Consider the following 72089-nt stretch of genomic DNA (forward strand, 5'->3'; position numbering starts at 1 on the left):
CAAAGACACTTCAAGAAATATTCTTCTCCCAGCATCCATCAAAAGCACTGACAGTCTTAGAAAAGTGTTTTTCTCCAATTCTGAAAGCCTTAAGTATACTGAAACCACATGGTCATCAATACAGACACAAATTGAATTATATCCATTAAGAATTAAGGAATAAATAGTTCTCAAATCAGGCAAATTTTAAAGTAGAATTTTTGTTCTGTTAATTCATTCTCAAGGGAAGCTGAATTTGTCAAGCCCCCAGTAAGAGAATATCCTTGCTCCCCATTACAGGAGATATTTTGGAAATCCCATCATCAGGGATCTGGGGACCTTTAGCATAATGAAGAACAGAAATATCATTTCTGAACCTGGCAGTTGTGGTAAAGTTTGCAGACAAATATATCACAAAGGGAACTTTGCATGTGTTGAAGCAGAGAAAATGTCCCCTTACTCCACAGAGGAAGATAAACAGGTTTGGTTTTTATTCAGCCTACTGTCAGCATGGTGTTAATTTAGGAAAACAACCTGGAAGCTTGGATGGGCAGGATTCAGAGGCAGGAGAGCTCAGCCCAAATGTGCAGCACAAAGAGCATTTTCTCTGGGATGGAGGTACAGAATTCATCAACTCAGGGGCAAAAGTTCAGCTGTGTTTGATGGAAATCAGCATTTTTATCAGAATTTAAGATCTGGCTTAGGGTGACATTTGTTTTATTGTTTTATAGGAAAAGAAAAGGGACATGGCTAGATATGGCAATATTTGGAAGTTTTATGTCCCATTAAAAATGCCAGTCATGAGTATATTATTTTAAATACATCCTGAGTGAACTGGCTTCCAACTGAATATATTTCATCCTTCCTGCTCTCCCAGGAGTCCTGTTCTGGAGAGCAGAAAAAATGAAATACTGAAACCATCCCCAGTTTGTGCAGCACAGGAATACAGCCACTCCCTTGGGGCTGAGCTTCAAGGCAACAACCTGAAAATGTTCTGAAAGAAAGAAATAGAGGTACGTTTCCTTATGTAAGAAAATCTAACATAGATTTTAAATTCCCCAGCCAAATTACACTCTGGAAAAATCTAATTTCTTAAATTACCACATACAGTGGTGCTTTTAAAGGTTATTTCCATGTAACTTTGTTGTGACAAAGCTGATGCTTCCAAATATTACTTGTGTGAAAAAACCAGCAGACATTTCTGCATTCCTGCTCAAACTGCTCTATTGTAAATTTAAGTTCACAGACACATTTCTTACAACTCTGCTTTATGACTCTACAATGAGTGAAGTTATGAAAAGACAAATTCTTCATTGTTTCTGATTTTTTTCAGCAGTGATTGGCTCATTTTAGGCAATCTTAATGAGGTTTGAAAGAATGCTGTAGAAGTCCTGAATTTCTGGGATGCTTCAGTTTCCTGCATTTCATGATAATTCCCACTTGAATTCACACCTCTCAGGCATGAGATGTCTTTCACTGCTCAAATTCCTAAAAAGACTTTCATGCCAACTCCTGAAGAACTCTTTGGGTTTTGGTGGGATTTGTGCATGTGTCTGTGAGTGGGTTTTGGTGATTTTTTTTTTTTTTAAGTGCCTTTGCTTTTATTGTGCTGAAGAGAGAAAAGTCAGAACTGGAAAGGTAAATAAAAATACATAAAACTGAGTATGGGAACATTGCCACAGTGTGGAGGGACTTAATGTCAATTTATTACTACTGAAGCCAGCAGTCAAAATATCTCTTGTATATATAAGAATACATAAACCAGCAGATATTATAATTTTTCTGGCATGCATTGCATGCTGGAAGAACAATTTCACATTTTAAGGAATCATCTTTAGAGGATGTGAACATTGCAGAAAATCACCAGTAAAGAAAAGCCATAACCTCTCTCTTCACTGCTTTCACTAAAGGGAAAACCAGATGGATACTGCTAATGCCACAGAACATAAACCAACATTTACAGCTCAAAGAGTGCTGGAAAGAAATTCATTTTATTCATGGCTGGTGAGGCAGGGTGCTGATCTTTACTAGAATTTTTTTTTTTTTAACTGACTCTTCTGAGGATGATTTTCATATATATGGTTACATTGTCTTTGTCTCTTAATAGATTCAGTATTTCAGCCAAGTCATTTCCTACCCTGCAGACACTTTTAAGGACAGGACACTTAATATGTCAAAAGTGATGGGCCTTATGAGGATTTTTACCTCTACATTGCCTTTATCAGTGGTCATAAAACTTGCTTTTTCAGCACTATTTCAAAGTCAGATCAAATATTTATTGTACTTATGGGAAATATTTACATAAGCTTTTTAAAACCTGAAATCTGAAAAAGTATTAAGACCCATTTGATTCATTTCTGTGACTCAATGGCCCCTGAGAAAGAGTTTAAAGTGTGGAAAGCAGCACTGAAGAAGCAGCTCCTGTGTTCTACCTTCAGTGCACTGACCACAGATTTTCCTCTTTCCTGTGGTTACCAGACTTCAATTGCTGTCAACAAGAGCCACAACCTTTGAAACATCACCAGTGAACCAGCTCCAGAAGCTGATTTTTAAAATGTTTTTATTTAATATTTTGATTCCAGCAGCTGTGTGGAATTGCCCTCTGACACAAATCTGTGTATTTTTTTCCTGCTGCCACCATACAGATTGCAATAGATGAAAATTTTGTTCTGCCAGATTGCTGCATGATATTCTGCTTCTTAAAAACTGGCTCCTTAATGATCATTTTTATTTTATGTAAATGGAAAATCCCAAATCAAGTTGTCTGGGAATTGTGATGTGCTTAAACCTTGTGCTCCAAAAAGTTCATCTTTTCTTCCTGCCTGTGATCAATTTATAATCACACCAGAGGAAGAAGAAATCATGCACAGCTAGAGGGAAGTCACAGGTCACCACTGTGCTGAGATGGAAAGCAAGATTTGTGCACCATAATTATGGATTTTTCCTGGAACTTCTATTTTTCGCTCCTGCTAGACTCAGGCCCTCCACCTAATATATGTAAATATATCAAAGAGATCAGAGCATTTTTCAGGATACTTTGCAAAAAAGAGCAGTAAAATCCACAAAGAATCCAAATTCTACAGCAAAAACATAGCACAACACTCTTAAAATATATTTTATTTGGGAAAAAAAGGATTATAAAGCTTCTCTAAACACTGAATGTGTCATGTCTTCTCAGAAACAACCACCTGAAGGAGTTGCTGTCTCTCAGGAGGACTGTGGGAATACATCCAGGAATGACTGGCAGCCCCCAGGAATGTGGTGAACAGAACCTTGCTTTAATGTCACTGTCAGCCTGCTAATGCTCCTTGTATTTACAGAAGGATTTTGTCTTTCACAGGTCATCCTAGCACTTTATTTGACACTTTATATTATTTTATCAAACAGGATTTAAGTATCTTCAGTGTCCCTTGAGGTTATAAGAGACTCAAAGTTCCACTGCATCATAAACAGAATTCCCAGCCCTTTCTGTAGAGGAATTGTTGTGGTTCAAGTGGCTGATGAGGTTTTTCACTTCCCACATGCAGATTGTACTATTACCTACTGAATTCTACACATTTGTTTTCCATGATCTCTTCCATCCAGAGCCTTGAAGCAGGGCCACACTTTGACTCCCAAACTCCATTGGACATTGGATACAAACAAGTCCTAATATGGATTTTCCCAGAGAATGTGAAAACCACTTACTGAAAATGTTATACATCATGAAATAATTAAGGTTTATGCTCTCATAAGAATTATTTCTAGAATTATTTCTACTTCTAGGTTGCATCCAACCTTAAATATTAATATGTAGGTTATATAAGGAGCAGAAATTAATAACACTTTACTGGATATACATGGTTACCATGGTTTCTGGACATTTGAATTTTTAAATTTAGTTTATTAAATGCTGCAGAACCCAAAACATTAATAACACGGATTAAAACTTTTTCCATCCATTTAATATGCAATATACATTAGAACACTTCTATTTCTCAATATGCATTTTATCAAACTCATTCAATTACTGTGTTCACATTTTCATTAGTTGTAGTCATGGAGTTGCTGATTGCTCTTAAAATCAGTTTTTGCTTCATTTCCCATTATTTTTTCAGGAAGCCTGCTGTCTTAGAGACTTTTTCCTCTTTAAAAATTTATGTCATGGAACCCCATGTTGTCAGGAACACTGATTGATTCATCAGTGTTGAGTATCCTGCATTGTTTCACACAGATTTCAAATCCCAGCTTCACAATGCTGCTCTCATCCTGTACCTTACAGCATAATGCACTGATGCTGAAAAATTACTTATTAGCTACAAAAAAACCCAAAAAACCAAAACAAAACCAAAACAAAACCAAAAAAAAAAAAAAAAAAAAAAAAGGGTCTTTTATTGGTACTTAAAATAAAATAAAATGCTCTCTCAGGTTGCTAGGATGTTTCCACAGCCCTGAAATACTTCAAGCTTCTCCCCTTTAACCCATTTGTTAGATCACAGTGCCTGGCACCCCTCCATGCTTTCCTAAAGCAAAGTCTGAACTCTAGGAATACTCACCACTAAAAAACCTCAGGGTGCTGCTAGTGGAAATTCTGATTTCTGCTCTTAGGAAAACCCCCAATTTTTGAGGTCCAAATTGGTCCTGGATGCTGATATCTGGGATTAGCATTCTCCTTCCCTCTGTGTTGTGAGAGATTACACATCTTCTAGATCTCTTTCTTGTTTTTTTTTTCTGTGCTATTGTGCAGGGACCTTTCACTGATTTAATGTATTTCAGGGAGGTGGGTAAATGCTCATCTGCAGGAATATTCAAAGAAAGGACCAGAAAGAAATGGCTTCTCAGTGATTGTGCTGCAGCAGTCATGGATACTTGTGGCTAGGATGAAATTAGAAAGAAATGGCACAAAACTGGCACCATTATTTAATTCACACAACTTGATATGTGAATTAGATAATGCTACATTTTACATTTCATTATCTTTTTGGGCCCTTAGAAAAAGACAAATATATAAGGGGAAGGAAAATATTTTCAGAAAAAAACCACAACAGCATATGAGAAATTTGTTCTTTGGTGAAATCTGGTCAAAACAAAATAAGGCTGCAGGCAGTCATTAAAGTCTTTTCATAGGTCACTCCAGAACCTTTGAGAATTTACATTCACATGTCCAGCAGGTTCAGTGGAACTGGAACAGACCATGATCACTTGGAGGGAAGTTTCTGGATAATTTTAAACTTTTCAGCTGAAAGCATTTGGAAAGGGAGCCAAGTGTTTGAGTCTTTGATTAAAGCCATCTGGTTTTGCATCAGTCTGATAGAGTTCTAGAAGCTAAATATTCCACACTCTGAAAATCATATATTGGTTTTATTTTTGTGTTAAATTCAGCGGAACTCTGAAGCCCCAGAAATAGAATCTCCTTCATCAATATTTTTTATTTAATCTTTTTCTGAAAATACAACATGAAATAAAAAGATCCCTACTGGGATTATGAAGTTAGACTGTGATTAAATATATCTTGACTTTTGATATATTCCTTTTGCAAAAATAAAAAAAAGGGAAAAACTGAGGCAGAACTCAACTGTGCAAGTCTTTTGCTCTGTACAAAACCCCTGATAAAAGAGGATGGCGTCAGTTTTTAGTCAGCCCTCTTTCAATCAGGGACAATTAACCAGCAGAAAACTCAAGGAGCAGAAATGACACCACCAAGGTAATTTGTAATGCACATAGAACCCTGCCCCACAGCATGTGTGGGTTGGTTACACACCCCCACCTCAAACTGGGGTTTGTATAAAGGAATGCAAAGTGGATTTAAAGTTCACCAGTGGATCCCAAGAGCTCCTACAGCTCTAAATTAAGGCCATGGAAATCAAAGAGGTCCCAGAAGCTTTCATAGGAATATTCCTGCAATAATTACTGTGGAAAGGAGAAACCTAAAAGGGAGACTGCACACATCTCTACATCAGTCTTTCTCTTGTTCAAACTCACAGAAAAATCATGTACAGTCATGAGCCATGACTAGAATCATACTTCTCATTATTTATTTAATCATTAATTTATTAAAATGGCTTTTATGGTCACCCAGAACTTTATTCTCCACATGTCCTTAGTGAGGACCATTGGAGTTGTCTGGAATGAAGTCTTTTCCACTGGGTATCACATCCTGGATACTTGAGAGGTTTTGGTGGGTTTAATGGCATTACTGACTCTGCAGTTAAACAGCTGAAAGCTTGGTATTAGCTGTTTCTATAGCAGCCCAAAGTTATAATTTTATTTACAGAAGAGTGAGAGAACAAATTCCCTCGATGTATTTTGCATTCTTGCTTGGCAGTGGTTTAAATTCACAATAAGATGTGAAAGAGGACATCCAGTTAACCACCCCAAAAAAAAGAAGTTAACATCTCTGAACATCTTCAGTTCACATCCATTTCCTGTGCATCAGTCCTGAGAACTCAGTGCTGGTGAGTAGCTGTGGATTAGAAGTGGAACCAGTTCATCCAGTGCACACTCTGCTTTCCCTCTGGTACCTCACATTTCTATTCCTTTCAGCCCTTCAATGATCCTTATCAAAAACCTTTTCCTCATCTCCTCCCTATCCCTCTGGTGAATCTTCAGTATGTATTCACCTGGCACATGCACCCTGATTTTCACCCCATCTGAGTCTGAAAACCACTCAGATTCTTTTTTTTTCAAGCCAATTGGTGGCACAGCCCTCATTTCCTCTTTTGCTTCCCTTTTTCTGATATCTGTCCTTATCTTCAACTACCTTAAAGTATCTATTTCCTTTAGGCATTTCATTTATTGCTTGGTTTTCTGATGTCAAGAAAACGGAAGAAAACTGTCAAGAGCTTCTGCTTCTATGGTGCAATAAAAGTTTCAAAGAACCCTTCTCACAAAGCCCAAATCCAACAAAGTAAGAAAATAAGCAAATTCCTCCAAAAAACATGAGCAGCAGCACGTTGCCCAAGGACACAGAATAAAAACACACCATTAGCAAAAATAACTAAAATTAATGGAGCTAGTAGCTGCTCAGGCTGCTCCAGAGGTGCAGATCCCACAGTCCTCAAATAACAACACAGAAAAGGGAATAAAAAAGCTCTTTACTTCTCCAAACAGGTATTTCTCAGTTTTAAGAGTAGAGAGAGATCTCTTGGGACAAGAGAGTTTCAAGAAATAAATTCCAATGTTACAGTGACCTGGAAGTGGCAGTGAGTGATGTACAGTGCTTCAAGAGTAGATTTCTTTAGAAGAAAGTTGGAAAAGGCATCAGCTACATGTTGTTTCTTGAGTTCCCACTTGTACAAATTCAATTGTGATTAGAATGAAAAGAAGGAAAAAGAAGATCAGCATTATTGCATCTTCTGTGACAAAGTGACATTGTGGCAATGTACGAGCATTACATCTTGCCATCTCTGGCCATCTAGTGGCATCTTGTTCTCCACAAAATATAACAAATAAACAATTACTATTATTATTTCAAAGAGGAACAGACACCCCAACAACCCGTGTATGTTAAATAATGAGCTTCTAAGTACATAATTCTTGTTATCTTATTAACGCTGCGGCACAGAAAATTGGTTTAGAAGCTTCACAGAATCACACAATCAAATTGGAAAAGATCTTTTAGATTACTGAGTCCAACCTGAAATTGGAGTGCAAATGTCCAGTGCTCCTGCACAGGGATTGTCACCCCGGTGGCTCTGCCTGGTGTGGGTGACAGCTTGGGGACAGTGGGAGGATGGGCTGGTGCTTGTGTGCTGCTGCTGCTGCTATTGAGGGCACCAAAGAGTGGCTAATTTCTTTTTTGCTGTTTGTTTTTAGAGTTGAGGTTGAAAGTATGAAAGATAGGGTTTTTGTTTTGGGCTTAGTTGTTTGTCTCTAAGGGGTGTCAGAGGACGGGGCCAGACTCTTCAGTGGTAGCGACAGGATAAGAAACAACGGCCACAAACTAAAACACAACAAATTCCACCTCAACGTGAGGAAGAATTTCTTCACACTGAAGGTGGCAGAGCACCGACAGCCGAACAGGGAGGCAGACATTCCAAAAACACCTGGGCACATCCCTCGATCCGGTCACGCCGCTGTGGGGGATCCCCAGAGCTCCCTGACCCCTCGGACCGTCCTGAGACCCGCGTGTGGGGACACACGGCACAGCCCTGCCGGGACAGGGCGGGACAAAGCGGGACAGGGCAGGGTAGAACACAGCAAGGTAAACAGGGCAGGGTAGAGCAGGGCAGAGCAGACAGAACAGGGCAGGCGGCGGAACCGCCGTTCCCGGGCCGCGGGGCCCCGGCCGAGCCGCGAGCGGCGGCGGCGCTGAGGCGGCGCTTCCTGCGGGGCGGTGCCGGCAGGGCCGCGGGCTCGGCTGCGGCTGCCGGGGCTGGGCCGGCCCCGCTCCCCGCCGGGCTCCGCTCCGCTCTCCCCGCTGGCCCCGCTCTCCCCGCCGGGCTCCGCTCCGCTCCCCCCGCCGGGCTCCGCTCCCCGCCGGCCCCGCCATGCAGCGCTTCACCGTCAACATCAAGCTGCCGGCGCGGACGCTGACGGGCGCCCTGAGCGCGCCCAACCGCGGCGCGGCGGATTGGTGAGGGATTGGTGAGGGATTGGTGAGGGATTGGTGAGGGACTGGTGGGGGATTGGTGACGGACTGGTGAAGGATTGGTGAGGGATTGGTGAGGGATTGGTGGGGGATTGGTGGGGGATTGGTGAGGGATTGGTGAGGGATTGGTGAGGGATTGGTGGGGGATTGGTGAGGGATTGGTGAGGGATTGGTGAGGGATTGGTGGGGGACTGGTGGGGTACTGGTGAGGGATTGGTGAGGGGTTGGTGAGGGATTGGTGAGGGACTGGTGGGGGATTGGTGAGGTACTGATGAGGGATTGGTGAGGGATTGGTGAGGGATTGGTGAGGGACTGGTGAGGGATTGGTGAGGGATTGGTGAGGGATTGGTGGGGGATTGGTGGGAGACTGGTGAGGGACTGGTGAGGGACTGGTGGGGGATTGGTGAGGGGCTGGTGAGGGATTGGTGGGGGATTGGTGAGGGGTTGGTGAGGTACTGGTGAGGGATTGGTGAGGGATTGGTGGGGGACTGGTGAGGGATTGGTGAGGGATTGGTGGGGGACTGGTGAGGTATTGGTGAGGGATTGGTGAGGGATGCTTTGTGGTGGCTTAGGGTTCCAGCAGACAGTGCAATATTATTTTATAATGCTTTTATGTTACTAAATAGTACTTACCATCTGATAAACATCAAATACAGTGTCTAGTAGCATGCATTCTACTTACCAAAAAACTCCCTCACTCCTGATGTGAAGAGCTTTTGTTCTGTTTTACTTGTGGATGATGCTGTGTGCTCTTCCAGGGGCTGGCAAGGTTTGATTGCCTATGGATGCCATTCCCTCGTGCTCGTGGTGGATGCCAACTCTGCTCAGACCTTGCAGGTTTTGGAAAGACACAAAGCCAGTGTTGTCAAGGTGAGATGTACCTGGTTTGTGGTGTAATACTTGGTTCTGGGGTTTATGTTGCTTTAAATACTTGACATGATGTTCCACGTGATTTTCACAGGAAATCTGATGTAAATTGCAAGTGTTTCACATGATCTCTTTTGCAGCTAAGTCACATCATGCATGCTGAAATTTGAGTTGAGGTTGATGGTGTATCTTTCTAGAAAATATAGAATATAAAATATAGAATATCTGGAAACATTTGTTAATGTTACAGAGCACAGATATGTTTCTAGGCAAGCTGTTAACATAAAAGGATTTCAAATGAACGTTACAAAATATCAGAGGAAGCTCTTTGCTGCTGCCCTTTCTGATCCTTCATGTTGTGAGTGCACCATTTGTATAGGAAGTTACTTTTAAGCTTTTCCTTCTTTTCTTCCCTATAGAAAAGGAACAATAGCAGACAAAACTGAACATTTATTTTGTGGTATAAAATGGCTAAAATTTTAGTTTAAGTGTAGGGTACCTGTACTTTCCTTTGAAGGTTCTTGTCTTGAAAGTGCAAAGTTTGACTTTGGGTAGAGGGTGGAACAGGATGTATTTCATTGATTCATCATTTCTTTGATTGTGGACTGTGACAGATTGACTTAGGGTTTGAGGGTGGTTTGGCTGGCAGATGTGTTTGATGGTCTTTGGCACAAGTACTGTATTTATTAGAAGGCAGTCAATAATTTATAAAGAATAATAGGGTTCTTAGATTTATATATATATATATAGATATAATTTAATATTTAATATAATTATATGATAATTTAGAAGATCATTTTTTCAAAGCCACTACCTGAAGATTTATGAACAGAAGTAGACTGCAAGAAAATGGCTGATTTGTGAAGTAGGAGAATGAAAAAAAATCCCTTGTATGTTAAGAAATAGTATATAAGAAATTGTTCTGAGGCCATGATCATTGCAGATACCTTTACCTCTCTTAAGAAGTTGTCTTCAATTCTTAGATTAGTTTTTCTAAAGAGTTTGTAAATGCTAAGAGCAAAAATAAGCTGGAGCGTCTGTGTAAGTCTGACTTAAACTCCTTGTAGTAAAGGCTCACACCAGCAAACTCAGTCCACTGGTGATCTTCTCCCCAAAAACCTGTGCCTCTGTTTTGAAAAATTCCTAAACACACCACATCTGTTAAGAAGAAAACAAAGAAAAACCACTTGTTTCATAATCCTTTTGCAGTCCATTTTGCTGTTTTCCTTTGAATGCATCCTGCCCTTTGGCTGTTGTAACTGTGTCTGGAATAGGCAATAGCTTCCCTGAAAATGGATCCATCTTAGTTGTCCAACTGTCCAAAAGGTGTTTGTGGGGGACTGGTGACTTTTTATGGAGTGGATTATATCTGATTTTAGAGTATTGAAAGCATGCTTTTATGGAAGAAAACCTAATTACAATAAAAGTTTTTTGATCCATCACAAGAATGAGAGAATTTTTGTGTCATTTTTGATGCATCAATAAACAGTGATAATAAGGCTTTATAAATGAGATGGTATAGGTTGTGAAAATTAAAAAAAGTCACCTCTGGTTCCTGTTTCTGACTGATGTTGTATTTTGAAGTTAAGTAGACAATGAGTAATACAGTTACAAAATAATATCTTTTAGCAGAAGATCAGGTCCTGTGTTGGACTTGTTGGATCAGTGGGACTGCAGAGAGGAAAGAGGTTCACGGTGTGGGAGCACTACATGGGCTCTGGTTAGGATTGGTCATGTAAAAATCTTCTTTTTTGTTGTTTTGAACTTGGTGACAGCTCCTCCCTTGAGAAAGGATGTTTTCCTGACTTGGAATTTGCTTTGGAGTAATATACATTTGTAAAATAGCTTTGTAGGTTTTTGCAATTACAGTTACACAGCCACCTGCAGATATCCTCAGGGGTAGTTCTTTCTTGAACAGCAGGGAAGCAGGAATTGCAAAAATCAAATTTGTAGGTAGAGGAGAGTCTCTTAAGAATTCTTTGTGATTCTGGTAGAAACATGCTTTGAATTTATAGCTAGAGCTAGAGATTGTGTGCTGTGCACGTGTCACGTTTGTTTAATTTATTCAGCTGCTTTGTGAGACACATCCTGCTCACACCTCTGAGAGGGGCAGCACAATGGGGCCAGCAGGGCTCTGAAATCTGCTGTAAATGTGGTTCATGGTGCAAAGTTAGTGGTGCCTAATGATAATCCAGCCTCAGTTTGTAAATGTCACGTTTTCAGTATCTGCACGAAGTCCTGTGTTCACCTCACCCTCCTGTGACAGGCAGTGACAGCCCACAGGATGGAATTTTCGTAGCAGGTGAATTCCCATTAGCTTAGCAATAATGTTTCTTTATTCTGCCAGTTTCTACAGTCTCTCCTGGGGCAGAAGTTCACCTTAAAAGCAGATAGCAAAAAACAGCTCCGTGTGAGATAGATAAGGAAGAAGTCAGTATTATCCATCCCCTTGTAATCTGGGAGCTGTAGACAGAGTGTTTCAGATTTCAAGACACAGTTTTCTCATAAGTATTGCCAATTTACAAGCCTGTGCAGCTTGAAATCCCAAGGTGGAAAGTGCTACATGGAAATTAGTTGTGGCAATGTGGTGAAAATAACCAAAAAGGTAGCAAGTGTCAGCAATAACTTGTTTTTGTTTTGTTATGAGACAACACATAGAGACTAACCTTCCTTCCTCACCAGTACCACAATATATTTGTCATATTAGGAAAACTACATGTTTTAGGATGTGTATAAAAATAATTTTTCAGCTTTCATTTGTTTGGAAGTCAGTGGGTTTAGGTTTGTGGGTCCCCACAGAACCATAAACATTGCCATTTGGTTTCCACTAGATATTTGAGTGAATTCTCTATATACATGGTGTATTTTGTTGTAGTTACCTTCAGGAACAAGGGTTGTTGGTTTATATAATTGAGAATATCAGCCATGCAGTCATGCAGCACAGTGCTGACCTACCTTAAATTTACACAATGATGGTGGCTTAGAGGTATGTTACAGGTGCTATTGGCATTATTACCATGCATTTTTTATTGAGTTCATTATCTGAAAAATATGAACTATGGTGTCTGTGCCATATATTTGTCTCCTTTAACCACTTCCCATCTGTATTTTCAGGTTAAATGGGCTAAGGAAAATTACCACCACAATATTGGCTCTCCATATTCCTTACGTTTGGCTTCTGCTGATGCCACAGGGAAAATCATTGTGTGGGATGTGGCAACAGGAGCAGCTCGCTGTGAAATACAGGAGCATTCAAAGCCCATCCAAGGTAATGATAGTGCCTGATGTTTATGTGGCAGTTATTTTATGGAGCATTGTGTACAAATCCATCACCTGCCTTTTATAAACTGTGCTCAGTTCTGACAGGGAATTTTCCTGCTGGGATTACCAGCCCTCTCAGTGTTTGCTTGTTCATTTTATGAGTAAATGTAAGATTTATGTCCCTCAGAGGAATGCTGTGAGATCTAATTCATTATGGTGATGTTTTCCAAGATCCTGTGACAAAAAGGGAGAATCTATTTTTATGAATGTTATTGATTGAAGTAATAACATTTACTATGTCAAGTACATCTTCCTGCTCTTCAGCTGGAGTTGGGATTTTTTGGGGCATTTCAGCTATTTTAAAAACTTGTGATGATGCTTATGTTTTACCTGGTGGGCTTTTAAAATCTATTATAGAAAAGTCCTCTTATGAAATTCGGTTGTTTGTTTTTTGTTATTATTCTGTTTTATAAATCCTGTGAAAGAAAATGCAACATTTAAAATCTGTTACTGGGCCATTGAAAATTTGTTTATTGACTACAGTTCATTTTAGTTTTATTACTTTTTGTTTTTGTGTGCATTATAAATTGGGTTTTATTTGCTCCTGATGCCGATTCACTGAGGGTTTGAAGAAGTTCTGACCATGCTACTTGAAGATTTCTACAAGTTTTCAGACCAAATGAAGCCTTTCATTTTCTATAAAACCAGGGAAAGCTCTTCCCAGCTCTGAGAGAGCTGAATGTTACACTCAGTTTCATTTTACTCTTGAGTTTAAGACTGATGGAAAGGTTTTAGAGTGGAGAAGTCATTTGTGTCCAGGTCCAAACTGATACCATCCCAAATATTAATTGTCTTTCCTATTTCTTTTATCAGACATGCAGTGGCTGTGGAATCAAGATGCTTCCAGAGATTTACTGCTTGCAGTTCACCCACCAAATTATATTGTGCTGTGGAATGCTGACACAGGCACCAAACTTTGGAAGAAAAGTTATGCTGAAAATATCCTGTCTTTTTCATTTGACCCCTTTGATCCCTCACATTTAGCTTGTAAGTTTATATGTGGGGCCTGGGTATGTGTGACCAGGAAAATTGTTAAATTGGAATGTAGATGTTGAAATTAAAAGTAATGGATTGGAGAGAATAATGTCAGAAATGCCAATAACAAGTCAGAAAGCAAAGACAGGGAGCCTTTGGCCAATCTGGAATCTTATTTCAGAAGATGCTGTTATGTGGGAAGAGGGAAAGCAGGGACAAGTGGAGAAGTTAGAGATTTAGAGATCTGAAAAGAAATGTTTGAGACTTTACAAAAGGATGTGTGAAGTGTGCAGAGGGAGCTGGAGAAAGCCAAGGACAGAGAGCTCTGTGAAATGTAAAAAGCTGTAAAGGGATGGGTGCTGAGGGAGATGCCAGTGAGATAAGAAGACAAAGAATAAATGTTATTTTCAACAGAAAGGATTTTAGAGGACTCAAGGTGAGATCAGTACCAGAAGTGATTCAGATGTCAAGGGGGAGGTAGTGCAGATTTATTAATTTTAGTAGAAAGAAATGGAGAGAAATAGGAGAGTCACCGTTTTATTATTGAATTTAGCTTCATCACTCCTGGTCTCTAATGGGACAGTGCAGTTGTCAGCTTTTGTAGTTTGGGGATTTTTTTATCTGCCATATCATTCAACCTTCTATGAACACTTCAGCTGTACAGCTGAGCTTTGTGCTGCAACATAAATAATGTGAATTAATGACTATTTGAGTAATGCTCTGTGTGAGAACAAAAAATGGTGATAGAGTCTGTGTATTCTGTCTTCTGTTTGTATTGTGAATCAAAAACAGCTGGTGAGAGAATAACTGAGCTGCTGCCAGTAATGCAGTAGTTTTTAATATAAACTTAATTTTGAAAAGTTGAGTTTCTTGGATATTAATTGATTTTAATGGACCATCTGCTGCTCTTTGGGTTGTCTAGAATTATGAGTTTTCTATCTGATACAGTATTACCAAAGTTATTAGCATTTCTCCTCACCAAAATGTCATGAAAATGGAATGCCACAATCAAATTGCAGACTGAATTGTGCTATTTCTCTTTCTTGGTCCAGTGCTCACCAGTGAAGGAATAGTGTTCATCTCTGACTTCTCCCCTTCCAAAGCTCCTGCCAGCTCAGGGAAGAAAGTTTACATCTCCAGTCCCCATTCCAGTCCTTCTCACAACAAGCTGGCTGCTGCTACAGGGGCCAAAAAGGCCCTTGATAAAGTAAAAATCCTAATCAGTAATGAAAAACCAAGGTAGGTTGCAAATATTTCTTTTCAGATGGTGCTTTGTATACCTGATTTTATCAAAGTACTTAGGTTAAAGCCTGTAAGATAATATACACAACAGTATAAAAATTGAAGAAAGCAGTGTGTCTGAGGGTAATTTCCCATGAATGCCAGTAAATGTCAGGGCAGCTAGCACTGCTCCTAAGTGAATTGCTTTGGATTTGGGATGTGCAAGAATTGCACTTGTTCCATTTGAATGAAGTGCAATTTTTAAAATTACTCTGTAATCTTATTTAGACAAAATTCAACAGAATGTGTTTTTGGAAGTCAGTGATGCTTTGCACTGCTCTGACAGATAAATGGAAATCTGCAGCTGCCTTGTGATCAAAATAGAGGTTACTTGAAAAAATGAAGTTGCAGAAAAAATGGAACTGTTAATTTTATTTTGAATTTGATGTGTTTGTTGATACAACCTGATAAAAGTTCATGTCTGATTTTCCAGTGCTGAATCTGTAACACTCAATGACTGTCTTCAGTTGTCATATTTGCCTTCCAAAAGAAACTACATGCTCTTACTGTATCCCAGGGAAATTCTGATTCTTGACTTGGAAGTGAATCAGACAGTGGGTGTGATTGCCATTGAAAGGACAGGGGTGCCTTTCATACAGGTGAGGAAGATTTGATTGGGTTTTATCATTGTAGCAACAAACAATTCAATTAAAACTTTTCAGTTATTTTTACAAATTAATTGACTTCCTTAGTCACAAATCCTGTAGCTTTACAAATTTCTGGAAATGTTGCCTTGATGGTAACATTTTAAAAGATTGTTTAAACACAGGAATTATAGGCTCCCTTGCCAGTTTCCTTGCAAAGGGTAAGATTTTGAATACTCAGTCTAACAGCCATCTCTCTGCCCAGGTAATCCCTTGTTTCCAGAGGGATGGGTTATTTTGCCTACATGAAAATGGTTGTATCACTTTAAGGGTTCGTAGATCCAACTGCAGCATCACTGCAACTCCAAATGAGGAGCCAGGTGAGTTTGGCATCAAAAATGCCCAGAAACGAACTTTGATGCATTTTAATTAATAATTTGATACCAATAATGACCACCATGCCTCATACTGGATGGTGAATCTCATGCTCTTCTGATGTTTTGTCTCTTATATGTTGAATTTAAATTTAAATTTATGCTATTTTTTCCCAAAACAAATTCAAAAGGTTTTGGAATTCCCTGATATTAAGTACAAAATAGATTATATTAATATTCTGATTATCCTTTTATTGCTAAGTAATACTTAAATTAGTAAGTGACATAACAGTCAAATACACAATAATGTTTTAAATGAAATATTAGTGTGTTCTTTTTAATTTTTAAGAGAAAAAAATGTTTATTAGGCAAACACAGGGTTTTGGAAGTAATTTGGTCAATTGGAAAAATTGATTTTGTATCTAAGATATGGCCTTAAATGTAGATTAAAATCTGAATTATTAAACTTTTGTCTCATGAAATGTTACTAAGAGCGTTCTTTAAAATCTAATGGTGGAGACTGGAAAAAAAGGAAAAACATAGTGAGTTTTGTTTGTTCATTTTGGTTTGGGCAGCTTGCTAATTTCTAGTGAGCTACATTACTGTCTAAGTTTACCAATAAACGTGGAGTTTCAGATTGTGGAGAGCAGATTCATGTTCTTCCCAGTTATGAAACAGTTACTGTTTTAGGTTTTGCAAGATTCATATGGAATCATATATTAAAAAGGCAAAGTTACATTTTGGAGAACTTCCCAGAGCTGTGTTGTGTACAGCAAGATCAAGAGCTGTATTTGATTGCTTTTCCTAATTGTTGCACAGGAAGCACATGGATTTCAATCCAAGTGCTCAGCCATGCTTCACATTTCCCTCTGTTATTGCTGACATCCCATGTTTGTTCTCTGTTCTCTGTTCTCTGGGCTGTTGCTGTTCCAGATCCAGAGCCAGTTCAGGAGCTGGTTTATGATTTAAGAAGTCAGTGTGATGCCATCAGAGTGACCAAAACAGTTCGACCCTTCAGCATGGTGTGCTGCCCAGTGAATGAGAATGCTGCAGCCCTCATAGTCAGTGATGGCAGGGTGATGATCTGGGAATTAAAATCCAGCATTTCTGGCAGAAATGTGCGGAGCAGGTAACGGGATTTACTTTTCTTACCAAAGGATTTCATTGTATTTTAAAGGCAACAGTGATCCCTCTGTGCTTGGAGGTGTTCCATGTGCTCTGCACATGTGTGAGTGAAAGGAGGAACAAACTGTGTCATCCAGACAGATCAGTTCAGTTCCCTTTCTTTGGAGAAGTGCAGGAAATGTGTTCACTCTTTTTATTTTTTTTTTTTTTTTAAGGCAGTTCCATCCTGACTGTTTGGACTAAGAAAACAAAAACAGAACGCCTATTCACTTTATTTTGGGGAGCATTTTCCTTTCATTTGGTTTTCTTCAGGCCATATAATTTTCTTTAAGAATGGATCTCTCACAGTTGTCTGCAAGGACCAAAAGAGTCTGTAAAGAGCTACAGTTTTAGTAGGGAAATGGCTTTCTGCTGGATTTATGTGAATTTGACACTGAGCAATAGGACTTGCACACCAGGTGAATGGAATATGGTGGCATAAACAATGTTTTTATATATAGAGCCTTTAGAATTTTAGATTTGGAGCAGTCTCTCCAAATACTGTGTGAAGTGATACAGTGCTTTGAACAGTCAATGTATTAAGGTTTTTCTGCTGCAATAACCCTTTAAAGTACTATGGAATAAAATAAATAACATACTGCCATAAAAGAAATAAAATTCTTTTAATTATCAGTAGTACAAGATCTTCAGCATAGATCCTCTTGTTGCTCATCAGAGATTTAGTGTTTTTATTCTCAATGTTCCCAGAAGTAGTGCTAGATGGATTCCTTGTGCAGCATATCCAGGAAAGCTGTTTAGAATCCTAACATTCTTGATTTTTACTTCTTCTCTTCCTAAGAGTTATTTCTAAAACATTGTGTTTTGTCAGGAAAAATGTAATATTATAAGAGCCAGGTAGGTGTCTGCTCTTTGCTGATGGCAGAGCTGCCCCAGCCAGCAGGGCACAGCTGCCAAGGCAGCAGGGGCTGTTGAGTCCCTTGGGATGGAGCTTGTGCTTGCATGAGGAACTTGTTGCCATTTCTTTTACAGCAGTTCAAGTGCATCACCTCTGTATTCCCCAGTCTCCTTCTGTGGAATCCCTGTAGGAACATGCCAGAATAAACTTCCAGACCTCTCCTTAGACAGCATGATTGGTAAGAATTTCTTTCATTGATACTACTGATAGTAATTTCTCATGGTTTTGAATCATTATACATATTACTTTACTTGAGAACTCAAGGTATTTATTAGAATTATTTCCTAATATGAACTCTGAAAAAGAAGAATTCCTGTTTGCTAAAGAAATTATCAAATGAATTCTCTTGAGGATTTTATGTTGAGGACCAATGTTCCAACTTCATTCTTCGTGGAAAAAAAGTATTTTTAAATGGAATTTGGACAAAACACTTTGATTTTTTGTTACTAATCTTAGAAGCCAATTTATTTGACACAAATTTGTGAAATCTAGACAGCAACCAATTTTCAGAAAAGTTTCATCATACAAAGCTCAGGAGGAAGAAACGTGTCTTATGCATTGTTTGTAATTTTTGATTATATAAATTTCAGTCTGAAAACTTTCTAGAACGTCTCCAATTAAAATTTCATGCTAACAAGAGCTTCCATCTTTAAGCAGGGCAAGGTGCAAGTGCTGGAGAAGAGTTAAGGAATTCATTTCTGCAGGAAGTGCACCTCAAGTTCCTGCTGACAGGGCTCCTGTCGGGGCTGCCTCTGCCTCCCTTCGCCATCCGCATGTGCCCGCCCCTCACCACCAAAAACATCAAACAGTATGAGCCCATCCTTGCTGTTGGTGGGTGCCTTCAGCAGGTTATTCATTGCTCTGAAAAGAACTGATCCTGCATTAAGTACAAGTATAGCTGCTGCTACAGAACAAAAAATCTATCAGTTGATCCTGTGTAATTTATTGCAGATAGTGACCCTTGTATTGGTTTGGTTTTGAGTCTTTGGGTTCTTTTTTCCTGCTTTGGGTTTAAGCAATGTTATCTGAGAAATGCAGTATAGTAGCAAGTTTTTATTTAAGCTATTATTTACTGTGGTGTTGTTCTGCTGATAAACTCAGCATTTTACATTCATTCTGAATGTCAGGGACTTCTGCAGCCCTGCATTCCTAGACCAAATGAACCTCACAGAGGCTTTATTTTTGCTCTGATACAAATTTCTAAAATTACACTTGCAGCACATTATTTTTTCTGGATAAATCTATTTTGTCTTACCACAAATGTAGTTAAACTCATCTAGCTGTTAAATAGTTGATAGTGAGCACCTGATGTATTTATTAATTTGGAATTTTCCCAATTTAAAGCTGAGCTTTTTGGCATCCTCTTTCAGAGCTGTGCTCTAAACCATAGGCAGTCCATCATGACTTGATGTGATGCTGCTAAAATGTAACTTTTGGTTTTCCATGAACTGCAACTGATAAAAAAGGTGAAATATAAAAATTAGAAAACTAATAGGTGTAGAGTGCAATTACAGCAAGGTCTTTTTAAACTTAACATACCTAAATGGCTCATTGTTGGATTTCATAGAGTTGATATGAATATAAAGAAGTGACTAATGGAAAATTGTAAGTTTCAGTATTTCAGAAGGTTTTTGCTGTAATTGATGCTCAAAGCTACTAAGTTACTGATTTCTAATTTGAAAGAAGTCATTATTTCAGGATGAGAAAGCAGAATTGCTTTAATGATTCCATAAAATCTACCCAGGATTCTCCCCTGGCATTATTTGGTATAACAGTCAAAACATTTCCTTGAGGCATTTACTCATCTCCAGTAATCAAAGCAGAAAGAAACATTCCTTTCTTCTTCAGCTGGATGGGTGTGCTGTGGAAATAAAGAATAATCAGATTTTCTACAGGCTCTACAAAAAGGTTTAGGAAAATGTCTTGATCCAGGTGGATATCAGTGGCTGCAGAGGGTTTAATATTTGGGATTTAAGTGCTAGAAATTAACATAGTTTTTGTAAAATTGTAAAATTATAATAGTTATCTAAAAATAAGAGAGAGAAATAGCTACAAATCCTGCATTTTCACTAAAGCATGGAAGAAAAGAATAAAATGTGTGCCTGTGTTTTCTTAATCAATTTTTATAGGTACAAGCAATGGCTCTGTCCTGGTGTTTCACCTCACAAGTGGACTCCTCCACAAAGAGTTAAGCATCCATTCCTGTGAAGTCAAGTAAGATTTTCCTTTTCATTCCTGCTATAATCCTTCTAGGAAACAAGTGCTGAAAGACCTGAGTGATGTTACCCAGCAGTGTGGGTGTCTTGCCTTGCTGTTAATGAAATCAGGAAAATTGCCTGTTGAGTGCTCTACCCTGGCAGTGCCTTTGCTGTGTAAGAGCTGTAGCACCCTGACAAAACTGTAATGAAAATTACATTGAAAGGAATATTGCAATTGCATCTGTGCCTGCTCATCTGGGATGCATATCAACCACTTCAGTCTCTTCAGTGCACTGCAGGACAAAGAAGTCTTTTCAGGACAAGAAACTTTATTTTATAATTATTGGGATTGAGTCCTTTGAAATAATGCTGGTTGGTATGGCAGGGTTTATTTACTTTGTCCTCTTGGGGCTAAAATTGTTGTTGAAAGAGTTCTAGTCCCAAGGGAAGTAAAGATAATTATTTAAAGACTGAATATAGGAATCAGTATTTATCCATCCTAAGAAGGAGCAAAGTGAGTTTCAAAGCTTTTATGCTGTGTGTTTGTGTGCACACAATGGCAAAACTTTTTGGGTAACTGTTGGCACAGATATTCAAGGTGTTGCCTTCTGGATACATATTTCCAGGCAAATTTAAGCAATAATTTAAAATACTTATTTCTGGTACAAATATTAGTAAAAATTTATGTCAGAATTGTGTCATGAAGCCTTCATATGGTTAAGGTCTGCATTTTATTGTGCATTCTGCAAAAAGTTAAGTACAGGTTGCTGAGAGCAGGCATCTCTGAGAGTTCATGGAAACCTGCTTGGAATCTACCACCAAAATAAAGTCACTTTCTTAATGTTTGTGATGTGATTACTTGGCACTGTAAGAATAGAATTCTCCTTTCTCTTATAAACCATTTGAATCTCTTGATTTCTTACCATTAGCTGCACATGAAATTATTTTCATTTTACTTTCTGTTATGCAGCACAAGAGAAGAGTCCTTTTTTATTACAGCGATTATAGGAATCAAAATAAAAACCCCTGCTTGGATTTCACATGTCAAAAAAAAAAAAAAGATGGAGAGGGAGGAGGAAATAAACACAATTTTGAAAAAAAATTTTTTGCATTACTAGAAGTATTGTTAGCTTGGGTTTTTCAATTTTGTAAAGGGTTTGCAGCTTTTGAGAAACTAAGAATATATTGTTTTTCTAGCACATGCCCTCAACAAGTATTTTTAATTCATATAAAATGTTTTTGAATTCTATTAACCATAAGCTGTTATCAGGGTAAACCTTTTAAATATTTGTTCCAGTTTCCTCAATTGTCTGAGTGACTTTCTACATAATATTTACAAGTCCAAGGGAATGCTTCAAACAATTTAGATTAAGGCATGGGGATTCTTTTCTTTTTTTTAATTTGTTTTCATGGAGTGCAAAAGTTTTTCTTTCACTGGGAATTCTTACTTTACCTCTAAAATGCAGACTGATTGAATAATGCCTCTGTTTCCATTTTATCTGAAAGAATACCTTCAGGGACCATCATTATTTTAGTATGTAATTGAGAATAGCCTGAAATTGTAACTCAAGGCCAGCAGAGTTCTCAGTGCTCCATATTTAGGAGGAGAATGTAATAAAAATATGGCAATTTTCCTTTACAAATCAAGTGTTCTAAATTAATGGCCACTGAGTTAGCAATTATGATTTTTTTTAAAGTGTTCTACATATCTAGTCACATGGTGATTTTTTTGTTTGGTTGGTTTTTTGTTTGTTTGTATTTAAACCTTGAATTTATGTTGTGACTAGAAGGGGGAAGAATTGCATTTCTGTCCTTCATTTTAAGATAGTTTGTACTTGTGGCTAACCTTGAATATTCATTTTATTTATGATTATTGCTTTCACTATTTGTTTAGAAGTATGGAAGTAAATACTCTTCTGTTGAGTTTATTTTTGTAAGGAGATTGAGACAAGAAGCAGAAGAAATGCTTAAAGCAGACAAAGAAGGAAAATCAATCAGGCCACTGCCAGGAGTGTAAGGGATGGGGAAAATCAAGAAGGGGATTTTGGCCTGGCAGAAACTGGGAGCAGAGGTCAGGATTCCTTCAGGACAGAGAGAAGCACAAATCTTTCTTATTCCTAAGAGAAACTGGAAGAACCAAATCTGATACCTGAGGACAGTAGGCAATACTGGAGGTAATAAAACATCTTCAGTGCAGAGAAGAATATATTTGAGACATGCAAATAAAATGCCTGCAGTGCAGCTTTCAATTCAGTGGCACATTTTGCATCTCAGTGCTGCTTTTGCTTATTCTGGTAGCAAAATAGCTGTGACTGGAGCAGTGCTGCTCATTTCTTTTCACTGAAGCTCAGCAACTTCAAGGCTGCAACAGCTTTTATTTTTAAAATTAAAATCTCACTGACTGTAACAAGAATGTCTATGGCCTGCAGGCATGACTTGAAAATTACTACATTACATCCAAATTTTAGCAGTTAAATTGAAGCTGTTGTAGCATTTGAATTTCAGCTGACTGCTCTTTGGGAAGCTGCTTTGCAAACATTCATCACCTTTTTAAGAAAACTTTCCTTGAATAGAGAAATTAGAATGAAAACTATCTACCACCACTTTAGGAGCACATATGGTTTAATTTCCCATTTGGCCTTTCTCTTTTTCTTAAAATCCTTAAATTTAACTAGCAGCTGCCATGTCACAAAGTCACAACAATCTATCCCCAACTAGAAATGTAATTTGTGGTTTTATCCACTTCAGTGCACTTCTTGATTTGTTTGCATTGGAAACATTAATCAAAACAACTAAGTCTCACTCCTGAAGTAACTGACACAAGCTGAATGTATAGAATTTCTAAATGTTAGATTTTAAAAGAGTGGATTCAGTCTGAGAGGTGGTTGACAGCTGAATGTAACCCTTAATTTCGGTAGCAAAGATGATTTTTATGAGGAAATTTTTGCTGTTTCAATAGGGAAGGCATTACTTGTTTCCATCATTAAAATTTGAACCACTGTCTTCAGATTCTCAATTTCTATGTATGACAGTGACAAAAATTATGTTGTTTCAGGTGCAAGCAGTTAGCTGAGTTAAGGTTTCCTTTTGAGTGTCTTGGGTTTCTGTAGATTTTTATTGGTATTGACAGATGGCCAGGCAGCAGCAGAGAAAAAAGACTTGCCCTGGTAAATCTGAGCTGATGAAAGAAGTGTAGAAAATGCTTCAGGTCTTTGCAGGAGAATGGTGAATAATTACCAGCAATAACAATGCATTAGGAGTGTACTTCTTCCAAAAAACTGAGTAGCAGATAAATGGAAAGGTGTCAGAATTCACATTTCTTCCATTTCAGAAAGCTCTCTGGATTTATGACCCTTTGGAGACTTGCAGTGTCACCCATTACTGCAGCTGTAGATTTCTATTCAATCATGCCTGGGATGTTTCAAGTAACTATTGAATACTTCTCATTTTGATTGAAATTAATGGTTGAACTTCCATGGATCCTGCTGGGAAAAGATTAGGCCCTAAATTTTTTAGCTTTTCTTGAGGACTTAAGAATAAAGCTTCCCATGTTTTAAAAGCTTGAACTAAAGTAATATAAATATGGCTGTAAATTGTATGTGCAAATTATTATGGGAGTGCTTTTTGCTTTCACCCATGTACATTGTATTTAGGAAACTTCTGCTTCATGCAGTATGAACTGGATTTACTGACAGTAAATCATAATTACAGTTATTTATCTTTCTCATACTGCACATATATTCCAATGCATGCAATTGATTTAACAGAATACTTGGCCTGGCAACAGTTCTTTAGTAATCTGTGTTTGAAGGCTTTGAGGAAACCTTAAATCCTTTTATCTGTGTTAAAATGAAGTTGAGCACATGTGTGTGTTAGAGCTCAATTTTCTTTAGAAGAGCTCCTTGGTTTATTTCCCAGACAGTTTTTGCAGGCACCAAGTGTGTGTGGGAGATAGGGCTGGAGAAGCATCTTGTTTAGGAGCAGTGGATGTGGCCACCCAGTGCCACTTTCTGTCCCTTTTGCCCTGTGGTGTATTTCAGGAATTGAAATTCTGAAATTCAGGCTGAGAATCCATCTGTTCAGCCAGTATGTTCTGAGCACTGGAACTTTACATCCTTGCAGCACTGCAACGTGATTTACTTGGGAGCTGCTTTGGTGGCATCTAAAAAAGCAAAAACAAACAAAACACCCCAAGTTTTTGGTTCTTTTGTGAAATCTCTTCTTTTTGTATCATCTTTATTTCTCCTCTCTTTGGACTGAAAGTATGAAGTCTACTCACACTACCACTTACATGAGTGTTTTCCTGGGAAAACACTGGGAAATTGGAATTGTTTGATAGAAACCACTGATTTGATCAGAGCAGGGCTTTTAATCAACTCTAGTGCTGAGTATCTCTGAGGGCTTTTTGCAAAAGTGTTTCTACCTGAATTTTTCATTTTAACCAAAGTAGAGCACGTGCAGTCTGACAATAAAGCTGCTCTTAAATGTAATTCAGTAACTGTATATTCACACCATAGTTGTTAACATGTAGCTTCTTTGTATGCTTAAATATGATGTTTCCAGAAAATGTGAAAAAAAAAAATACTTCAGTTCAGACTTCCAGCAATTCAAATGTTTTGGTTGATATGCTCCATGCATTTCCTTCTGATCACAGGGGAATTGAGTGGATAAGCTTGACTGGTTTCATTTCCTTTGCCACATCAACACCCAACAACCTGGGACTGGTCAGGAATGAGCTGCAGCTGGTGGACCTTCCAACAGGTTTGTGTTTCCTGAGAAATCTGCTCCAGGAGCTGACAGATTTGCTGGGGAATGACAAGTTCTGCCCATTATTTTCTTTATTCCTTCTGTTGTCATGACCAAATAAAATAATAAACAGGAGCTTTAACTGTTCCTGCTCTTCTCTGTGAAGCCACAAGATGTGTTTTGTCTGGTGCTCTGCAGACAGACTTGAACCAGCACCTTTGCAAAAACATCTTGGACTTACTCAAAGAATAAGAAGTGTCAGCAGGGGGTTTAGAAGCAGCCACACAGGGTATTAGTGGTGGATTTTGTTCACAAACTGCACATATTTCCATATTTCCAAATGTGTTTTGTCATAATCTGCACCCACTTTCATATGCTCCTGAAATAGTGTTGAACCATTTATTGTGGTTTGTTTCAGCAACAGAGCAGGCACATGGTCAGAATTTAAGTGTGAATGAGTGTAAAATGGATTTTAAACAATAAAAACTGGTACTTTTTTAAATAATTGGGAAGGTTAAAAAGTAAGTAACTGTTGAAAGGTACTGTTGATAGCAAAATTAATGGGTTACATGTGTTTTTTCAACTATTTTGGCCTCATAATGGATGATAATATATTTGTAATGAACTCAATATTTGCACAATAAGAGAAGGTATAACTGGGGAGATGACAGCCCTGAACAGGAAGCACTTCAATAATTTTAAATTATTTTTGAATGTGAAAACCTGAAGCCATTTAAGTTCTAATTGAAGAGCCTGAATCTTGTAGCACATGGCTAGTTCTGAATTGCTTTATGTAAAGTGATGTTTTAAAAATTTGGGGTTTTTTAAGCTTATGGAAAAAAACTCAGTTGTTGTATTTTCAGGGTGCTGCACATAGAGATTATTTTTGAAGCATAATATTATTTTAAAGTTTTTTTCATGTAATGTCCTTTGTTCATCTGTTTAAAATCAAAACAGAAAAGATACATGCTTTGGGAAATTAATCTCATGTAGAATGAGAATCTGATTTTTCACTCAGCTTGTGAATCAGTATAGAACTTTTGTAGATAGATGTCATAAAAGGTTCAGAATTTCTGCAGGCAAGCAAGGAGTAAATGTGAATACCAGAGACCTTAGCTTAAAAATGCTTAAAATGCTACATTTCCTCTTTTAAGGCTTTCAAGAAAGGCACAGCAATTTAACTTTGATTTTTACTTCTTCCCTCACCTAGAAACCCAACTTTCTATTTTAGGCTTAGGAAAACTCTGCTGATTCAGATTTACTTTGACAAAATTCACATGTACATTACTGAACAAAAATATGAAAGAAAATTGCTAAGATGTTGAAAATAGAGGAGAGAGAATTCCAGTAGCCTTTGACAGGAGAGCTCTAACTCATGTTCTTGATAAATTTATTCATTATTCATTTATTCATGTAGCTGGCTTAAGTAATTTAGCAGTCAGCTACAAGAGGAGCTAAAGTTTATAGCTTGAATTTTCCTTGAAAGCTGAGGAGAATGAAACTTGCATAGAAGATGCTGTTTGTAGGTCATTATTTATTTTAGTGATATCTCTAACACCTAGAATTCTGCAACACTTCCTACAAGTGGATGAAAATTTTGTTGGGGATGAGGTTATAAAATCTTAAGATTTACTGTTTTAGCTGGAAAGGAAGAGAGAATTGTTCTGATAAGTGAAGAATGTAGCTAACCATGAAATACTATCACACTTCATGGCACAGTTAATTTCACTTATCAAACTTAACGTGAAATCTCTTAATGAATTTCCTCCTTGGAAATGAGAGAATCACTCATTGGCTTTGAGTGGAAAATAATAACTCTTTGAACTCCCTCTGTTTATATACTCCTGATGCATCCATTTGATATGCTGTGCTCTGGAAGTGAGTCAGGAGTTAGATTTGACAGTAGAGTTTGCAATATATTTAATGTAAACTTTGGAATTTTAATATTAAACTCTGCAATGCAGTAAAATTGAAATGCAGTAAAACTCTGACAATGACACCAGTAGAGTTAGAGATGACAGGGATTTGGAGATGTTGTGGTCTGGTTTGCACGCTGGTTCTGTTTACAGACAGAGCAGTTTCTCAGCTGTTTCTCTATTTCTGTTCAGTTTATTGTCTGTCTCTGCTCTCCCCCTGTTTTGTGCTGCAGGCAGGAGCATTGCATTCCGTGGGGAGAGAGGCAACGACGAGCCAGCCATCGAAATGATAAAGGTCTCTCATTTGAAGTAAGTGCGTCAGCCTTGGCAAGTTCATAAATTTCACTAATCCTCATGGCATCATAGACAGTCCAAGAAAAAAAGCACTTCAGAGTGTACAGAAAAATATTCAACAGCATCAAGAGGAAAATGCTTGAGAATATTAATTCCAAGTGAAAAAGCTGTGAATGTTTCTGTGGTTGACTTTGTCACTTCAAGGTCCAATCACATTGCAAAATCAGTAATTAATATTTTATTTCTTACAGGAATTGTGTTTACTGAACAGGCTTTTTGATAATATTAAGGAGAATAAAAGTGCTGAACTGGGTTTTTTTTTCAGCTTTGATTCTCTTTTCTATAACTTAAGCCTTACTTAAAACTAGAAAGTTTGGCATTAAAGATTGGATGATTATTCATATTTATTTGGTTCTTGTAAGTATTTCACACCTTTATAATAATTGTCTTCTGGTAAACCAGATGGGAGATATAGTTGTTTGAAAAGTCAGCTGATAAATGACCAAATTGTTTCTTTTCAAGTCCTCATTATTTTGAGCTCAGGCCTGTGACAGGAGGCCCTGATCTTCATTGTATCTAAAATAATAACTGTAGTACTCTGGAAAAGTACTTCACTTTCTTGTATAAATGAAATTAAAGTAATGCTGAATTTAATAGGACATTGTCTCTAAATCTTCAGAGCTTCAGAGGAAAAAAATTAATGTCTCTAGCTTGCACAGGAATATTCTTGTATGTAGGAGTTCCAGAGAATTTGGAAGAGTTCAACCATATAATGTTCTTAATAATGCATTAAGAATTAAGAACAGCCATGGCTTTGATGAAGAGGCTGGTGATTGTTGAGTGAGACAAGAAAGGAGGTTCACTGCAGTGAGATGAATGTAGTGCCTGAGAGGACAAATTACTGCATGGCCTCTCTGTTTTCAAGTTAAATGAGAAAAGTGGTAGATTAAAGGCGTTTACACTCATCCAGCTCCACAGAGAAACAGTCTGAAGACATGACTGACAAGTGTTTTGGTGTGAGGTGATTTTATGCTCATTTATCTTGGGATTAGGGAGTAGCATGCATCTGCAGGAGGGAAAAAACTCTGTCCAGCCTGCAGTCTTGTGTTTCTCTGGTATTTTGTGCCATCAACTCAGGCTGAACATGGTGAGATCAGAGGTGCTGCTGCTCTGTCTGAATTATTCCCCTTGTCTCCTCTACAGTAATTGTGCAGAACCATCTGTCAGAAATTTATAATTCTGTAGGCTTTGAAAAGAACTCTTTTTCAGACATCCTTTTGCTCCTCAGTAACTCGGGGGAATCACAAGCATCAGAGGGGGATTTGATTTGCTCTGCTAACTTGTAGTTTTTGAGGCCCTCCAGAGTGCTGCTGTGAACAACACATGTGAAGTAAAATGCTCAAAGGACTCTTGCTGGAGTAAATTCTCATTTGTTTCAGGCAGTATCTAGCTGTGGTATTTAAAGACAAACCACTGGAGATCTGGGATGTCAGAACTTGTACTCTGCTCAGAGAAATGTCTAAAAACTTCCCTACAGCCACTGCTTTGGTAAGGAAGAAATTCTGTTACCTTTTAATAAATGTAAAACAATCTTAAAACAATTTTGCAGCATTATTGCAGCTGAAGCATGTACAGATAAGTGCTTTAACGTATCATCTGTCCCCAAATGGAGGCAGGAAAAAAGAAGGTTCTGTTGAAGAACCTGTTCTGCCCCTTGGGTAATGGAGGGAGATGCTACAGAAAGCAATCTCCTTGGAAATCATTATAAAGCCCCAGTAAATTCAGGGAATAAACCTTTGTCTTTTCTATTTTTCCTGGGCCATTTTCCACAGGAGTGGTCACCTTCCCATAACCTAAAAAGCCTGAGGAAGAAGCAGTTGGCAGCCAGGGAGGCCATGGCCAGGCAGACAGTGGCATCAGACACTGAAGTCAGCAGCGTGGAATCCTCTGTGATCAGGTATCCCTCCTCCTGATTGCTACAGCAATTGTTTTTCCCCCATACGCCATTTTCCTAATGAAAAGAATATTTTGGAAGTGATTCTTGAGTACATAGCAAGCAAGACTACTTTATGGGCCTCCCTTTAGTTTATATATGTGGCACTTCGATGTACTTTGATGTCCCTGTTTCTCTCAGGTGTGTCTGTGGCAGTCCCTTGGTTACCTGGTTCTTGAAGTAAAACTGTTACTTGCCCTTGGACATTTCACAAGAGTGGAAGCAATAAACAGTTAACTGTTAACTGAAGTGTTTAGAAGGATATATGTTCTTTTCTTTTTGTGCTGTTTCTGTGCATTTGGTAGAATTTGTCATGCAATTCTGATCTCAATAAAGAAGTAATTTTGTCTTATTTTGTTCTTTTTAAAGCTTGTTGCAGGAAGCTGAAAGTAAATCAGAGCTGAGCCAGAACATCTCTGCCAGAGAGCACTTTGTGTTTACAGGTGCTGATGGGCAGGTTTATCATCTCACAGTAGAGGGAAACTCAGTGAAAGACAGTGCAAGAATTCCTCCAGATGTGAGTTCCAGTGTTTCTATATCATTGATGCTTTAATTTTTTGCTTAGCTTTGATTGCTAGAAAGAAATCAGGGATAAGCTTTGTAGCAGCAAGTGGTCAGTAATATAGTACTTTGAAATATGAAATATGAATTCCAACTTAAAAACTGATAGCAATTCCATTTTCACAGTCTTATATGTAATTTTTCATTGTTTTAACTGAGTAGAGTTTGGTCTATCATGTTGTACAATTTTTTTTTTAAATGAATACTAATGTTGAAATATTTATTCATATGTTTGAGTCTATTAATCACAATATATTTTTCTTCTTCTTAAATATTTTCAGGGAAGTATGGGTAGCATTACTTGTATTGCCTGGAAAGGGGATATTCTGGTTCTTGGAGATGTTGATGGAAACTTAAACTTCTGGGATTTGAAAGCTAGAGTATCCAGGTATGAATGCAAATTAAATCTGTCAAACATGAGATGATGAGGGGTGTTTTCATCCTTCCTCAATTTTGTTCTTCACTGTAGGGAAAAATGCAAGTATTTTGGAATAAAAATTCAGAAAATGTCGACTGTGTCACAGTTCCCTACATTTAATCTTTTGTGTTTTCACAAGAATTAACATTTAGTCAAGGTTTTCAAACCAGCTAGATACCTTTTTTTTTTACATTAAATCTGCAATGGCTTCTGGTAAAACATTAAATATTGTAGTGTATATTCAAATATTTCATCATTTTAGTTGAATAAATTCATAATCTGGACATTAATTTGTGTGTGCATATATAGAGATTGTTCTCCTCAGTCTGTGCAGTACCAGGATCTGCAAAGTTCCTGGAAGGATTCAATTTCCTACAGTATTGGGCATGGAATGATGGATCCTAATCTTGTCTTTCCTTAGGGGGATTCCTACACACCGGAGCTGGGTGAAAAAAATACGCTTTGCCCCAGGGAAAGGAAATCAAAAACTTCTTGCAATGTACAATGATGGGGCAGAAATTTGGGATTCAAAAGAGGTAAGTGGCTGTGAATTTGATAGGCACTTCTCTTCAAAGCCCACACCTCACTCTGAAAATCAGGATGAGTGAGGGATTCAGTTTTACTGAGTCAGGATTTCTTGCTGGCAATTGTATGATAAAGCCATATGGCTCTTCTCAGAAGACTTTTACTCCCTATAAAGCATCTTTAAGCTGCCATCAATGAAAATTGTCTTCCACTCTTAAAGCTGACAATGTCTGAGATCCTCTTTGTTATCCTCTTTTAATGGTTTTGAGGCAGACCTTGAAAATTTAAGGAGTCCCCGGTTTGAGACGTTAATCTGTGGGCAGGAGATTGCCTTCACTTCAGGTTTCTTCTGTGGATGGTCAATGGATTTAATTTGTTGGGGAATAACAGAAAACCAGACACTTGTTCATTAGCATTGTCTAGCTTCTCTTTTTGCTCAGAAACTCTGTAGTTATGTTCACAAACCTTCTGGGGTTTGCTTTGTAGGTCTTTCAGGGGATTAGAGTACCATGGGGAAGGAAAATAATTGTACTGTTCTAACTTAGCCCCTGGAATAAGTTCAGGGTATCAGGGTATGAAACAGAAATTTTAATTTTTTTCCAGTTCACTTTGTAATGAGCACCAGCTCCAAACTCAGACACTTAATTAGTGCAATATGAAACTCCATGGATGATAAGAATTGGACAGCAGATAGGAACAACTACTGTGAATAACATAAGCAGAGTAGGATATTACCCAATGAGTCTCATTGAACCACATTTGAATAGTTTTGATGCCACAAGATACTTCTGTAGCTGTTCCCTCTTTATTTCTAGGACAAAGGAGTTTCCTACATGAATGCATTTAAAATTAAATTCACATTTTCAGTCAAATGTCTTTCAGAATATCTGTAGTAAAATTTTATAGTCTCACTTCTATTATACATCTGATCCTGTTCTGTTAGAAAAGATAACAAAAAGGCAGCTCAGAATGGTCAGATGGATTTTTTCTCAGCTCTAAATTGGGAAATAGTATTGTTTCAGGGCAACCATGTGACCTACTGCAAGGTTTCTAAATTCCCTATTCTCCAGAAAAGACTGTTATTGAAATGATTTATGGCTAACTTCACCTTTCATCGTGAATTTGGTGCTGTGCCTCCTGGGTGTGTGACACAGCCTCCCACTGGGTGATGGAGAGGCTGCTAAAAATAAAAAATACCTGAACTTCTCCAGGTACAAATGGTGAGCAGTTTAAGAAGTGGGAGAAATGTGAATTTCCGGATCTTGGACGTGGACTGGTGCTCGTCAGACAAAGTGGTGCTGGCGTCAGATGATGGATGCATCCGAGTGCTGGACCTGTCCATGAAACCCTCGTGCTTCAGGATGGATGAGCAGGATTTAATAGGTATGCTCATGGCCTTTTTGCTGTCCACTGCTTAATACATCTGCACTCTTTTAGAACAGGGAATTGGCACATGTGGAGATTCTGATGCCTTTACTGCTTTTCATAGATGCAGGTATTTTTTTATGCTTAGGTCATACAGATGGGTTTTTTAATACAAGTTTAATCTTTTAGATAATATATACTTCTTAATATCTTAATTGAAGTATAAATGAACAAAATAAGAGCTTTTTGTACAGGTATTTAGCAAGTTGACTTAAAAAACTTCGGCATATCATGTAGGTATGAGCACCTGTATCACTGATACTCATTACATGATTTAGAAACATTTGTTTATGTGTGAAAATGTATTTTCTCATTTTTTCAGGTGTCTGTAGACTGATTCATTTCTTCAGACTGACCTTTAGATTAGCAATATTAGTGCTGTTTGCCTTTTTAGCCATATGTCTAAGAAAGGAATTTAAATATTTAACTTGTTAATTAAGCTACATTTTTTGTATTTATTATTACTGCTATTCCAAGTAACTCTTCTTGTTATTGCCGTTTGAGTCAATCCTATCTTGCTCATATAATTTCCTAAGTCATTCCCTTAAAACCCAGTAGATTCTAAGACACATGTAATAAACTGTGGTGTGGGTTTGTTTGAGGGAACATGTAATTTATCACAGCTGTTTTTGCTATCAAATGAGTGCAATATTAAGTTATAAAGATGAGTGTTGTAAAGCCATTTCACACTGAAATGAAGCTGTGCCAGCTGTAAGGCTGCCTGTGGTTGGGCTGTCCTGCCTCTGCTCCATGGTAATGTTTTAATTACCAAATCACAGTTACAGGAGTCCTACATCACTCAGTGCACACGAGGTACAGGGAATTGTGAATATTTAATGATGGGGCTGGTTTTGGTTCTTGTTTTACTCCTCAGTCACTGGGTTTCATTTACTGCCTGTCACCCACCTCTGTACTGAGACTTACTGAGTTTTACATTTGTGTGACAGCACTTAATGTATAATTTTTATTTTATTTGACTTCCCACCATCTTTTCCAGATGATGGGCTTTAATCCTTGTATTATACTGTAGGAATTAGGGGGACAAAGCAAAACTAAACATGCTTTATGATATATCTGGTATAGCTTTACTTACTTTGCACCATGCCTATGTAGTAGCAATAATCATTGTACACAGCTCTGCCTAATGCCAGTATAATGCATTCCAGGAGTCTATGGCTAAATTCATTATGGAAAGTCCTGAAATTCTCATTTCACTGTGGTTGATAGCCCTTTACCTCTATGAAATGTTTTAGCTTGAGTATAGAGATAAGCTTTTATGTCTAGCAGCCTGTGCTGGGTGTGTGAAAAGACATTTATTTATGATTTTCCTGGTGCTTGCAAACAAGCTGGAACATTTTCTGTGGTACATTTTCTGGAGGTGTATTTTCTGTGGTATATTTTCTGGAGGTATATTTCTGTGGTACATTTTCTGGTAGGATATTTTCTGTGATACATTTTCTGTGGTATATTTTCTGGAGGTGCATTTTCTGTGGTACATTTTCTGTGAGGATATTTTCTGTGGTGTATTTTCTGTGGTACATTTTCTGTAATATATTTTCTGGAGGTATATTTCTGTGGTATATTTTCTGGAGGTATATTTCTGTGGTACATTTTCTGGGAGGATATTTTCTGTGGTGCATTTTATGTGGTACATTTTCTGGAGGTACATTTTCTGATCGATGAGCACAGCATTATTGCCCATGACCCTCTGGACAATGAATCTTTTTCTTTTGTTTCAGAACCTGTCTGGTGTCCCTACCTGCTTGTTCCAAGGGCTTCATTAGCTTTAAAAGCATTCCTGCTGCATCAGCCTTGGGATGAGAAATATTCTCTAGATATTATGGACATGTAAGAACAAATATAGAGCTATATATAACATACTATTATTTTTTAAAGCCTACATATTTTTATTAGTCTTTCTGTGCAAAATACTGTTGGATGCATAAGTTTCCTCACTCTTGGGGGCAGTCAAAAATATAATTAGTTCATTGTTTATTACTAAAAGTAATAAATAGATAATGCTCTAAGGTCAGGTATTTCTTCTGGCTTTCAGTAGCACTTGGCTATTAAAAACTGCAGTCTGCTTTAAGTCCTGGCAATATTTTTATGGCATTATATTACTTCTGAGAAAAACTGTGTTGTTCTGGAAGGTAATGCAGCAGTCAGAGTTGTTCCTGAAGTGTAACTGAAAGTGATACTCTGATATCCTGATAGACCTGTCTGTACTCTGGGACAGCCACACTCACATCATCAGAAGAGCACATTCTAATACACATAATAATGCTCCAGGCATTGCCATTGTTATTAATTTTAAAGTTAATGAAACAAAGAAAAATGGGAAAGGAAAAATTGGCACTGACTGTGAGGTTGAGTGGAAGCAAACCAAATCTTTCCCTGCTATTTTGGAACTGGTTACTGGATAAAGAATCCTGCATGAATGGCTTACCAAAAGAATGTCAAAGATTGTTTCCATGGATGTGCTTGTGTTTTTCTCCTACTAGTAGTGCTCTACCATTTCAGATAATTCTGTCCTTTTTGTAACACAGAAAACCTCTGTTTGTTTTTGTTTTTTTTTTTAATCCAGTGATTATCCAGAGAATGAAAATATTAAAAACCTTCTTCAAGAGCAGTTGAATTCATTGTCCAAGTAAGAATTTTTCCAGTTATTACTTGTGTAAGCTATGAAACTCTGGGATGGCAAAAAATCTGAAGTTTGTGGCAGTTCACAGTTAATGAAGAAAGAATGCCTTTTGCCTCTCTAAAGATACATTTAAGTAATGACAGTTTTTATATTTTAAAAAAGGTATTTTTTATCTCATTTAATATAATTTTTATGTAATTTTTATGCAATTTTGAACTTGGTGCTTTAGAGGTACTAATAGGGTGATGATTTGCAAGTGACCTGTGAGCATTTGGAAACTTTTAAGCAGTCCTTCTCAGGGGTTTAGGGATTCTTTATGTTGATCCAGACTGCATTGGATACTGCTACTTAAATACTCCAAGGTTTGTTAAGATATTTGAGCTCTGAGGAAAAAAAAAAATTCCAGACATCCTTTGTTGAAGATACAATTCCAAATGCATATTGCTCTATTTACACAGAAAGCAGATTTTGACATTTTCAAGTTAAACCTTGAAAATTATAATTAAAGCTAGTAAATAGACAATTTTGTCCATTTTCCTTTTGTCCTTTCATTTAGTAGGATGGAAAAGGTAACAGCCTATTTTTATCCAGTCTGAAACATCTGTGGAAAACCTAAATTTATGCTTGTGCATCCCTCCTGCTATGACACTGCATAGCTGCAAGATTATTTGTAGCTGAATTAATATTGTAATTAGTAGAATTACTGTAGACTAATTGGCAGCTTTGCATACACCCTGGTGGTGATTCCCTGTATTGCAAGATACAGAGTTCCTGATGGACTCACTGCATTTGCTCCTGGACATCAGATACATTTCAAATTATATATAATCCCTGTTGTAATTTTTTTCATTTCAGAAAAGAAACTCTATAGTTTGGAGGTTGATCTTTTCAGTTTGTATGTGCTGTATCCTATTTGTGTTCAAAAGAAGCCAAACAAGAAAACCTTCCCATCATTTTACAGATTCTTTAACACTTTCTCTTTTGCAGTGATATAAAGAAACTTCTGCTTGATCCAGATTTTACACTCCTGCAGAGATGTCTCCTGGTTGCCAGGTAGTGGAGATTCAGATAAATTTAGGAAATGTTTCCTAGGAAAATCTTGATGTTATTAATGCACAGGAATGAACTGAACTCACTGAGTTGTCCTTTAACTTAGCACAGTCCCTAAACTACTTTGTTACCCATATAGTAAAGTGGTTTTAGGAGCAAATTGGAAATATTATCTCACTGAAACAGTTGTATTAGCTTGCTGGATACAAGGAACTTCCCTCAGTCCTGGTGGCACTGCAGTTCTGGCAACCACATTACAATTATTTGTTCATGTAATTTAGAACTTCACAATAGTTCTGTACAAACAGGGAAGAGCCTGAGGTTTATTTCCAGTGTGTTTGTTCTGTGTGGTTCCTCTGCCTCAACTGAGCTAATTTTAGTCTGGCTGTATTCAGAGATGGTTTTCAAACTTAGTAACTTGTGGTTGAAAGAAGATATCAGTGACTAAGTGTAAAATAATTATAGATATCAATTTCCACATATTTCTATGCTGAACATTCCTGGAGTTTAATTGCTGTTACAACTTACCTTGCTGAATGTCATTCCATATTCTTCTCTCATGATAATGCAAAGTACTTGTGTTGTCCACAGGAATGCACAGACCTTGAGAAAATGGAATATATCATATTTTTATGTGGTGTGTGACAAAGTACAAACCTTTTTCACATCCTGCTTTGTATCTTCTCAGACTATATGGAGATGAATCTGAACTGCATTTCTGGACTATTGCTGCCCACTATTTGCACAGCTTATGCCAGGAAAAGCCTGCAAAACCAGACACAGTTGTCCTTCAGGAGCAGTTGGTTAATCCTCTGGATATATGCTATGATGTACTGTGTGAAAATTCTTACTTCCAGGTATGCCAAAGAGTTCAAAGCCAAATTTCATAGGAATGTCATCAGCACAATAAACTGCACATATTTCACTTTTATTAGTAACATACCAGTCTGTATTAAAACATTCCTGGTACTTAAAAATAGAGGCTGTTCCAAAAACTGGCAAGATATTTACATATCTTTTAAATGCCTGGTTTTATTTCTTATGGTAGGCTTACATTCAAAATATTTTTCCTTCTTTGTCCAGAAATTCCAGCTGGAAAGGGTAAATCTCCAGGAAGTAAAGAGATCAACATATGATCATACCAGGAAATGTGCTGATCAACTTCTTCTCTTGGGCCAGGTTTGTGGGTAATATTTGAATTTTTTATTCTTCTTCTCTGTCTATTTTGTATATTCAAGGAAAGCTTTTTCTAACTTTATTTATTATTTCATACTTGTATGAACCCAGTGCAGGGTTTTTGCATTCTTATGTTGAATTCATGATGGGTTTTCAATTCTGTCCTTACTGCAAATATCCTATTGAAATGAATCTTAGTCATTACTAAACAGGGAGATATTTTTGTAGCCTGTTTTAGAATAACTTTCATTGTTATTTGTTCCATGTTTTAAAAAGGGTAAAAATAGAAGGACTTTTAAACAAAATTAATATGTTGTGGTCAAAGTATTTTTTTTTCTCTTGCCAGACTGACAGAGCAGTGCAACTACTGCTAGAAACCAGTTCAGAGAATGCACATTATTACTGTGATTCACTCAAAGCTTGCCTGGTCACAACTGTCACCTCCTCAGGGCCATCTCAAAGCACCATTAAACTGGTAGCAACCAACATGATAGCCAATGGAAAGCTTGCAGGTAAAATATCTCCTTTCTTTGCTTCTAAACTGATAATTCCCATCATTTTTAAGGATGCCAGTGGAAATAAGAGTGAATCCTGCTGTGCTAGATCTTATATGTTGCATGTGCTATAGTAGACACTATGCAGAGTAGTTAACACAAAAATGATCAGTAACTGGGTTATAAAATCCAGCTTGTCTTGATTTATTTTCACTGGAAAACTTACTTCTGGAGTAAATCTTTTAGTACTTGTTTGCACAAAAAGAAGCTGAGCACATACTATGTATTTTCCACTTTTCTAATTAAAGAATTAACTAAAATTTGGTGTCATGTTACAAAACGTGAAATACAGATTTCGTTTCCTTTTCATTTCAGAACTTTTCTCAAGATATCTCTACAGGTACCACTTTTTTCTACAAGTACAAGGTTAATTTTGCTTAATGCAAGAGCTGAAACATAACTAAAATATTTCACTTATAACCATATAACTGAAATACTCAGACATGCTGAGAAAGTTAAAAGTCTACTTGCCTGAAAAATTACTTTCCACTCTGTAGACTGTTAATAATTGCACTGTGGACAACATTAAATGAAAATAAAGAACTACCTATGAAATCTCTTTATTTAATTTACAAAGATCATTATGTCTTTATGATGGGATGTCGTGTGAACCCCTAAATTTGATTTCAGAACAAAGACATACGAGAGCTTTGTGTGGCCTCTGTATCCCAGAGCAACAATGCAATAACTGGCACCCAGCTTACATTGAGAGCAGTCTCAACATTGCATGTGCTGAGGATCTGGAGATCCTTTTCCACACTGGGATAGGAACTCTTTTCCCTGGATTTCCTGAGTAGAGTGCATTTTTGTGTTGCAGAGGGGGTGCAGCTGCTGTGTCTGATTGACAAGGCTGCGGATGCCTGTCGCTACCTGCAGACCTACGGCGAGTGGAACCGTGCAGCCTGGCTGGCCAAGGTGTGCAATTCCTCACGTCCCAGGCTGGTAACACCCACCAGCTGCTTAGCATCTCTGCTTAGGAAGGCTGAGGAGGGTGCTGAAGTTCCCTAAGTAACTGAAACATCAGTTAGAAATACCATTCAGCTCTGAGAAGCCAGTCCACTCAATCAGCGCTGGCAGATTCTTCAGCCTTCTGACCACACAGGTCTGCCCTCATTGTCCACATTACAGGATTGGTCATAAAAAGGCTTGGAATACTCAATTTCCTAATCTTTCCTATAGCTTCAGCAGTATAAAGTTGGTAATAGACTACAAAAGCTCACTCCTGGATGTGGATGAGTAACTGGGTAGTGACTTTGTGCTGGGCTGTGAGCTGATTTCAAAATTACCAGCACCCACTGGTATGCATCACCTTCTGTTTTTGTGTGCAGCCATAATTACAGCAAAACTACCCAGACACAGCATTAATTCTCCACATTATAAATGGGCAGGAGTCAGTAAGGATTTTTCAGTGTCTCTTAAGTAAAGTTTCTGTTATGTTTCCTGAAAAACAAATGGAAAAAGTTGTACCCAGATTTTCTAAATGACAGAATGCTGCTTTTCAGAGAAATTTTCATCTTTAAGTCTTCATTAAAGAGTAACTTCATGATTTAGAAAAACTTTAGGACATGTTGGGGTAAAAATGATGCTAATCACATGTGAAAAGGGAGTGACCCAAGTTAAGTATTTTTATACCCAGACATCTCTGCTTTTCCTTAATGCGTATTAATTCAAGGAATATACATACCTTTTATTTAAAAGTGATGGTTTCAGATGCTGTTGCTGCTGCCCAGAGTGCTGCCCTGGGGAGGATCAGCAGCAGCAGAGTGCTCTCTGTGTGTGTGTGTGTGTGTGTGGCAGGGGTGGCTCAGGCTGTCTGTGCCCCCAGGTCCGGCTGAGCTCGGAGGAGTGCGCGGACGTGCTGCGCCGCTGGGTCGATCACCTCTGCTCCCCGCAGGTCAACCAGAAGTCCAAGGCCATTCTTGTCCTCCTGTCTCTTGGCTGCTTCACTAAAGTTGCTGAGATGTTGCACAGGTAAAGGTGGAACAGCACAACCTGTGTTTTCTCTTGTCCACGCTTGTTTCTGACATCTGTTTCTATTTTAGCGTGTTAATTTTAATTTGTGGGGTACTGCTGGCATTTCACTTTACTACAGGCTTTAAGATTGCCAGCACCCATGGACCAAGCAGTAATGATTCATAGCATTTATGATTTTTTTCTGAGTAACTTCAGCCCTGATCTTTCTGAAAAACATATAGCAAGTGTCAGCTCTTGAGTGCAAGGAGGAAAGGGAGATATAAAGTTTTAGAAAGCCTCTCTGCAAGTGTTTTGGTGTGATGTCCTGAAACACTTCTCTGTTTTGTATCCTAACAAATTGTTCTCTTTTTTTTTTCCCCCATTTAACAGCATGAGGTACTTTGATAGAGCAGCTTTATTTGTAGAAGCTTGTCTGAAGTATGGGGCATTTGAAGTTAATGATGATACAAATATCCTTTTTCTGAAATGCTCTCTTTGTTCACTAAGTCTTCACATCTCACCTGGTATTCTGGAAAGCTGAGCAGTTGCACAAACTTTTGTATTATATATATATATATAAGTAATAATGCATATGTAAATAATACCTGATCCTGTTCTGTGGAGTTATCAGCCTGTAAACAAAAAATGCCACTAATAAGTCATATAGATAACTTCAGGTCTAATTAATGAAAAAATCTGTGTGACATTAAAATTTCTGTTGCAATTTATGCCATTCTATCATGATAGATACTTAAGCATATCTGAAATGTGTCTGGTTTAGTTTACAGCATTCTTCATGTTACTTTATAAATACTAAAATGAATTCAAAAGGAGGATTTAAAGTAACTTTTTTTTCTTATTTGTGCTGAAAAATCATGGATTAGCACAATTGGTGGCAATGGTCAGCATTTTCACCTTGGGAGAGCCAAAGAGTAAGAAAGGAGGGAAAAGGATTCTGAGGTTTTTTCCTTTTGCTATTAATTTGTGTTTTCCTTAATGCTTCATTTACATAAATTGATCCATGCTGTGTATGCAGATTATGCCAGAAGCTTGAAGCTCCTGGGCTTTAAGGAGGGAGCTGCTCTCTTTGCCTCAAAAGCAGGAGAAAGTGGGAAGGAGCTTCTGGCTGAGCTCAAAGAGTCGAAGGAAGAGGTGACACAGGAGTGAGAATTCCATATTTGTGAGGTTTTCTGGCAGACTGGGATCCCATTGGGTGAAGATACATTTTTCTCTTGAATCACTGTAATAGCTGATCTGTGTGATTTGAGCAAATACTGTTAAATGTGTTCCAAGTCAGGATTAAGAACTGTGGTGTTGCTTTTTTGTTAAATTTGTCTGCACTTTCACAAGAGGGGAAAGAAGCTTGTGATAAAGTTATACAATAATATTTCCACTTTTTCAACTATAGCAGGAATCAAATTTAAAAATGTGTTGAAAGGCTTCCATACCTGTATAAAAGTCTGGTCCATTTACTTCTAAAAATCAAATCTTAATAGGACTTCAATACTGTTGTATTTATATGTAAAAATGATAGAGTCTGTACTGTAAAAATATAAATATATTTAAAAATAAATAGAGATCACAAAACACACAGTTCTTTCCTGAAACATCATGTTTTTTTCAGTCCAATTTCTTGTTTAAAATTGGTTTTATTTTAAATCAATTCACTATATTGTCATTTCCATAACTGCCTGGGATGGAATCCTTAGCAGGTTCACTTACAAATGTTGCTCTCCTAACATTCCAGAAATCCATGAAACATCACTTTTTTCAGTTAAGGGATTGTTATATTCCATTTTATTTTCAAGTGTGCCCTCCCTGCACACCCTGGGGACTGAATTCTGCCTGTCCAAGGATGGGAGAAGCTTTTACCTCCAGAGCAGCAAGGTCAGGACACTGCTGGTGCTGTCCCCAGTCACTGTGTTGGCACTGAATGTCTGATTAACAAAAGGTGAAAAAAGCATTGTGCAAAATCAAAACAATGGCTTTCCAGGAGATACTTCTGCTAATGAATCTTATGGTCCACATACACAAGGATGCCACCAAAAACCTCTTTCCTGATTTTTTGCCAGTATTTTGATAGTTCAGTACTTGTTTGTGTTCTTTCTAATGCCAGATGTCTCTTTTCTGTGTATTACTGATGAGAAATTTCACAGCTGAGGAGTGGCTGCTGATGCTACACTGCCCTTGTGAACTAAAGACTGTGGCATTTAGGCTAAAAACCTAAATTCTTCTTTTTCCCAGCTTTCCCAGGAACTACTGAAGTTGAGTTTGTTGTTGTGAGAAGAATCCTATAGAAGCCTCTCATTTAAATGTAATTTTGTGTTGTCTACTTACAGTAACAGTGCATTGGATTCTCCTTTTGTTCAAGGATTTGTGGATATGTACTGAGAACTCCCATCAGCTTTGAGACGTTTCCACTCCAGAAAACTTTTGGTTCAAATCTTAAATAACATTTCTGATAAAATTGGAAAGGGTAGACTGTTGTTTTGAATACAAACTGGAAAAGAGAGTTTCATCATTCTAAGCAGAAAAGTAGGAGTTGTAATGCAGTGTGTTGTATTTGTTCTTGCCACATCTTACATAAATAACCACAAAATACCTTTTGTTCAGTGTGTTGTGAACTGTGCTTATGTTGTTGCTTTAGCTTGGGAAATGAGTATACAAGGAAATTTGCCTTAAGTATTAGGTGAGCAACAGAATTAATCAAATCAACTGTAATTAGCAGTGGCCTGAATTCTGGCTCACACTGGCTACTACAGCTCTGCTCAATCCCTGCTCTTGCTTTTGCAGCAGCCTTATGGACAAAGCTCCCAGAGAGTTGTGAGCACACCCAGACTTGTTCTTTGACTGGTCATGAAGCTGTTTGTCAGTGGTCTCTGAAATAAATCTACTTCAGTATACACTTGGATTTATAACTCTGATTTTTTTTTTCATACATATTGCAAATGCCTTTTAATACTGAATGTTTCTATAAATTTTTAAGTGTGCAGGTTGCAGGATACTTTGTGGCATTCCCAACTGGAACCTTCCTGAGGAAAACAGAGTGTAATAGTGATTGAAAAGTTTATTTAGATAATATTACAGTCTCATTACAATAATAAAAATATTTTTAAAATCTCTGTGTGTCTTGATTTAATACAAACCCATCATCTGTTGCCCTGGAATTGAGTGCTGCTTGTGCAACTATTGTCATTTTGCCTCCTGGACAGGAACAATGCCCAGGGCTGGGTTTAATAGAGGAAGTGATTACCCTTTGTACATCTGAGTCACATTTTCCATATTAGTTCTAATGAAACATTGTGTTTGGGCAGTATTAATTCCCAGGCTTTAGCAGCAAAATTTGTATGGGTTAAATTAGAGCAGGACACGGTCTGCACATCCTGAGTTTTGAAAAGCACAGAAATAAGTGATGAAATAAATCCCCTCCCTTTCTGTTCTCACAATCTAGAAAGTGAACTGAATGAATTTTTAAAATAAATATGATTTTAACTCCTTTAAACCCCTTTGAGAATTCCTTCCTCAAAGCACTGTGAATACTGCAAGTAGCCCAGAGGTTTATAATCTCTATTTTCTTGGGTCTGCATTTTGAAACTTCTGTCAGCAGTGAAGCCATAACTCTGGAACCTGTGTTTGGCCATCCTTGGCAATGAGGAAATGGTAAAAGTGTGTTTGCAGGTCAATATACAGAGATTCTTCATGTATTTGTCTTTGAGCACCAGCCTTGTTTTAATTAACTGGGATGTTTAATTAGCAGAGCAGAGTATTTGTTACCTGTTTAAAGATTCCTTTGCAAAAGGCCAGGAAACCTTTGGAAATAAGGAAGTTTTTGGGTATTTAGGTTGTCTAGATGAAGAACTTCTAGTTGGAGAAAATCTTGCAGCACAACTAATGTTGGTTACTCCTCTCATTGTTTTATATGAATAATTTTGGCCTTCCACGATCAACAACAACAAAAAAAAAAAGGATGAGATTGAGTCTGCAGGGATGCATAAATTGTCTTCAGTTCAGTGAAGAATCTGAAACCTGTCCATCTCTGGAGCTCAGTCAGTCCCTTGGGCAGTTTCTCTCCATGTCTGTGCTCACATTGCACTGGTGGTTGAACAACCTGGGGGAAGCTTACAGTGAATATTGTCATGGGACTCTTGGCACAGCGGAATTTTAAAAATGGGCTTATTTCTTTTCAGTTCCTGATGTGATTCTTTTAAAAAATCCAAATTATTTGAGTTTTATGATAATTGATTTACTTATTCTGTCAGTGAAAAGTCTAGAAAATGGTCTTTCAGCTTGGCTGGAGTAAAGGCAGGCCCTAATTAGAGTTATAATTGGATTACTGTGTGTTTCACAACAAAATTAAAAGTATTGACCAACAGTGTCTCAAATTGCCCAACTTGGGTCAGTTTCTGAAGTGCTTCTCAAAAAATTCAGTTCAGTAGTGTGTGGGTTTGTTTATATACACACATATACATAGAATTGATTGAGGGGGAATAATTAGGGAAAATGACAACACTGAATTCTTGATTGCAGTGAACAAATGATGAGTGCTATATGGCAAGTTATTTGCTTTCATTAAAATGCAATCTGCCAGTTTGGACACACTGCAGCCAGAGAGAGGCATTTATTATACATCAAGAAACCTGCCCCAGAATGTTGATGTTGAGTGTCTGAGCAAATAATCTGAGACATCATTTTTGGTGCAGCTGACTGGAGACAGAAAATGAGGAATATCACAGATTTTTCAATGGGGGAAGTTTTGGGTTGGATGATCACTTGCTGCCCAAAATTGTATTCAACTAAAACTTTAATTGCTGGGGAAAAGGAGAATAATAAAAGCTTACAAAAGAGTAGATTGTGGGGTTTTTTTTAATAATTACTTATTTCTCAGAATAATTCATCACAAGTTTGATATTTATGTGAACCATTCATTAATGAGTTCAGGGTAAAAAAACCCTGAAACTTATACATAGATCCAAGCAATGGCATAGAATTATTTAATGAGACTGATACTGACCCTCTGTTATTTTTGAATTGGAAATTCTGATAGCAAATTGTTCAGTTACTACTTAAACACTGAAGATAAGGAAGGGGGAAGATAAGGATGGGGAAAGAGTGTTTAAAAGGCTTCTGCAGGAATGGGAGAGTGGCAAAACAAAACCAGGAGGTGGATGCTGCTGAGGTGCTTGTAGATACTCAAGGCAAAAGCATTTTGTTTAAAGGACAGCTTTAATAGAGGAGAGATTCAGCACAGCTGTGTTCTCACCTCTCCAAAGGTTGGAGCACTGAAAGACTGAATTGCAAAGTCAATATCTATGTGTTCATTCCCCAAGCTGGTTCAATCTCTCCAGCTTCACACCCCTTGCACGAGTCAGTGCCGTGTTGTCACTGCTTTGTGTGGCTGGGACCTCACAGGCAAAGTGCATTTTGTCCACTCCTGTCGATTCCAGGGGAAAAGAAACACCTTAAAAACATGAAATTAATTTTTTTAGAAGCAGACTGATGGATTTGGACTCTGTGGAAGGACATTCCAAACTTCCTTGGCAGTTCTGAATCCTGCCTTCCCTAAGGATGGGCAGAGCTTGGTAGAACATGCAACCAAAATTTGCTGTCCAGGTGCAAAGTGCTTTCCTCCCTGTTTTGCTCCTTTAATCAAAAGACAACACCCACCTCTTAAAACATGTTTCTGATGAGTGTTTATGATGTGTAGTGAAGTAAGTCCTCCTACCAAAGTGCATCCTCACAACTTATCTGACAATTCAAGTGATTTCTGACACATTTTAAGAGTAAGAATTGGGCTGGAGTTGCATAAATACAGCCTGTTCTAAAGAACTGGGTATCAGAAGGATCCCAACCTCCTGCCAGAGAACTCTGCCCTGTCCTCTGTTCTCCTGCCTTTTAATGGGTTTAGTGTGGAATGACCAATTAAAAGGGGAAATACTGGAAAGGGTAAAATTTAACATCCAGGTGAAAGTCGTAGGCACACTTTGAGGGATTACAGCTGGCACCTCACCCATCTGATTCATCCAATAAAAACAAAACATGCAGATGTAGCTGAAATAGAGCATCTAGATTTTAGTTGTTATGGTTTGTGGGGTTTTTTTATGAATTCTAGAATTTCTTTGGTTTTTTTTTGTTTTGAGATTTAAAAGCTTTCTGGCGTGATTGTAACAATTTGGAAGAAAAGGAAAAGTGTGGATCACCACAGGAGGGAAGCAGCACATTTAAAATGCAGTCACAGAAGGTAAGTTTATTTCAGTCTTGAAAAATCTTACAGAAGCAATTGCAATTAGGTGATACTGTTTATTTCCATGCTATTCATTGAAATTGTTGGTCCTTTTTCCATAGGTTAAACTTCCCCCTCCACTTCCTGTTTTCCTTCCCTGCAAATGCAGCATCAAAAGGAGAATTATGGATGATGGGGAGGGAGCAGCTCACGAGCAGATGCTGCAGGGAAAGCAAAGTTAAATACTTCTCCAGTGTGACTTTCTTGGCCCAGCTTAAAGGTTTTCTTTCTGGAAATCAGATCCCCAGGTTGAAAATACTTTTTTTTTTTTTTTTTTTTTTTTTTTTTTTTTTTTTTTTCCCTCCCTGTGTCATTGTCATGGCTACTTCATTTAGCCAAGAGTGGCTGCAGGTCAGGAAGGTTCCCCCTGGCAAACTGTGTTTCAGTGGCTGCTTTTCAGAGGTTTATTGAGTGGTAGTGTTGTACATCAGGCAAAACAGAGGCCAACAGGTGGTTTTAAAAAAATGCAGTGTTCTTGCTTTTCACCCTGGTGTAGAGGAGATAATGGAGTTATATTAGACTTGCCTGGCTTTTATTTCACCTGCTGTAACAATAAAAAGCTACAGGCAACAAATTTCAGTTGCAAAAAAAGGTCATCTTTCTGCTTTTTTGTTGGGTTTTTTTGTTTTTTTGGTTTTTTTTTTTTTTTTTTTTTTGGTGTGTGTGTGGTCATTTTTTCAAACTGGTTTCATATTTATGGCCTTACTGCATAAATTTTTTTTCTCCTTTTGGAATCCAACCACAGGCTCATGAATAATGGTGTAATTTGGTGACCTTTTGGAAATATTTTCTCCAGCATTGTTTGTGAACTTTTATACACATATTTCTTTTTACCTTTTTGATTTCTGTCTCTAGTAATGCTTTATGTAAGAGGCAAGTTCATCTGGTGTTTTATGTAACCTGCAGGACCAACTAATTCAGAAAGTTTTGAGCTTTTCCAGAGCTCTGTGTCTCTTGTCTGGATTTTCTGTAATTTTTTTGAGTTGCTTCAGCTCCAGAATTTGCTTGTGCTAGGAAAAGCCAGCAAGGTTGCTGCTGCAGATGTCATTTTTTCAAAACCAGCTTTTGGTCTTCTTGGCTCCTAAATGAACTTTTTCCTTGGTGGTTTGGTAAGCAACCACTTTTCTTTTGAAGAAAAAAATTGCCTTGGGAGCATAAGGACATTTATTAAAGCAATGGACCTCGTGTTTGAAAGGCAGCTGAGGACCTCAACAACAAATCCCAAAACAAAAAAAATGCCAACAACAAAAAGAAAATAAAACCACCAAAAAACAAACCACACCCAAAAACACCCTGCCCCAGAAAAACCAAAACACCAAATGAAAACCAACCAAAAAAACCACCACAAGCCCCTCCCTCCCCTCAAATATCTGAGTATTTTCTTTCCTGCCATGTTCTATTTCAATAACTTCTTGCATCTGGAATTTTGGCTGGTACCTACAGTAATGGCAATGCTGGGTCTCAGTCTCTGGTTGGTTGTGCACATTCCCTCCCTAGAACAGCTGATTGATGTGCAGCACTTGTTGGCTTGTTTGGAGTGCTTGTTTGCTTGTTTCTTACTTGCTGACAGCACAAAAGTTTCATTTCCACAGTCTGAAGATTGATTTTCAAATTGTCAGCATTGATTTTTTTGCTTTTTCTGTGTTGTAAAATTAAATAGGAGCTGGCACATGCAAAATGCTGTACAAACCAGCCCATGCTTCCTCCATTTGGGGAAAGAAGGCAGGCATAGCCATTTTTCCAAACTGGGAAAAAAACAAATGGAGCATTTTCTTTCTCCCTTCTCTCTAGAAAAATAGTTCTTAAATCCTTATCAAGCCAAGCAGCCTTTTCTTTCTGACTGATTTTTCCAGTCCTACTCTGTGGTTTACCTCAGCATCTGCTTTCTTTTTCCATTGCAAAGTTAAGCCTGGCTTTGATTAAAAGGCAGCTGAAAGGCAGATTAATGCAAGGAAAAGCAGCCTGGCTAATATGGACAGAGCAGGGAGGGAATTTGTCAGAGATCACCTGGATGTGATGTTTTCTGGTAGCAGCTTTTTCTCCCAGTAGGACCAAGCCAGTGTGCAGGGAGTTTATTCTTATTTTATGCCACAACCATCTCATCAAAAAGCCAAGGCACATTCTTTGAACTGAACTGAAATCATCTGTTTATCCTTTCTGACTGCTTTGCAGGCAAATTCCTCCGCCACAAGATTATTTGCAAAGCACATTTTTCTCTTTCCCATTCCTCCACATTTTCATGTTTGATGAACTTTTGAAATGTTTGTGTTTCTGTGAAACTCCAGCACTTTGTGATAAAATCTTAAATAAATTCAGGGACATAAATCCCAGAGTGGATGAGGGAGCTGGGAAGGGGCTCAGCCTGGAGAAAAGGGGGATCAAGGGGAGCCTGTGGTTCTGCACAACTCCCTGACAGGAGGGGACAGATTTGGGATCTGCTTCAGGGAACAGGGATTGGAGGAGAGGGAACGGCCCCAGGTTACACCAGGGGGCATTCAGGTCAGATATTAGGAAATATTTCTTCACTAAAAGAGTGGTTAAGCTCCTCAGTGAAGTGATGGAATCACCATCCCTGAAAGTGCTCAAAAAACACTGGATGTGGCACCTGGGGACAATCCGGATTAGTGGGTGATATTAAAAGCTGGATTTGTTAATCTTAGATGTATTTTCTAACTTTATTGTATAATTTTTAATGTATTACCATTGTTCCTATTATTTTTATTATAATTATTGTTATTACTATTAGCATTGTTGTAATTATCATTATTTTGCCCCTGGCTGTGCTCAACACGCTGTCATGAGCACTTTCCCTTTTCAGCTTTGATTTTCCCTGCTCCTAGTCAAGTTAGTTTAAACACTTTACCATAGCAGCTTTAATATGGAGTTATTTCACAAATGCTGGGAGTCTCCAGCTGCTGCAGGAGAGGGCAGCAGAGATCAGAGAATGGAGAGGGCTGGGAGCAGCTTCTGCACGGTGAAATCTCCTCTGCCAAAGGGGCCGGGCTCTTCTCCCCTGTTTGCAGCCCTGAAGGACCTGCAGCTCCCAGCACCAGCAGGAATGATCTCAGATATGGATTGTAGCCTCAGCTATAAATAGCTACAGGACAGGAAAGAAGGGCATGGAGAGTGACCAGTTTTCTTATAAAAGCTCAGCTTGTTATTAAACACGAGCTCACACCTCACTTGGAATCTGTTCTGATTTGGCCAAAAGGAAATGCTTGACAATGCATTAATAAGTGGGATTTAAAGTTTTATTTTGCATCCAATGCTAGAAAGGTGGGGCCTGCTTCAGAACTTGGTTGTGGTCAAGTCTGGTTCAGTTTATTTCTGTGCTGAGGGATTGCCTCTTAATTACTGAGGATTTATGTGACTCCTAAAGTACAAAATCACACCTGATGAGAAAAAAGGGAAAGATACCCAAATTGTTTTGTTTCGAATTTTCATTTGTTATAGAAATATTTAACCCTACAACTGCTAAAAACATTTAAGAACACATCAACAAAATGAGTAGCTGATTACACCCCTTTGCCATATGGAATGTTCAGGAAAAACATGCCAAAGCCATTTTTTATCTGAACTTCTATAGGAATAACTAATCAGCAGGAAAGAACCATGAGCATGGACTGGAGCATTTTCCCAGGACAGCCCTTGGCACAAGGCAGGACTGATGGACACACTTTTGGGGGGCTAGGAGCAATACTCCTGGGGAGGAAAAGACACTTTGGAATCTTTGCAAGAGAGTTTACCTGTCAGTCTAAAGCTGCTTAGGCAGTGCAGAGGGTGAGGTGACTGCAGCTATCAGCCAGCCCTGTCTCTGTTAAAAGCAGGTGACATTTCCCAGGAGCACAAACCAAACCCAGAGATTATGGAGCAGGGACTGAGCACTGCTGTGCTCCAGGAGTGGCTGTCATCCTTTGGGGAAGTGCCAAAAGGAGCAGGGCTGGAGCACACGACAGTGACAACCTTAATTTTGTGCATCTCAGAAAGGTCTGTAATTGGGAAGAGCAGAGGAGCCCCAGCAGGAGATTTTTAGATTGCAGCTCTTCATGCACCATGAGTAAGAACTGTGTGATTTCAGTTTTAACCACTTTGTATTCCTGACATTTGTCCCAAATGCTTTTTAAGGTCCAGTTCGTTGCTAATAAATTTTTTTTTTTTTTACCCACTAGTTTCTTATTTATAGGAGAAACTGAATTTCTGCTGGCAAACCTCCCCCATCCTTTTCCTCTTTCAGTCTCTTCCAGATGAAAACATGTTTTCACAGAGGAATGACTTAACACTGAAAGGCTCAGCTCCCTCCAAAATCTTCCCTCTTCTCACATCTCTGTAGGATTTCATCCTTGCCAGCTCCTCTCTCAAGTTCCAAGCTGCTGACGTGGGTAACTTTTGAAGACAGCTCTCTTGTCAGTGTCAGAGGGTTTTATAGCAGTAATTATCTCAGAATGAATACTTCGTTGGGATTAAAGGTTTCAATTAATGTCCTTTGGGGTTTTATTTTGTTTCGTTGGGTTTTTTCTTAAAGTTTCTGTGTGCAAATCATAGGCTGCTGTTTAATTTCACCTCCCAAACTTTTAATTATTTAGAGTTTTGCCCTTTTTCCTTTGACTAGCACGTTACAGGTTCCCTGTGGGAGTCCAGCTCAGGATTCAGTAATAAAACCAAGTGAAGAGTTAATTGCTTGGGCTCTGTCCCATCCTATTGTCTGCCCTCTGACTTAACAGCTAAAATCCTTAAAATGACATAGCTGGTGAGAACAGTGGCATTCACAGGAGGTGAATAATCTCCAAGAGAGCTTTTCAAATTCACTGTGAGGCATCTTCAGGATGTAACTGAGCAGGGCTTTTCTGAAGCCAATTGTGCAGCATCTGAGCATCTGCCCAAAGGTTCCTCATGTACCACGCCTTCCCTAAACCCATTCAAGTTATTCAAAGAGAATCAAATGACAGTGGATGTAAAAAAATTAGAAAGAAAAATTCAGCAAAGTGAAGTCATATTTGTTTTGAAAGTTTGTAGAGAAGGGTTTGGATTCTTTTCTGCAACGTTGGCAGGCTCTGATTCAGCTCTGGCAGTAATTATTCAGAGGAAAGATGGATCCTGTATGGGAGAGAAAGAGAGAAAATACACATAATTCCCAGGGAGTCTTGTCAGTCAGTGCAATTATACTGATTTCTGACATCTCTGGACAGTGGGAGAGGATAAAAATGAAGTTCATATTTTAAATACATGAATTCCTGAGGTGGAGAAGCCAGCCTGTCTCCCAAGGTGCCACAAGGTCCCATGTCTGCCCCTCTGGCTCTGGTCAGACACCTCCCCAGATTTAGAGTCATTTAAAATCACAGCCCTGCTAAAAACCTGTGTGCTGCCTGTCCAGATGGAGCTGCCTGGTGTCAGCCTGCAGCCATCCTTCCTGGGGTTTGTGCTGGCCAAAACTGGCTGGGAGCAGCCCTGGCCCCTGGGCAGGGGGATCCCAGCAGGATCCAGCACTGCCAGGGCACCCAGATCCCAAATTTCTGCTCTGGTGTGGGCACAGGGGATGTGCCCCTGCCCTTTTTCCCCCTGCTCACACATTTAATCACTGCCCCCTGTGCTGGTCCTGATCCTCCCAGTGCTGTCTGCCTCAAAAAACACAAAAAATTCACCAAAACTGTGTGGCATGCAAGCAGCAGAATGATTTTCTGGTAAAACCTTTCAGGTAAAAACTTTCAGTGGGGCCTGGGGAGTTTTTTGGTGCATATGGTTTGATTTGCTGTTCAGGGATTAAAAATCCCTCTCAAGCCTTTGACAGTTCTTTTTAAATGCAGACAGTTAAACTCTGTTCTTCTTCACTGATTCAGACATGCACAAATATACAACAGGCTAGTGACAGTTGTTTTAATATTGGCTAAATGCAAAGACTGAATTTAGTAAAACACCTTGTTCTAAACCAGACCTGGTTTCCTCTATTAAGTTTCATTTTTCTCTGTTTGTAGAATTGGATTAATGAAAAAAAAAAAAAAAAAAAAAAAAAAAAAAAAAAGTGAATAGAACATTCTATAATTGGGTGATCTTTATAGAACTGAGTTTATTGGGGATTGTTGCTCCTTATAATTTTCTTCTGGTAGCATTTTGAGCCCAAATTTAAAATCTAGGTTGTTCCAAGACTGATCCAACCCTTGGACACTTCCAGGGATCCACAGCTTCTCTGGGCACCTGTGCCAGGGCCTCACCAACCTCACAGGGAAGAATTTTTTTTCCTAATATCTAATCTAAACCTACTCCCTTTCAGTTTGAAGCCATTTCCCCTTATTCTGTCACTGCATCCTCTTGTAAAAAATCCCTCTCCATCTTCCTTGTAGGTTTCCTTTGGCATCTGATTCCAAAAACAGATTTGCAGCTAAAACTCTCATGTCTCTGATGGAGCTCAGTGCATGAGGATGCCAGAGCCAAGCCAGCCTGGAGGTCTGTGAGCCCCAGCTCTTAAATCTCTGAGCAATATTTGCTTTGCCACTGCATCCACCACCTTTTGTTCCTCCAAGCTCTTGCAGGATGAATTCCTGCTGTGCCCAGAATCCCTCCTGGCTCCCAGAGCCTCTCTGGAGCTGGGCTGGTGACTCAGGTTGAAGCTCTGTGACTCAGAAGCTCCCAGGAGACCTTCACAGTGCTGGGCTCCTGCAGGAGGGCAGCCAGATCCTCAGCCCTGGGCCAGCCCTGGGCCAGCAGGTGGAGGTTGGCAGCACTGGGCATTAGCCAAAACCTCTCTCACCATCCCAAAAAAGCTTCCTGTGAAGTGGTTTATCCCCACTCCAAGTGGGATGGAGCCAGAAGGGAGTGCTAGCTCAGAGAACCCAGGGTGTACTCAATAAAAAGAAGCTTTCAAGGAGGAATGTGTGAGTGATGCAGTCCCAGGGCAGCAGGAGCTCGTGCTGGGACAGGTTCTGTGCCTGTCCCTGTCTGAGCCCCTCTGCCTGCCCCTGCTTGTCCCTGCTGATGTCTGCTGCCAAGGGAAGGCTCAGTCTGTGTGTCAGAGGTTCAGCCCCAGCTCCCAGGCTGGCAGGAGCAGCTTTCCCAGGTGCACAGCCCTGAGATCCCTGCTCAGCACAAGGGCAGCTGGGGATGGCCAAGCTCCCACAGAGCACAGGCAAAAACCAGGAAACAGAGCAAAAAAGACTCATTTCAAATAACATCTACAGCCCAAACCATCAGAGCATGTTATAATGCCCTTGCCTTCTGAATTAAAAATTTCTAAGGTAGATTTGGAATCTATACCACAGAAGTTTCATTTTTTTAGAAACCAAGGTATCCCTTTACTAGGAGCAGCACAGATTGATTTTCCAGGGGCAGAAGGTTCAGTGACTGGCATCTCATGGTCTCTTACACTCTAGTTTTATGTCTGAAAAATATATTTTCATTGCCTGTATAAATTATATTCTCTAGTTTATCTAAAGAGACATTGCCTTTCAATTGGCACCCAGTACCCAATGTGCTCAGCCATGAACTCCTCACACAGATCACACATCCCAGCATTAGAAACTTTTGTTAAGAGGGAAGAAGTGTGCTCCTGAGCCATTGGAAAGTGTGGGGTGTAAAATATTTCCTGCTTCAATGAACATTTGAAAATCAAGTGTTTCATTACAATGGTCATTTGGAAGCTGGAGCTGGCAGCTCTCACTTGGGGAAAAGGGTTGTGACAATAATGAAATAAAGTGAAAGTGTGAGATGGCTGACAGTGTTCATAGAGGTGTAATTCCCTCTCAAACTCAACTTTGAATTCAGTGTCAGCAGAATTCCTGAAGAAAATATTGAGGCACAAATGAAAATATTCCTGGAGAAGGCTTGATTTGGGGGGCAGGAGGGGTACAGGGGAGAGAGGGAGATGGATTTCTCAGCACTGCAGGGCAGTTCAGGCTGGAAGGGACCCCAGCAGGCTCTTGTCCCACCTCCTGCCCTGGGAGGGTCAGCTCTGGGATCACCCTGGGCTGTGCAGGGACCCCTGTGCTCTGCTCTTGCAAACCTCAAAGGAGGAGACTCACAGCCTGCTCCCCTGGCCTCATCAGGGAGAGAGTTCTGCCACTAAATTTCTCTCTGCTTGACCCTAGGTACTGGGAGCCAGGAGAAAATGGGACCAGTGGTGGCCTTAGAGACAATTCTCCTTCTGTGAGGAGGCAGGAACGTACAGCTTTGGGTTTTTGGGGGTCAGAACTTGATCTCTTTTGGGAGAGTGTTTATCCAGCCTGCCCGATGGAGCTGCTCCAACTGATGTAAAATAACTCTAGAAAGTTGGCTGGACACTTTTAGGAAGACAGCAAGCAGGAATTTTGGCTGTGTGTTCCCCACTGCCTGCCCTGCCTGGGGAAACACAGGACAGGTTTCCTCTTTGTTTCCTATTTGTTTCCCATTTGTTTCCTGTTCATCACAAAGATGCAGCCAAGGACAGCAAATGCACTCAGGTTTTAACTTTAATCCCTGAAAATGGCTGAAGAGCAGCAGAGTGATGGTGTGGAGGAGCAGCCTGAGCAGCTCAAGTGCTGGGGACACTCAGGATGTCCCAGCACCATCCTCACAAATTGCAGCTCAGCATCTGTTTAACCACAGCTGACCAAAGCCAAGAGCTCTGAATATTGTATAATCCCATCTAACCACAGCTGACCAAAGCCAAGAACTCTGAAAATTGTATAATCCCATCTAACCAGAGCTGACCAAAGCCAAGAGCTCTGAATATTGTATAATCCCATCTAACCACAGCTGACCAAAACCAAGAACTCTGAAAATTGTATAATCCCATCTAACCAGAGCTGACCAAAGCCAAGAACTCTGAAAATTGTATAATCCCATCTAACCAGAGCTGACCAAAGCCAAGAGCTCTGAATATTGTATAATCCCATCTAACCACAGCTGACCAAAGCCAAGAACTCTGAAAATTGTATAATCCCATCTAACCAGAGCTGACCAAAGCCAAGAGCTCTGAATATTGTATAATCCCATCTAACCAGAGCTGACCAAAGCCAAGAACTCTGAATATTGTATAATCCCATCTAACCAGAGCTGACCAAAGCCAAGAACTCTGAATATTGTATAATCCCATCTAACCAGAGCTGACCAAAGCCAAGAACTCTGAAAATTGTATAATCCCTTCTCAAGCTGATACCTGTTAAAGCAGGTGTGCATTATTAATGCTGCATCTCTGGAAGCAGTTTCAGCTCTGTTGATATTTCCTCAGGGTTTTCTTTTTTCTTTCTTTTTTTATGCTTGTCTTAGAATTTGCTTAATTGTATACAAATATCAGTGTTTGTTTGTCTGTGGGAATGTGGGAGGTAGGGATTCTGGGTTTATTTACTTGTTGATGCTGAGCACTTTGGAGAATTTAAAAGTAATATGTAGGTATCCAAAATACAATTATCTTTTCAGTACCTATCAGTCATCAGGTTAGACTTTATGGCTATTTAATAAATTCCATGAGAGAAGGTATTTTTAATATAAATTGTCACAATGTGGTGGTTTATTTTAATGTTATTTTTCTGTGCATAGTACATACTGATGTTAATTGTTGTTTACACAAAATTTCATACACTTTAACCAGTCTGATGAAATATCTAAATATTTACCAGAGTTATAACTGAATTTATGATTGATTTTTATCAGTGAATTTTGACCAGCTTGGAATGGAGACTGGTGCTTTAAAACCTGTTTCTCATATCCAGTCCTATTGTAAATGGAAATTTTTAATTTTAAAGCATTTAGGGGAATAAGAGCAGGCTTTAAAACTGTGTACTCAAGTGAGTGGTCTTTACCTTCAAAACCCAGTTACTATGGATGAGACTCTCCCATGGCTGGAGGTTGCAAGACTGGATCCAGAGTAAATACTTGATTTATTGGGAAAATATTCTGAGTTCTTTGAAACATTATTCAAGATATCCTAAAGTATATTTATAATTTACTGGAAATATTTGCTGTTCCCAACTCATTTTTCTTTCTCTATTGATAGTATTTGATGTATACTGATTCTAGCTTGCAATAGCCCAGTGTGTAACAGATATTTTCCATTTCCTTTGTACACTTTTGTGTTAACCAGAGGTTAGAATATATTCTCTAAAGAAATCTTCTCCCAAGGTGCTTGGTTTTCAAAAAAAAAATGCTTGAGAAACTCCTTCCCTACAAAACCACTTTGGGGCAACTGCTGAGCTATTGACTTCTTTGATAACATTTCAATTTCTATCTAAATATTGGGAGTTTTTGGGAGAGCTGGTGCAGTGCTGGGCCCATCCATGGATGCAAACCCAGGAGCCCAGCCAGGATTTTTGTGTCCATGCCTGTGATTAATGGGCTTGGGGTGTTTCTGCTGCAGGCTGGGCTGAACCTGAGCTGACAGAAATTTCAAGCAGACTTATCAAAGCAGAGAGCAGCCTGGTGTGGGGGAGAAGGCACAGAATCAGACCCTTTGCCTTCATTTATTTTATTTTATTTTATTTTATTTATTTTATTTTATTTTGACTGTGATGGTGAAAACAAATTCACTGCTCATGCAGGTTGAGATCTTATCAGGCAAAGCTCAGTGGAAAGCACATTTTACATTCAAGCTATGAATGCTTGGAAACAGAGGCTTATAAGGACATGGCTGGCAAGTTTGGCATTGCAGCAGGGTTGATGCCAGCAGGGTTTGTTAAACTGAGCTTGTTTTTAAGGTAAGGATTTGTATTGGGTTTTACACAGTAATGCCTAAAAAAAAAAAAAAAAAAAAAAGAGGGAAAACATTACTTAGGATGAGTCATAAAAATGCTTTAAAAATGCTATTAAGATTTAAGGCATAATTCAGACCCTATAAATCTGCTCTGCATTCTTTCACTAGGAATGACTGACTTTTATAAAAACTAGGGACTGTAAATCAAGAACCTAAATAAGGGGGGATTTTGACATGTAAATATAGATTATGCATTAGCTGAGCCCAGACTTGACTGCCTCCTGGTTCCAGGGGGCCACACAAAGCAGGCATTTATTCTCCTGAGCAACACTTTCCCCTTGTAAAAGCTGCTAGGCAAAAATATAGTTTATCATTCCTCTGGGGAGAAACTTTTTTTTTTTTCCTAGTGATTTGGGAAGGGGATTTGCTTGCTCTTTCACTCAGCCCTGGTTTTCTGCCTCCCTGCTCACTCATTTCTTGTTTAGGGCTGTGTGTGTGTGTTTTTTGAGGAGATGCTGCTGAAAGCAGACCTGAGGCTCTCTGAACACAGGTGATGAATAGAGGGATAAACCCAAATAGAAGGATAAACCCAACTGGAAGGATAAACCCAGCTGGAAGGTTAAACTCAGCTAGAAGTCCAACTCACACATGGGTACACACACACACCTTTTTTCAGGTGGAGTTTGCTGTTTCTGAAGCTGTTTTAAGCAGCAGCTTCCACTCTAAACCATCTATCAAAATGCCAGGAGCCTTCCACCACCTTATCACAAATGCACTTGGCCATTGGCATCTCTGGCCTCAGCTCCATCATTTTCCATAATCAGCCTGGGATGGGGCACAGGGAAGTTCCCTGTCCCTGCAGCTCCTCACCAGGGCACAGCAGCCAGGCTGACCCAGCCTCATCTGCCTTGGTGCTTAAACCAGGAGGGCTCTCTGTGGCTGAGCTAATATCAAGCACAGCTTGACTGCAAGCCTGGCTTTGAAAGGAAGGGCATCTATCACTTTTATGTGGCATTTCAAAGCAGAAGGCATTTCATAATGCTGAGAGACAAAGGGGGGATTCTGCCTCAATGCACAACCAGCCAGCTAATGATTAACTTCTCTTAATACTTATTAGGTTTTAGAGAAACCCCATCAAGCCCAGTGCCATGGCATGGCTCAGAGTGGTGTGGAGGAGTTTGCTGCACTCTCTGAAGTGATGTGAATGTGTGCAGCAGGTGGGCAGGGTCTGTCACACACACCACAAAATGCATGCAAACAATGCTGAACAGCCTTTAAAGCAGCAGGAGGAGGGTTGGGGGTGGGATTAGGGCAGCAGGGACCCCCACCCTACAGAGAGCAGAGGGTGCAGACCAGGACTGACAAGAAGGTGTTGGCTGAATAAGAGTAAATTTAGATTTGATATTAGGAAGAAATCCTTCCTGTGAAGATGGGGGGGCTCTGGCAGCAGCTGTGGATCCCCTGGATCCCTGGCAGTGCCCAGGCCAGGCTGGACATTGGGGCTGGAGCACTGGGACAGTGAAGGTGTCCCTGCCATGGCAGGGTGGGATTTAAGGTCCCAACCCAAACCCAATCTGTGCTTGTGAGAAGGACCTGCTAAACTTGTTCACCCCCTAAATTAAAAGAGAAAGAGAGAAACAAACTCCTCATCCTCACTCCTCCTGCAGTGGAAAAATGCCTTCATGTGTCCAGTTTCCTCTCATGAGAACACAGTGCAAATGAGGCAGGAAAAGGCATTTTGACTTTTTGACTTGCCAATGCATTTCCAGAGAGGTGGAAGCCCCTAATCTGATTTCTCAAGAGAGTGTTACACATATTCTCAAAAGTTATTATTTATGAGTGAGTTAATTGTGATAAAAAGTAGTTTTTTGGGTTTGCTTTTTTTTTTTTTTAACTGTGAGCAACTCTAACTTTGTATGTGCAGAATGAAAACCTGAAGCTGAGTGTCCCAGGGGTGTTTCCCTGGGCACCTTCTGGGCTCTGTTTGCACCTCAAGAGCATCTCCTGGGTCACTCCAAGAGCATTTTGGACACATTTTCCTGGGCTATCCTGGGAGGGAGTCCCAGCAAGGTGCAGCAAAGCCTCTCCTTACATTTTGGACTGAAGCTGTTCAGAGGTGTGTGAACTCCTGTGAACCCAGAGTGCAGTGGGGACCTGGGGCTCTGATTATTAAACACTTCTCCAGAGTCTGTAACAGCTTCCCCAAGGACATGGAGTGCCCTGGTGATTAACTGCTCACTCCACACTCTGCCCCTGGAGGGAACACCTGGGAAAGCCTGGACACCCCTTCCCAAAGCAGAACCTGGTGGAGGGACATGGTCTGAAATGTCATTTACAGTGCCCCAGCAGCCCTGAATGGCCCTTGTCTGTGGCAAGGTTTAAAACAAATAGAGATAAATAAATACAACATAACCAATCTGCTTGGTGATTATGCAGTGAGATGAAGGCACTCACAGGTTTGGGGTACTGGTGTATGATTTGAAAACCTGCTTTCCAGCATTTCCTTCTCCCATGACAGGATTTTGGAGGGGAGGATTAAACCAGTTCTGTCTCTCTGTTTCATACATATTTTTATTCCTTTTTAGACTTCTTGTACTTGGAACAAAGGAGGTTTCTCATGCAGAAACAAGCACTAAAGAGGGAGCTCTGCCCCATGTCAGGTCACAGTGGCCAGGTGGGTGTGGATAACCCATGTTCAATGAACTGAGACCTGCAGTGGGTGCAGAGCCTGCCTGAGCTCCCTTGCCTTGTTCTGAGGACTTTCTGCGCCACAGAGAAGTCTTTGCCAGCCTTTTGAACACCCTTGTGTCAGCCTCTCCTCCATACTGGTGGTGTTTAGAGGGAATCTGCTTTATTTTCCTTTTCCCTTTATTTTTTTTCCAGTTGCATCTGTCCTACAGCCCCCAAACTCCAGGTGAGCTTGTTGTCTGTGTGACTGGATTTTGTGTTTGCATATATTTGAAAGCAACTGTCAACACCAGCCCTGAATTCTTCCACCTCCTTTCAGTCTTTCAGACTCAGCTAAGCCTAAACCCACAGAGCTGCCCTGCCAGCTTTCCTGCATGGCTGGGGTTTTGTGGCAGCATCAGCCCTAGGTGTGACTGACAATTCACAAAACCCTAAAGCTGGGGTGGGAAGGGCTCTTAGGTCAGCAGCTCCATTTCCCTGCCAGGTGGGATGTGCCACGGGTGTTCCAGAGATGCTGTGCCAGTGCTGGGTGTCCTCAATCTGCATTCTGAGCCTGAGACCAAACCCTGTGAGCCCCAGCACTTCCAGCAGTGGCAGTCCAGACTGCCCAGCTCTTCCCAAGCTGGGACATGATGGAAATGTGATCTCCTGGGTCATCCAGGGGATGAGCTGGGCAGGGTTTCTGTTCTTGGGGAGATTCAGACACTTGCTGAACATCCTTGGTGTGATAACTTTATCAGCCTTGCCTGTGTTTAAGGCAGGGAGGATTTTCATTCTGTTCATCCACAGTTAAATGTGCTCTTCCCCTCCTCAGAGTTCAGCACTGTAAAATATTCAGCAAATCACTAGGGTCTTGTACCATGATACCTTTTGCAGAGGACATTTCAAGCTATTCATTAGCTATTCATATTAACTTTTTTCTTCAATTTGTAGAATTAGGGTTATTAGGATATTCTTGTCTTTTTATTATTTTTTTTTTCCAAGAAAAAATGAAATTCTTTTACTATTTACTCTTAATATGTCTGACACAAAGAAAACAGAATTAAAGCAAACAGTAACTCAACTTTTACCACAACATGAAATCCTGTTTGCTCTGTGCACATCAACTGTTGACATTAACTGGCAGATATGCCACTTCCATGCCAGGGTTTCATTCTTGGAACATGAGATCAGTCTGACTCTGTGAAAATAAACACTAAAGAAAACATGCTCATTAAAGTGCTCAGCTCATAAAGGCCCAGAGCTCAGAAATCTGGGCAGCTGCTGCCACCCCACGAGGCTTGCTCAGCTCTCAGCTCTCCAGGCTGTGTTTTTGCAGGTAACCAGCCTGCTCCCATTCCTGGTTAGAGCTGCAGGACTCCAGTTTCCCCCCAGCACTCTGTTTGGAATTACCTCTTTTCTCCATGCTGCAAGTGTCAGTTCTGTCACTATTTTTCAGCTGTTTCCATGATACCCTGGCACTTCCTTGGCTTGTTTTGTTTCAAAGCTGGAGATTTGTTTTTCTAGAGTTGTTTCCTTCTCGTTTTGAGCTCCCCCAAGCCCAGAAATGACCCCACAGCAAGGTCCAGCCTCCTCTGTGCCTCCTCTTCCTCCACAGAATTTTTTACAGGAGTTGAATGTGGCATGGGCTGTCCTTGCCTGGGGCTCAGAAGATGTTGGGACATCAGAAGCATGGCACAAAAAATATGAAGGAAAAGGAGAGGGAAATCCTCTTCCCTAGAGTTACAACTAAAGCTGAATAGGGAGTCCTGAGTTGAAAGGCAGAGAAATTAATTTTGTTTCAGGTGGAGCTCCTTTTGGAGGGAAGTGTTGAAATGGGAGAGCTCTGGCCTTAAGGAAGTTTTTATGCTCAACTAAGTGGTAGCTGAAAAATTGCTTTAAATAATTTCAGTGAAACTAGCGAGCAGGGAAATTAATTTCCTTTCAAAACAGCGTGGTGGAAAGGCAGAGCCTTGGGTTACAGCTCAGACAAAGAGAAAAAATAAGTGCTTTCCATGAAATTCCTTGTGCCTGCCATAGTTGTGCAGACACCTCAGATTTCCAGGGGGTGGAAGTGGCAGCTCTCCTTGCCTGACCTCCCACATCACACATGGGATTTCTGCACCAGGCTCCTCTGTCTGAGCTCTGACACAGCCTGAGGTTCCATCAGCTCCTGCCTGGGAGGCTGCAAGCACAGGAATCCATCACAGCCTCAGGTAGCTGGGTCACTGAGACAAACCTGCACTCCTCAGGCTTTCCCTGAGCCAAGGCAGCAGCAAGAACTCGCTGGGGAGGGCAGAGCCCGGGGGAGGTGGAGGCTGCAGGTCCTGCCACTATTTCCTCAGGATGGGGAATGGGGAAGATGCAAAGTGTTGCTCCAATTCCAGGGAAATGCAAGTGCAACATCACTCTGCAGAGGACTCGGTGGGAAATGTGTTCCTCAGGAAGTTAAAGGGCTTGGAAAGGCCAGTGGGCTTGGGTTTATTAATTATTTGGGTTTATTAATTATTATTTATTTATTATTTTATTATTATTTTTATTAATATATATTATTTCAATGACATTATTTGAGGGACCAGGCACTAATGCTGTAGAGAGGTCAAATTAAAACCACTTGGGGAAAAAAAAAAAAGGATTCTACCTGTGAAAAAACATTCTATTTGGTTTTGTACTGAGTAGAGGTCATTTTTTTTCTGTCCCAACTGTTTTAAAAACTTATTTTGAGAATATTTCACTTATGGGCTCAGCATTTAGCACCAAATCTGGTGTCTATACCAAAGACTTAATGAAATTTAGGCCAAATTAAAAAAGAACAAAATTGTCTGAGGTGACATCACATGGAATAAATTTATTTCAAGCTAACAGCTTCCAAATGATGTTACTCTAGTAGTGATAAACACAAACCCACATTTCAGTTTTGTTGTTCTTCATATCTGTATAACCACAGCCAGAGTTTCTCAGACCTGAACACAAAGTTCATTACTATTAGAGAATATAATTTATTATTTAAGCAACATAGTTTTTACCAAAATTTGAACACAGGTGCCAACTTATGAGCCATCCAATGGCTCTGTAATTTTTTATATAAATATTTTATATATTTTAACGTATTTAAGAAGTATCTTGTATTTCCTCCCCTCCTATTTACTGTATCTTTACTGCAAACCTCTAAAGTTCTTGCATTTTTGCTTCATTCCTTTTCCATCTCCCACTTTCTTCAATAGAGATCTCCTGTTCCTAGCTCAACATTTCTCCCTTCCCATCCAGAATTTCATTAGCAGGGATGCAAAACAAAGTAGAATTTGCTGGGTTTGTTTAAGGGCAATTATTTCAAATGAAGTTGACCTGTGCTTTGTGGGTGAAAATACATTTTTTCAGACTTCTAAATAAGGGGCTAGGACAGTGTGTCTTATCATTAAAACACCAACTATGCCTGAGGTAAAAAGAAATGAAAATATAGAAAGATGAAAGCTCTCTGAGTACCTGTGGCATGAAGACCAAGGTATTCAGGGGGGAAAAGATGAATGAGGGAGATTGGAAAAAATGATATTCATTAATCTATCAACATGATTTTTTTTTATTTTTTTTTTGGAGGGGAGTTATTAATTAAGAAAAATTAACCAGGATATCATCTGAGGAGACAAAATGCTAAAATACATGAGAACTTTACCTTTCAGATAAACAGTGTAATTAAGGAAATGTATTTAGTTAGCAGCCTAATTTCAGGAATATGGACTAGACTCTGTGACCAATCCATTATGACTGGAAGGATTTTGCCTGCTTAGAGCTGCCCTTCTGAAACTTGTATTATCACCACTACAATACTGGGAATCATAAAAAAACAGGGAATTTAGGGCTCCTATGCATAACACATCAGTGCATTAAAAGTTCTCACTCTGAGGTCTCAATGCTGATAAGAATGAACCCAACTGGAGGTGAATTACACAGAATTTCTGCACAGAATTTCTGCACAGAATAGCAGCAACGTGCTCTACAGAGCATTTGGCTACAAAGATGTCACTTCAAGCCACCTATTGTACCAAAAATATAAAGATTTTCTTTTTTCTAGCAGGAAAAAATTGTGCAGATTGCTGTGCTATGGAAACTGTAGAGAATTGCTGAGGGTCAGGAGCACCCTGGTGCCTCCACAGTTATCAGGGCTGTTTCCAGGGCAAAACTTTCCATGAAAAAGAACTTTTCAGGCTTCACAGCAGAGGTTGGGTTTATTGCACGAGCCACCAACTGTTTAAAAGTTGGGATCCTCTGCCAGACTGATTTTCCAGCTCAGGCTGAGAGGTGTCAGCTCTCCCCACCCACCTGTGGCTCTGGTGGGTTCCCAGCTCCTCCTGACCTCCCTCCATGCAGGAGAAGCACAGGACCTGCCATGGTGTCAGGCAGAGCGTTGGAAATATGAAGTAAAATGTTTATTTTCCAAAAGCAATTAGGTGTGAGTGAAGCCCTGTCTGGTTTGGGCTCTGCTTCTGAAGGAATGGGCTAGAATTTGGCAAGTGCTGGCCTGCCCAGTGAATGATGATATTTGAAAAGCCCAGAGTTTGGAAAGCAGCATCCAAATAACTCCCACTGGCTTCTGATCCATATCTTGAAGAAGAAAAGAAAAAACAAAAAAACCCACAAAAAACCCAAAAAGCAAAAAACAGACCAAAAACAACAACAACAACAACAAAAAAGCCCAACCCAAACCAACCTTCTGTTGCTCCTATAATAAAATTAACAGAGATTAAACTAAAATTTACTTTAATGAAAGTAGGTTAGTACTATCTAATATAATCCCCTGACTTCCAGAATACTTTGAAAGTCCAGTTTAGCTGTTAGATCACAATAAGAATTCAGAAGAAAATCGTGTACAGCCTCCATCTACATTAGGCTGGAAGTATTTTGGGTCTGTTTTCCTATGTCCTGCTTTCACTGCTTCTTTATTTTGACTGCTTCATAGGGGATCAGTAATTATTATGGAAGAAAAATGAAAATAAATCAAAGTTTTTGCAAAAGGTTATAGGAAGTATAGACTCATAGCCTAGCAAACCTTCCCAAACTCATGTCAATTACTCAGCCTGTGACCACAGAAGAGTTTAAGAAATTTCCTTTCATTTGTCTTAATTTTAGATATCTTAATAATGTGTAATGCTGGGGTGTGCTGCCTTTGCTTTTCAAGTGCAATGAGCTGCAGACAGGCTGGGGTTGGTGCTGGGGGCTGAGGTGGGAGAGCAGCCAGTGCAACCATCACTCCTGGAAAGGGAGGTGGAGAAAAACAGGAGCACATCCCTGAACTCACTGTCCAAAGCCTCACTCTGCACCCACAGCCCTTCTGAGTGAAACACTGATCTTAGAAAAATTAGGAGTTCAGTTAAAAGTTAGTTGTTTACTAGCATTAATTAAAAAGCAAATGGACAGGCAGACCATGCTGAAAAATGATTAGAAGGAAAACCAGGCTTGAGGTAGTTATCTGAAAGTTAAATAATTGATTGTCTGTCATTTCATGTTTGCTCAGCTGTGCTTACAATGGGAAAAGACAAAACCAGTGAGCAGACCCAAAGAAACACAGACAATGCAACCAGAAACCCATTCTTTGGAAAACTGGACTATCCCCAGAAATCATTTGTATTGTCAGTGATAGAAAAGGTCGAGAGTTTAGGGTGAGGAAGACTCACCTTACTTCCTCCTTTTAAGACCCCTCCCCACAAAAAATGACCCCAGACTTAATTTAAGAAGTCAATCAATGCTTAATAACTATTCAAGCTAATTACCACAGGAGGCAGGGATGGGAGGGGCTGTTATTATGAATATGTATTTGCTTGAAGTTTTTGTCAATAGACTTTGTGATCACCTGTGATTTTGCAGTAGGGGATTACCTCATAATAAACACACACTTTCTAATTTTAAATTGTTAGAGAGTCTTTTGTCCATCACAGTTGAGTTTTGGTATTAGACCAATACTCTTATTTTGGTAAATCATGAGCACCATAAAACACCATAGAACTGCCTCTGCCTCGGTGTGGGTGGGCACAAAGCAAAGCCAAGCACCCAGCAGTGCCCTGTTGTGTTTTTTTAAGCAAGATGCACTTCCAAAGGAGGGGCCACAAAGATGTGGGAAACACCTGCAAGGGTTTGTTGCTTGGGACTCAAGAGGAATCCGAAGCCCACCTGCAAGTTCTCTGCAAAGCTGTTGCAACAGCATCTGTAAGGCAGGGAAGAAATGCACCTATTTGTTTGTTTATTGGTGTTTTGTTTGTGCAATGAGATGGGCACACAGCAGTGGGAGGGAAAACCATCACTGGGGAGCACAAGGACTGGAAAAGGGCCAGAGGTGGTGGCTGTCCCCTCCAGAACAGCCCAGGAGGGGACACTGCACCCCTGGGTGTGACACTGGCTCTGGACCTGGGGTGCTCCAAGACCTTCACCTCAAGATCTCCTTGCTAAGAACCCTGCAGGTCCAGCTGTGAATCACAGATGTCAAGCTGACAGAATATTTTTGTCAAATCCACCCTGTCTAGTTTCATTTGATGTCTTGAAAATATCACCTCGAGTGGGGGGGAGACAAACTCATTCCTCAGGAGCAAGTAACTTTAGAGAACAAGAATATAACCATCCCTAGATTAAGGCCAGGAGGGAATATTTGGCTTGCTATGTAATCCAGGGCAGGCTGCATTATTCCACAAAAGGATATGTTTTAGAAAGACATCCTCTTTTGTTTAAAACTTTTAAGTGATGGGGAAACCATGCATGAGAAGTTCTTGCAGTGACTGACTGCTACCGAGGAAAAGTCATCACCCATTTCCCACTTTGAATTTATGTGGCTTCAGTTTCCAGTCTTTCAGTCTGTCTTTGCTTAATATGTTTTATTTTTAAAATCTTCTAGGATATTTTTTTTTCTTTTTTTTACATTTTACTCTATATTAGGGTCAAAATAGTGGCAGGTCACCTTTAGAAGTTTAAATAGATCTAGCTTCTACAGTTATTCAGAATTTTCTAGAGGTTGTATTATTCTTTCATCTGTGTTTTGGCCTGTCTCCAGTATTTCAGTAACAGGAGTAATACACACATTTCTTCCAGATTAGGTCTTTTAATTTCTTATTCCCTCTACATTTCTTTATAAACTTGCTGCTGGGCTGTAGCAGGGTTGACACCTTCCCAGCTGATGAGCTGCCATGAGGAACAGCACACTTGGCAAGGCAGGGGAGCTTCTGCTGCAGCCCCAGGCTTGGGGACAAATTAAAGGAAAACAGCCCCTTCTCCCTGGGTGTCCTGATCCCCACAAACACAGCCAGGAGCACAGTAAATTAAAATAAATAGCCTCACACTGAGGGAGCCCTGTGCCCACAAAGGGGGTTCAGTGCTAGGAGAAGGTTTGATTTTATTCCTCTACATCTGTAACAGCTTAGGGAGTGCCATGGTTCCGTGCAGTGCTGGCTGTTAATGTCACTGCATCCCTGTAAAACCCATCCCAGCAGGCTCTGGAGTGGGCAGGAGCACAGCTCAGACCACAGAGGGTGTTGGTTTTGTCAGAAGGCTTTCCCTGACTCTGCCTGCAGGATCCAGCATCTGTTTCAGTCTTATTTCACCCTGCCTCTCTTTCCCCCTGATCCAAGCAGACTGGAGGCTCTGCAGCCATGACTGGTGTGGGGGTAATTCCAAGGGAGGAAAAACAACTGCAGAGAATCTGGGATAGGTGTGGTGCTGGGTTACCTCTGCCCACAAACTCTCTGTGTGCTCATGGCCCCAACAACATTTATGGGATGTACAGAGGTACATCCCTGCCCTGAGCTGGCTGGAGCTGCTCTGAAACATCTGGTGCAAGAGTAGGAAATACCTGTAGGATCAGAGAAATCAGTCCCCCAGCACTGCCAAGGCCACCACAAAACATGTCCCCAAGTGCCACATCTACAGGGCTTTTAAATCCCTCCATGGCTGGTGGGCAGGGCTGGACAAACCCTCCCATGAAGAGATTTTTCCTAATATCCCATCTAAATCTCCCCTGGCACAATCAAGAGGTATTTTAATGTTTCCTCTATCTACTTGGATCTATTTCCTTTGGTCTTTAAATAACCCATTGCTGCTCTTTAGGGGCTTTCTCAGCCCTGCAGAAGGGGAAGGTAAACGGGGCTCTGGCTCTCATGCTGTGAGTGAGACTTTTCAACATTCTCTTTAGAAGATCTTTGCAGAAAGTATGACCCAGAAAATACCAGGCTTTACCTTTATTGAGCTCTCAATGCCAATCAGGAGCAAAACCATCCTTTCAGGATAAGCTGGATTGAATAATGATTGCAGGGTAATAAATAGGTTATCTCAGAATGCAATTTTTACAAGTTTGATTTTTGCAGAAGAACACTGAGCACACATCATTGAGCTTCTACTGTTTTTCCTCTGTTTTCTCAGAAAGAAAACACCCAACAACCTCCCTTTATTTGAATAATGTCAAAACCACAAAATTAAAAAGCCTAAAGAGATGATCTGAGGCTGAGCAGACATTTACAAACCCTGGGATTTGATAGGTTTGAAAAATAGATCAAATGTTTAATCATTTGAAGTTTTCTTTTGACTTGAGAAAATGGCTTTTGTAGGTCTATACTGATATTTTATAGTAAGAATGAAAAGACAGGGTTAGTGTCTGTCTCCCATTCTGGGACATGAATTCAGGTCACTTTTTTTGTGACCTGCTCAAATATTTTCAGTCTCCTACAGAGAATCTTCCTTCTCCAGGTTGGCTCTCTCAGATACCCTCCCTGTTCTGTTACTGCAGAAAGGTGTGCAGAGCTGTGTCTGCATCCTGCAAAACATGGAACTCTTGGAATTCTCACTCCAAGGACTAATCTTTCAGCTAAATTCAATGTCCCAGCAGTAAGGGGACATTATTCTGTCCTGCTGTTGCTCCTGGGATGATGTGACCATTGTCAATGTCCCAGCTGATGCTGTACACCACAGCAAAGGCAAATCAGAAAAGAATCATAATTCCAAAAGCATAATAAAAAATAAGTAAGGGTATTAAACAATTCCTTTGTCCCTTTAGACTCTACAAAATGTTCTCAAGGAGTGACATGATAAAGATCTGCTCTGTCAGGAAGGGGAAAATGTTTCAGGAGTCGTGCTCTGGGGAAATCTGCTTTGCTTTAGGAGCACCAAATTGTATTAACCCAATCCTCCAGGTGTAAGGGCTGCTCTGGTGCTCTCTTGGCTCAGGGGATTAGAGAATGGCAGATTTGTGCTCATTATGCTGCAGACAAGCAGAGAAGCTGTTTAAAATATTGTCTGAATTCTTTCAGTCTGACAGGCAAGTGATTGCTGTGTTTGGATTAATGGGCCATTACTACAGGATGTCCCTGCAGGCTCAGGGTTTGTTCCCTTCCTCCTGGCAAGCTGCAGCATGATCCAGGTATGCAAGTGCCAAGAGCATCCTTTCCACCTTCCCTGTGTCACACAGGCAGTGCTGGGATGTCAAACAAACAAAACACATCCCTCTGCAGCCAAAACCTGACTGCTGGCACTACAACATGGACTCAGGAAAGAAAAGCTCACTTCTGTATTTTTGCACAGAAACCAGAGGGTTTGTTATGTTAAACTGATAATGTTTGTTATCAAATGCGTGAAAGGATCCAGATTAGTAATGAGAGATGGAACAATAATAATAAAAAAAAAAAAAAAAAAGAACAGAGAAGATGACAGACACTGATGCAGAATAGGCAGCTAACTTCCCAGTGGCTTTGGAGTCCTGCTGGTGAAGGCTGGGTCTGTCTGGGCTCACTGGAATCTCTGTGGGGACCACTCACTTTCCCCCTCCCCACCAGCAATTCTTCTCTTTTTTCAAGGCTGACAGGCCAAGAGCATCCCAGGGTGTGCTGAGCTAATGCCAGCAGTGTTTCTCCTTTGTGGATCAAATAGCAGCAATTGAAATGAGCCTTCCTCAAATTCTCTCCCAGGATCTCCTCCAGGCAAAACTTTGAGGTTTGCATAACTCTGAAAAGTAATCTGACTTGACTTTGGCAATGAAAAAGAAGCCTCTTATTTGTGCCAAGAAAAGATGTATTTCTTTTTAGTAGCATTTTTCATTTCTAATATGTCATTTCTGTCTTCCCCCCACCTTTTTTTTTTTTTTTTTTGCTGTGACATTCCCCTCTTTTAAATATATTTTTATATATAATGTTCCAGGCATGCTGAGACAAGAGTAAGATATGTGCAGTAGTTTATCAGAATGCATTGGTGTGGTCAAACAAAACATTTCAGTTACTGGTCTGAATGTGTTGTTGAAAACTGGAGGATTATAGGAGTAAATGGAAAAATCAATTTTCCTTTGTTTCTTGAAGTACTCCCAGAAGTTTCAATAAGGACAATCCAAAAGAAAGAAAAGCAAAAGAAAATAATGTCCTTTACAATTAATAGGTTAAAAATGTGGTTTTAACACAATATAACACATTGCCAGAAGAGAAGTAAAGCAGCTATCATCATTTTTGGTGAAGGCAAAGGATTTGTGTGACAACTTTCATTTTCTCATATGAGAAAGTTTAGTTTGGAGCCAAGTAGAGCACAGAGATGCCAAAATGTTGTACCTTCTGCCTTTAGAAATTTGTGCTAGCAGTTTAGTTCAGGACTTACTAGATCTGAAAGTTTAAAGAGACAACTTTTGCCTCAAAATTTTTTAATTTTTTTAAATATTTATTAAATATTTAAAATAAAAAATTTAAAATATTTATTTACTAAAAAAATAGATTTAGTAAAAGATGAGCACATCTCAGTGGTAGAGCTGTGGCTGCTCCTTGCAGCAGTTCTCATGGGGGTTCTTTTGAAACCCTTGGCTCTGGAAAGCTCTGCAGTGATAATCTCCAGTTCCTGGAGCTCTGGTGTGTCTCAACATCAGAGGTATGCCCTGATTGAAGCAATCATTCTCCCCTCATTCATGCTGTTATCTCTTTTTGGAGAGGAAAGAGAAAACTGCCCAGCTGCACAGAGTGTGTTTGAACCCAGAACTGTCAGAGGGGAGCCAGGCTGGGAGGGGAGCAGAGGGATTTCCCAGAGGAAACCCCCAGGGCCAGCCCCAGCTTTGGGCTCTGGGCTGATGAGCCCTTGGGAGCCCTTGGAGTTCCAGGAGAAATCCCTGTGGGGATGAGGTTAAGGGAAAGGAGCAACAGGGGAGCACAGAACCAAAGGGGCAGCTCGGTGGGGTTCACTGGGAGGGCTGAATTTCTCATTGCTCTGTGCAGAAAAAGGGTTTTTAGGCTTCCTGTGGCCAGGGCTGAGTGCTGGCAGCGGGATGGGCAGGCAGAGGATGCCCTTGGCTCACACCATAACCACTGCAGAGAAAAGCTCCTTCTCCATTCTCTGTGCCCCTCCTGCTCTCTCATCCTTCTCACAAATTAAGAGGCAGTAATCACCTCCTGCTCCTCCAAGTTTCCTGCTCCTGTTTGATGTCACTGTGCTTAATTCATCCTTCACACTGGGGTTAAGCCTGGCTTGCTTATTTTAGTGCTGCCCCTATTTAATCTTCTTAATTTATGTGGCGTGCTGATATTTGTTTAGAGCTCTAAAATAGATATAAAGAGTAAAATGGAGACATTCCTGAAACAAAGAACCTCTGTTTAGATGAACTGGAAAGAATCTTCTTTGTCTGCTCTGAGAAGAAGACATTAATGAGAAATTTTGTAAAAAAGAAAGGGTTTACTTTGTCTTAGATTGTTTTTTAAAGAGAAAATGGAACCTGGGAATAGATTTTTTTGGTATCTCTCCTTTTTTTTTTTTTTTTTTTTTTTTGGTATTGCATAAAAAATAAAAAGAATAAAACTCCCTATAAACAGATGACAGCATCCAGAACACCTCTGTGCTATTATATTTTTTTCATTAAAAAGAATATGCCTTCAGAAAAAAAACAACCTTAATGAATTATTGACAAAACAAGACATAATCAGTATCAATTCCAGCTCTCCAACCCTTTACATTGACTGAATTAAGGACAGTACTTAAAAAAAGAATTCTCTAGGTTTTCCTGCAATTTTAGGATAGGCAGCTGAATCCTCAGTCTTGTTGGGAGAGATAGAACTGAAAATGGCAGAATAACATCCCTCAGGATCCCCAGAGGATAGAAATTAAACTGCCAGAAGTGTGGCTTTTATGCAGCCTTTACACTGATTTTAGGTTGTTGTTCAACTCAGCTTTGCTAGTTAGGTGTAAGTTTCTTTTCTATCTTCCTAACCCATAAATTTCCTACATTTTAGACAAGATCTAAATGACATTTTTCAGTTGAATAATCTCAACCTTTTATTTCTTTTTTATGTTGTCTCAATCTCACAAATGTTTTTTTCAACACCAATTTACCAAAGCTGGTTATGTAAGTTCATTAGGCCTTCAACTAGTTTTTATATATAATTTTGTACAATATCTGCATAACACAGAAAGGGAACCTTACTACTCTAAGTAAATTGTGTATTTAAAATACATAGTGTTTATCAAAGAGCCCCTTAATGCTCTAGTGGGGGTTTTGTTGCTTGTTTTTTGTTTGTTTGTTTTTTTGTTGTTTGTGGGTTTTGGTGGTAATTATTAAGGAAAACACCAAGAATTACAGACTTCTATGTGAATGGAATTCTTAGAGATCACAAAAAAGGAGAATCATGAAGTCTTCTTAAAATATTTAGGTGTTTGGTGATTTAGTCAGTTGATTAAATTTTGTCAAATGGGATAAACAGAGAGAAACAGATACCCATAGCTTATACCAGTGGATCCAGTTTAGCTGGCAGTGCTCTCAGCTTTCTGTATTCCTTCAGTCCAAACCTGAGTTTGGGGTGACTGAAATTCCTCCCTGTGAGGATGGGCAGGCCCTGGCACAGGTGCCCAGATTTGCTGTGGATCCCCTGGATCCCTGGCAGTGCCCAGGGCCAGGTTGGACATTGGGGCTGGAGCACTGGGACAGTGGGAGGTGTCCCTGCCATGGCAGGGGTGGCACTGGGTGGGATTTAAGGTCCCAACCCAAACCATCCTGTGATTCTGTGCTATTTCTAGACCAAGCTT

At 39.5% G+C, this 72089-nt stretch overlaps 1 protein-coding gene across 4 annotated transcripts; it reads left to right on the forward strand.

The window, feature by feature from the left end:
• Positions 1-8308: 8308 nt before the first annotated feature.
• WDR11 (WD repeat domain 11) lies at positions 8309-42602 on the forward strand. 4 transcript variants are annotated; one of them, XM_056495060.1, is made up of 29 exons: positions 8309-8533; positions 9307-9418; positions 12530-12683; positions 13550-13723; positions 14764-14950; positions 15426-15591; positions 15842-15956; positions 16884-17079; positions 18105-18208; positions 18685-18861; positions 20160-20244; positions 24883-24989; positions 27124-27199; positions 28624-28732; positions 29017-29141; positions 29547-29694; positions 30020-30126; positions 30578-30692; positions 31893-32064; positions 33846-33954; positions 34691-34753; positions 35735-35800; positions 36486-36654; positions 36881-36976; positions 37320-37485; positions 38345-38442; positions 39353-39498; positions 39871-39950; positions 40490-42602. In XM_056495060.1, exons 1-29 carry the CDS (start codon positions 8448-8450, stop codon positions 40645-40647), a joined length of 3666 nt encoding a protein of 1221 aa, XP_056351035.1. In that variant the 5' UTR covers positions 8309-8447; the 3' UTR covers positions 40648-42602. The 4 variants fall into 4 exon arrangements, with proteins under 4 accessions (XP_056351035.1, XP_056351036.1, XP_056351037.1 ...); XM_056495061.1 differs by having other exon boundaries at positions 8403-8533; positions 18688-18861; XM_056495062.1 differs by having other exon boundaries at positions 8403-8533; positions 18108-18208.
• Positions 42603-72089: the final 29487 nt, after the last annotated feature.

The sequence above is a fragment of the Oenanthe melanoleuca genome, chromosome 6 (genome assembly GCF_029582105.1).
Source record: "Oenanthe melanoleuca isolate GR-GAL-2019-014 chromosome 6, OMel1.0, whole genome shotgun sequence".
NCBI lineage: Eukaryota > Metazoa > Chordata > Aves > Passeriformes > Muscicapidae > Oenanthe > Oenanthe melanoleuca.

Coding starts and splice junctions, on each gene's coding strand:
- WDR11 (XM_056495060.1), top strand. CDS start 8,448: ATGCAGCGCTTCACCGTCAACATCAAGCTGCCGGCGCGGACGCTGACG. Junction 28,733..29,016: donor TCCCTACAGCCACTGCTTTG/GTAAGGAAGAAA, acceptor CATTTTCCACAG/GAGTGGTCACCTTCCCATAA. Junction 36,655..36,880: donor GTGAAAATTCTTACTTCCAG/GTATGCCAAAGA, acceptor TTCTTTGTCCAG/AAATTCCAGCTGGAAAGGGT.